Source organism: Kogia breviceps, chromosome X (assembly GCF_026419965.1).
Source record: "Kogia breviceps isolate mKogBre1 chromosome X, mKogBre1 haplotype 1, whole genome shotgun sequence".
NCBI classification, from domain to species: domain Eukaryota; kingdom Metazoa; phylum Chordata; class Mammalia; order Artiodactyla; family Physeteridae; genus Kogia; species Kogia breviceps.
In genome coordinates this window covers 88165853-88237506 of record NC_081330.1, presented here as the reverse complement: position 1 = coordinate 88237506, position 71654 = coordinate 88165853, and the positions used below count along the sequence as shown (strand labels likewise).

Genomic DNA, 71654 nt, shown 5'->3' with positions numbered 1-71654 from the left:
GCAGCCGCAGCCACAGCGGCGCTGGGACCCAGTTGCCCGGGCCCCGCCCCCTCGCCCGGGATTTGCGCCTGGCCACGCCTCCTCACTTCGGCCGGCCTCAATTCTCGCTGCGACCGCCTTCAAGGCACTCCTTCTTAAAAATTCCCCCTCAGCCTGTCCTCCCCATCTCCCCCTGGTCCCGCACAGTCAGGTCTACGGTCTCAAACCCCCAAATCTGCCTTTCTGTCCCATCTCAGTTCTGCCTCCCTCTGCCCATAGTTCAACCTCTTTTCCAGCAACCTTTCAACATGTTCCAGAGTTTCCCTAGGGCTTGGCTCATAGGGGACTTGCCTTTGATACTCTTCACGCAGCTCAGACCAGACCGCATGGTTCTTTACTTCGCCACTCTTTGGCCAATAGCCTCAGTTCCCAGGATTGTCGCATCTGCCTGGCAACATTCCAACCTTGAATCAGTCCAACTGTCCGCCTTTTCCATGCCTGTGCCCAGGCAGCTAAACACTGCTGGAGAAAACTATTCAACCTCACAGATTTGTGCCACTATAAACTCATGGTCCCCAGCTTCTACCAGGCCCTCGGTGCTGACCCACAACCCTACTGTGTGTTCCCGGGTAGCCTTCTCTCTCATGCTCTGCAACAGCCATTTCTAACCTCCCTTCTCCTCAAACCCCCAACTTCTCCATCTGTCCCCTGGCCCTCAGCAGATGACCCCACCTCCTACTTCACAGAGTAAACAGAAGTCACCAAAAAGGAAGTTCTTTCCTTCTTGCCACCAAACCTACAGAATCTGTCCCTTGTTCCTTCCCAACAGCATTTAAACATACTCAGGTCTCTTCCATCTAAAAATTACCCCAAAATCTCCCTCTCCAACCACCTCCCTCTCTTCCCTCTATAAATGTCTCAAGAGTCGCCTACACTTAACTGTCTTAATTTTCCCACTTCCCACTTATCTTTCAACCCACTCCAATCTGCCTCTACTATTTGCCTGACACTGCTTTCTTATCAAGGTCTGCCATGGCCCATGTCACTAAATCCAATAGAATCTATTCAGAGGTTATCTTACCTGACTTCTTGGTAGCATTTGGCACTAGTGACCACTCCCTCCTCCTTAAACCACTTCCATGACACCACACCTTCAGTTTTCTCCTGCTTCCTTGGTGACTCCTTTTTACTTTCCAGATTCCTCCTTGTCCAACTCTTAAATGCTGATGTTCTCTAGGTTTTGGCCTGAGCTCTCTTCTCTCTCTCTCTCTGCTCTTTCCTATGATTATTACATTCGTTCTCATGGTTTCAACTATCATTTCTTTGCTGATGACTCCCAAATTGATACAAGTCCAGGTACTTCTCCTGACCTATGCGTTCAGTGGGTTAATAGACAGATAGCTCTACCTGAATACCCTGGAGACACCTAAAGCCTCAGCTTCTCTCCAACTCAGGGTATCCTCCTCCCAGCCTTTTTGTCCTTCTTTGTGCCTTACCTTAGCGAATGACCCCAGTCAAGGCAGAAACCTGAGCTATACCCCTCTTCTTTCTCCTCCACTCCCATGCAATCACTAAGTCCTGTCATTTTTATCTCCTGAATATCTCCCAAATTTATTTATGTAGTCTCTTTTATTTCTGCTGCTACTACCCTAATCTAGGCCAGCACCATTTCTAACCTGAATACTGTCACAACCTCCCTGTTTCAGTCTTTTTTTTTTTTTTTTCCGGTATGCGGGCCTCACACCGTTGTGGCCTCTCCCGTTGCGGAGCGCAGGCTCTGGACGCGCAGGCTCGGTGGCCATGGCTCACGGGCCCCCTGTTTCAGTCTTATTCCCTAGAATCTAGTCTCTTCACTGTAGGCAGTATAATCTTTTGAAAAGGTAAACCAAAATCATATCACTCTCACGTTTAGAATCCTTCAATGAGTCCCCCACTTGCTCAAAAGGAAAACGTTAAACTACCTTCCTCAACAGGCAAAGTTAAGCTGGGCTCTTCATGATTTGACCACCACCAGCCTTTCCAGACTCCGTGCTTGAGTCAAAGCTGAAATTATTAGACTGTTCCTTAGTCTGTCTAGCTTTGGAGTCTTTGCATATGCTGTTGCATCTGCAAGAAATTCTGTCCACATATCCCCAGTTCCATTTCATTTGTTCTTCAGATCTCTGCTCATTTGATGAATGCCTTTTCAGCACACACTTTGGGCCAGGCACCATATGAGGCACTACTTATGCAGTGGTGAATAAGACAGACACGAACAAGATCATGGAAAACAAACTTGGCCCTCAGAATTTCAGTCTGGTGCTGGAGAGGACTTGAGGTAAACAAATACATAATTAAACATATAAACACACAAAATTACAAATTGTGATAAGGCTATAAAGAGTTGGAACAGGGTGATAGGAAAGAGAATAATAGGTGGGGGCAATTTAGCCTGAGATTCAGGCAAGGCCGATATTTAAGGTGAGTAAAGGAATGGGAGTTAGTTCATGAAGAGTGGAGGCAAAAGTATCCCAGGCAGAGGCCACGGCAAGTGAGAAGGCCCTAGGAAGAAAGGGAAAGGGTATACTTAGGAACTGCAGGAAGGCCAGTATGGCTGGAGCATAGTGAGCTGAGGGCAAGAGGTATGGGATGTGAGGTTGAGGAGGTAGGCAGGCAGAAGCCAGCTTATGTCGGGCTTTATAGGCCATGGTAAGGAGAATAGATCTTATTCTATGAGCAATAAAAAGGTACTGAAGCAGTGCTTTTAAATGTGGGTCAAACTGCAGAAGGTACTGAAATCAATTTGAGAAAAGAATAAAAAATATCAGAACGTATCATAGGATTATGTAGGAAGGGTAATCATGTCTCAGTTTGCATCATATATGATCATGATGAAATAGTATCTTTTGTAGATACTTCCTATCCCCCAAATGCTGAAATACACTACATTGAAAGGTTTTAAGCTTGGAATTGACATGGTATAGTTAATGCTTAAAGAGATTACTTTGGCTGTTGTGGATTGGATTGGAGGTGGACAAGATTAGGAGTCTACTGCAATCAGAGATGATGGTGAGTGGACTAAGGTGGCAGAGGTGGAGATGAAGAGAGGTAGATTGAAAGATATTTAGAATTGAAAGGGCTTGGTGTGGTGGCTTGCAGGTGGGAGGGAGAGGGAGGAATCAAGGATACCTCCCAAGGACCTGGTGATGTGAGGCCAGATCATTCATCCAGATGAGGAAGACAGAAAGAGGAAAAGGTTTTCAGGGGACGATCAAGAGTTCAGTTTTACATGCCCTTGAAATAGCCAAAGGAAGAAGTCAAGTAGATAGTGGTATATATTATACATCCCAGAGAGGTCTGGTTTCAGATATAAATGAGAGTTGGCAGTATAGAGACAGCATTAAAAAACCACGAGAGAAGAATTCAGTCTAAGACAGAACAAAGAGAAAGGAAGAGGATCCATGACTGAGCTCTGAGAAATTTCAAGTTTAGAGGTTGGATGAAGGAGTAGGAGGTGGCAAAGAGACTGAAAAGAGGTAAAGAGATAGGGACATAACTAGTGATGTGTCAGGGATTTTTTTTGCAGGCCTCTCACTGTTGTGGGCTCTCCCATTGCGGGGCACAGGCTCCGGACGCGCAGGCTCCGCGGCATGTGGGATCTTCCCGGACCGGGGCACGAACCCGTGTCCCCTGCATCAGCAGGGGGATTCTCAACCACTGCGCCACCAGGGAAGCCCAGGGATGTTTTAAGAGTGCTGAGAAGTCAACTAAAATGAGGATTGAAAAGGGTCTATTGGATACGGCAATATGGGTGTTGGTAGTGACCTTGATATAAGTAGTTTTGGAGGAGTGGTGGGGTGAAAACTAGACTGGATGAAGAGTGAATGGATACACCATTGGTAGGAGTGTAAACTGATACAACCACTCTAGAAAATGTTGGCCGTTTTATAGTAAAGCTGAACTACGCACATACTCTAGGTCCAGCAATTTTAGGTGTCTATACTAGAGCGGTAGTTCCCACAATGTGGTCTGGGGATCCTGAAGGCAGGGATGGGGGGTGGGGGAGCCAAAACCATAATACTAGAAAGATGTTATTTGCTCCTTTTACTCTAATTCTCTCAAGTACGTAGAGTGGAGTTTTCCAGAGGCTACATGACATGTAATATCACAACAGATTGAATGCAGAAGCAGATATGAGAATCCAGCTGTCTTCTATTAAGCCATACAGTAAAGAGATTTGCAAAAATGTAAAACAATGCCACTCTTCTCACTATATTCTTTTTGTTTTGGAAAATATAGTTATTTTTCATAAAAATGTTACTTTTGTTAAATGTAATTGGCTTATTATTTTAAAATTAATATATTTAAGCTTTCTCAGTTTTAATTTCTAATACAGCAAGTATCAATTGGTATAACCCACATACGCCAAAGCTTTTTAGGGTCTGCAGTGATTTTTAAGAATGTAAAGGAAGTCCTGAGACCAGAAAGTTTGAGAATCACTCCCCTAGAGAAATCCTCACATGTGTGTACTGGGAGACACTACAAGAGTGTTCACCAAAGCCTGTTTGAAACAGCAAGAAACAGAAACAAAAAAATAAGATGAATAAATTGAGACATATTTATACAATGGAATACTATAATTAAATAAATGAATGAACTCCAGCTACATGTATCAACATGGATAAAACTCAGGAAACCTAATACTGATTCAAAAAAGTCATGAAAGAATATGTTTATATAAAGTTGAACAACATTCAAAATTATACAATATATGGTTGCAGTAATATGTTGTAAAACCATACAAAAAAGCAAGGCATGAAAAATGACACTGGTTACCTCAGGGAGGGGAAGGAGATGTGACCGGGGAGGGCTACATGGTGGGTTTTGTCATTCAGAAATGATTTGTTTTTGAAGCTGAGTGATGGGTACAGGTACATAGGTATTTGTTTTATAATTTATTCAAACTGTAAAGATATGTATATTATAAAATTTATAATGTATTATCATGAAAAATAAACAAAATTTTAAAAGCAGGAATAATTGGATAGAGTGCTGGTGGGAGGGTAGATTGTTACATGACCCTCCCTGAGGTCAGAGGGAATAAAACACTGCCCCCCATCCTGCTGAAGTGGAGCTAGGTGTGTAGGCGATTTCCTTGTGAAACATGGCTGTGAATGGGAACAGAGCCCAGAGAGCTAAGGTGATGGTAGGAGGAGGGGCAAAGAATGATTTTTCTAAGATGGGAGATACTAGACTATGCTTGTTTGCTGCTGGGAAAGACTCAGAGACCATAGAGAGGGACCTGATGGGAACACAGAAGAGAAAGGGAATAATGGAAGGGAAAGGGGAGGCTGGGGTCTGGGGCACTTGACCTCAGAGAGAAGGAGAGGTCCTCAGGCCCTTCATTGTAACAGGAAGGAATGAAACAAAGATGAACACAGATACTGGGAGGTTTAGAGATTCAGTGGTTGGAAGATGAAAGTCCTTGAACAATTCTCCCATGTCTGATGGCTTTTATTTTATCACTGAAGCATGAGATAAGATCATTTTTCTGTAGAGAGAATAGAAATATTAGTCAGTCTTTCTTAATAGCATGGTTGACAGAAATTTTTTACTATTGATAGTTTAGAAAAGTTTCAGCTTTACAATAATGTACATTTTTAGGACTATTGTCAAATTTGGGAAAAACCTGTTTAGTTTCTTTCATATATGAGCTGTAAGATGTCAGGGCATTTCAATTTTCTTATAGAGTGAAGAGTACACATCTTCAGTACTCTTTGATTTTTTCACTGATTGTTAAGAGGGCCTTGGAAGAGACAAATGAGGGACCTTCAAGCTTCACTGACCTCTCTGTAAATCTGTCTTTGGCCTCTTTGAACTACTTTCTCCTCCAGGAAGCATTCTCTGATTTTCTCTGGCCGAGGTTCTCCCACAGGGCTTTATTCCTGTCACTCACAGGACTTTTCTCCTCTCTCTGAGGTAGCCAGGTTATCCTCCTTCACTAGATAGAGGGAGCTCCAGAGGGTAAGGAGTCAGGACACACTTACCTTGGTTAAGCAGTCTTCCATCAGTCTGTGAGTGAGTCTTCACTGGAGCAGTGTGGAATGGTGGTCAAACATGTAGGCCTTGGAGGCAGGCAGACTGGAATTTGATTTTTTGCACCTTGGGTGTACAGAAAGAACAGGGTTCATCCTAATCCTTGGTTCATGACATACTCTCACCATTGGTCCAGGCTGGGGCTTCACTCCTAGCTCTTCTGTGTGACCCTGGGTAAGTTACTCATTGCTCTAAGTCTCAGTTTCCCCATCTATAAATTGGGGATGATAATAATACCTATCACATCAGAGTTGTGAGGATTCAAGATTCAATAACATAATCCATGAAACGCATGCACAGTCCCCAGTACCTAATGTTTAATAAATGGTAGCCCTCCACATGATTGGGAGTATACTGTAGGTGGAGGATACAGTATTGCATAACAAAGGTCCAGGCCCTGCCTTCCTGAGCTCACAGCCTATTGGGTACCACACAGCCCAGTGCCAGCCCTGATATATGAGACTTGTGAGTGGTTGTTGAATCAAAATTACTTAATTCTGTGCCTCTATTTATTTTTTACTGTCACCCCAGTTCACCATCACTGTCGCCACCTTTCAGATGTCTCCCATCTCTCTTATTTTGCCCTCTCTTGTATTTCTGTTTACATCTCTCTGGTGGTTTCTCTTTCCTCTCTTATTCTCTGTCAATCTCTCCCCTTCTTGCTCTTGCTCTCACTCTCTCTCCATTGCCTCTCCATTGGGGGTTGCCTTGTCTCCATCCTGTCCCCATCTAACTTATGGTTCTCTTGGTCTGTGTCTCCATCCTCACATATATAATACCATATTACCCTACCTCATCTGTTTCTGAATTTTTGTTCCAAAATTTGTCTTTTCTGTTTCTTTTTCAATTTCCTTTGGCTCCTTGGCCTCTTTTCTGTCCACCCCTCTGTCTCCATCACTCTGTACCTATTTATCTTATCTCTGGCTGTCTCCCAGTTCTCATCCTTCTATTTATGTTGCTGCATTCATCTGTCTCTGTTCCCCACCTATCTTTCTCTATTTATATTCTCACCTTTCTGTTCCAGTCTCTGTCTTCACCCCAGTCTCCCACCCCCTCACAACTAACATTTACATTCTCTTTGTTTCTCTCTCGCACACATACCCCTATGTTGGTCTTCTTGCCCGTGTTTCCCTCTTTGAGTCTCTCCTCATCTATCACCCCTTTTCTACCTCTGTTACCATCTCTCTTGCTGGGTGGCTCTCCTCATGTGCCTGTCTCTTGTTTCCATCTTTCTGTCCCTATGTGTGTTTCATCTATTTGCCATCTTGTCCCCAGATCCCTGTCTGTATCTCTCTGTCACTGACAGAGTAGTCAAGAGTATGGCCTCTGGTGTTAGATTGTTTGGATTCCAATCCTAGTTGTGCTGCTGACTTGCTGTGCCTCAGTGTCCTCATCTGTAAAACAGGGCTGATAACAGTACCTGCTTCAGTGTTACCAAGAGCATTAAATGAACTAACACATGTACAGCTTGTAGAACCATGCCTCAAATATAACAAATGCTCAAAAATATTAGCTCCTAAAAATAAATAACAAGGACCTACTATAGCACAGGGAACTGTATTCAATATCTTGTAATAACCTATAATGGAAAAGAATATGAAAAAGACTATATATACCTATATATTTACATATATATATAATTGAATCACTTTGCTGTACACCTGAAACATTGTAAATCAACTATACTTCAATTAAAAAATATTAGCTTCTATATCATCAACCTCTTCCTCCTCCTCCTCCTCAACACCATCTCCATTTCTATCTTTATCTAACTAATCCCAGTCACTCTCTTTATCTACCTGGCTGTTATCACCTCTGTGTCTCTATCCTCATGTTTTATGTAACTGCCTTTCTGACCCCAATCTCTGTGTCTCTGTCCCCATCTCTCTCTCTCCCTACATTCCAGCCTCATTTCTGTCAGTTCCTCTTTTTCTACCCTGCCCATTCCATCTGTCTGTACATCTCTCTGTCCCCAACCTTCTTTGCTTCTTTATCACCATTTCTGACTATCTGTTCCTACCATTCAGGCCCTATTTCTTGGTCTCTGTCTCTTTATCTCCTTGTTCTCATTTCTCTATACTCCTGTTCCCATATCTATCTTTGTTTATCTATTTCTTTATAAAAATCTTATTCTGTTTCTTTCTCCTCATCTCCATGTGTCTTCTTCTGGCCTCTCTGGACAATTTAGATTGGAATTGGTCTGGTAGATAATGTGGAGCTATAAAAGGGTTTAGGAGGAAGCAGTAGGCCTGGCAAGAGGCAAGTGGCAGGGTGTGGAATTTCATGGCTCTGCCAAATCCTCCTGAACGACGTGGCCTCTGAGGTCAAGGTTAGCATAAACCCCCTTAACTCAGCCTCTTCAAGAAAGACAAAGAATGCTGCAGTTATTGGGAGGACCAGGAAGGGGTATTTTTCTGAGTGAAATTCCATCCGGAAGCTGGAATCCAGAGCATTTCCTGTTGTAATGTTTCTTCCAGACTTGGAGAGTCTGAACTTGCCACGTAGCATGTGCACTGCATACATATATTTCTACAGTAAAACACAGAGATGCATACATAATCCCCAACCCTCAGAGATGCAGACATGTGCAGAGACATAAAGATACACATAGAATCAAGAACTCTCACAGTTGCAGATACTCGAAGACATGGAAAAGCACACAGAATGAATTACCAGCTGGCAGAGATGCTGATGTACACAGGGACATTGAGAGAACCATGGAAATACCCCCATCACAGCTCACAGACCCATGCAAACAGATACAGAAAAATAACTACACAGAAAAATTGTTCTTTTTCAGCCTGACATTTTCATATAAACAGAACCACACCAGAGCATCATGTATAAAAACACACCTTTATAGAAGTGTGCACATTCATACATAATCACAAATATCCAAAGCAATGGAAAATCACATATAGCCATTGCTTTGCTGAAAGTGTAGAGGTAGCCAAACTTCCTCTGGCCCCCAAATGAGAGACATGCTGCTCCTCTTGTGCCCCCGTCTCTGTGAAGGCACCACCAAGTACTCAAGCCAGAAACCTGACTGCTAGGATGTAGACAGAAATAATTGGAAAGATCTAGGTAAAGTTTTTTTCCTAGAAAAATATAAAGTGATAAAAATGGCATAGGAAGTAGAGAACTTGAATAGACCACTAGGCATTAATGAAACTGAAATGGTAGGTAAGGACATCCCTTCTGCCCAAATCCAGGCCCAGATGGATTTACAGGTATAGTGTGCGGGATTCTCAGGAGTTACTTCTCTTCTTATACAACTTATTCCAGAAAATAGAAAAGGAGAGAAAGCTGCCTAGCTCATTTTATTTGGCTAGTAAAATCTTGAAGTCTTGATTTTAAAAACAAATAAGGACAATTAAAGAAAATTATAGGCTCATTTCACTTATGAATATAGATGCATAAAGCTTAAATAAAATATTAGCTAATAGAATTCAACAGTATTTAAAAAATACATGACAATCAAATGGAGTTAATTCCAAGAATGCAAGGAGAATGCATTCAAACTCAGAAAAATCTATCAATGTAATTTACCACATGAATAGACTAAGGGAGAATAATTGTAAAAGTATCTCAATTAATGTAGAAAAAGTATGTTACATGCCTACTTATGATGAAAACTCTTTAAAAAATACGAATAGAAGGCAAATTTCTTAACTTCATGAAGGTTACATACCAAAATTTTACAGCATATTTTGCAGTAAATGGAGAAACTTAAGATGCATTTCCTTGAAGATTAAGAATAAGACTAGATACTTACTCTCACCAACTACTGTTTAACATAGAACTGGAAGTCTTGTTTAATACTATAAAGGGAGAAAAAGAAATGAGATGTGTAAGACTGGAAGAGAAGAGATAAAACCAACAGATTCAACTAACATACTATTAGAATTAAAAAGAGTTCAGCAAGGTTGCCAGGTACAAAATCAACTTATAAAAATCAATAACATTTCTTTACATTAGCAATAAACAACTAGAAAAAACAAGATACCTAAAATTAATCACTAGACCAAAGTATAAACTTTTCTAAATGTCAGGCCAAAAAAAATCAGAAAAAAACACATTCACAGAAAGATAGACAAGATGAAAAGGCAGAGGGCTATGTACGAGATGAAGGAACAAGATAAAACCTCAGAAAAACAATTAAATGAAGTGGAGGTAGGAAAACTTCCAGAAAAAGAATTCAGAATAATGACAGTGAAGATGATCGAGGAACTCAGAAAAAGAACGGAGGCAAAGATAGAGAAGATGCAAGAAATGTTTAACAAAGACCTAGAAGAATTAAAAAACAAACACCTAGAAGAATTAAAGAACAAACAGAGATGAACAATACAATAACTGAAATGAAAAATACACTAGAAGGAATTAATAGCAGAATAACTGAGGCAGAAGAACAGATAAGTGACCTAGAAGACAGAATGGTGGAACTCACTGCCATGGAACAGAATAAAGAAAAAAGAATGAAAAGAAATGGAGACAGCCTAAGAGACCTCTGGGACAACATTAAACACAACAACATTCGCATTATAGAGGTCCCAGAAGGAGAAGAGAGAGAGAAAGGACCCGAGAAAATATTTGAAGAGATTATAGTAGAAAAATTACCTAACATGGAAAAGGAAATAGCTACCCAAGTCCAGGAAGCACAGAAAGTCCCAGGCAGGATAAACCCAAGGAGAAACACGCCAAACACATAGTAATCAGACTGAAGAAAACTAAAGACAAAGAAAAATTATTGAAAGCAACAAGGGAAAAATGACAACATACAAGGGAACTCCCATAAAGTTAACAGCTGATTTCTCAGTAGAAACTACAAGCCAGAAGGGACTGGCATGATATATTTAACATGATGAAAGGGAAGACTCTACAACCAAGATTACTCTACCTGGCAAGAATCTCATTCAGATTCGATGGAGAAATCAAAAGCTTTACAGACAAGCAAAAGCTAAGAGAATTCAGCACCACCAAACCAGCTCTGCAACAAATGCTAAAGGAACTTCTCTAAGTGGGAAACACAAGAGAAGAAAAGGACCTACAAAAACAAACCCATAACAATTAAGAAAATGGTCATAGGAATATATATATAGATAATTACCTTAAACATGAATGGATTAAATGCTCGAACCAAAAGACACAGGGTCCCTGAATGGATTCCAAAACAAAACCCATATATATGCTGTCTATAAGAGACCCACTTCAGACCTAGGGACACATACAGACTGAAAGTGAGGGGATGGAAAAAGATATTCCATGCAAACGGAAATCAAAAGAAAGCTGGAGTAGCAATACTCATATCAGATAAAATAGACTTTAAAATAAAAATGTTAGGGCTTCCCTGGTGGTGCAGTGGTTGAGAGTCTGCCTGCTGATGCTAGGGACACGGGTTTGTACCCCAGTCCGGGAAGATCACACATGCTGTGGAGAGGCTGGGCCCGTGAGCCATGGCCGCTGAGCCTGTGCGTCCAGAGCCTGTGCTCTGCAATCGGAGAGGCCACAACAGTGAGAAGCCCGCATACCGCAAAAAAAAAAAAAAATGTTATAAGAGACAAGGAAGGACACTACATAATGATCAAGGGATCAATCCAAGAAAAAGATATAACAATTATAAATATATATGCACCCAACATAGGAGCACCTCAATATATTAAGCAACTGCTAACAGCTCTAAAAGAGGAAATCAACAGTAACACAATAATAGTGGGGGACTTTAACACCTCACTTACACCAATGGACAGATCATCCAAACAGAAAATTAATAAGGAAATACAAGCTTTAAATGACATAACAGACCAGATAGATTTAATTGATATTTATAGGACATTCCATCCAAAAACAGCAGATTACACTTTTCAAGTACACATGGAACATTCTCCAGGATACATCATATCTTGGGTCACAAATCAAGCCTCAGTAAATATAAGAAAATTGAAATCATATCAAGCATCTTTTTTGACCACAACACTATGAGATTAGAAATGAATTACAGGGAAAAAACGTAAAAAACACAAACACATGGAGGTTAAACAATATGTTACTAAATAACCAAGAGATCACTGAAGAAATCAAAGAGGAAATCAAAAAATACCTAGAGACAAATTACAATGAAAACATGACGATCCAAAATCTATGGGACGCAGCAAAAGCAGTTCTAAGAGGGAAGTTTATAGCAATACTAGCCTACCTCAAGAAACAAGAAAAATCTCAAATAAACAACCTAACCTTACACCTAAAGGAACTAGAGAAAGAGAACAAACAAAACACAAAGTTAGTAGAAGGAAAGACATGATAAAGAACAGAACAGAAATAAATGAAATAGAAACAAAGAAAACAATAGCAAAGATCAATAAAACTAAAAGCTGGTTCTTTGAGATGATAAACAAAATTGATACACCATTAGCCAGTCTCATCAAGAAAAAAAGGGAGAGGACTCAAATCAATAAAATTAGAAATGAAAAAGAAGTAACAACAGACACTGCAGAAATACAAGGCATCCTAAGAGACTACTACAAGCAGCTCTATGCCAATAAATTGGACAACCTGGAAGAAATGGAGAAATTCTTAGAAAGGTATAACCTTACAAGACTGAACCAGGAAGAAATAGAAAATATGAACACACCAATCACAAGTAATGAAATTGAAACTGTGATTAAAAATCTTCCAACAAACAAAAGTCTAGGACCAGATACCTTCACGGGTGAAGTCTATCAAACATTTAGAGAAGAGCTAACACCCACCCTTCTCAAACTCTTCCAAAAAAACGGCAGAGGAAGGAACACTCCCAAACTCATTCTACGAGGCCACCATCACCCTGATACCAAAACCAGACAAAGACACTACAAAAAAAGAAACTTACAGACCAATATCACTGATGAATATAGATGCAAAAATCCTCAACAAAATACTAGCAAAGAGAATCCAACAACACATTAAAAGGATCATACACCATGATGAGGTGGGATTTATCCCAGGGATGCAAGGATTCTTCAATAAATGCAAATCAATCCATGTGATATACCATATTAACAAACTGAAGAATAAAAACCATATGATCATCTCAATAGATGCAGAAAAAGCTTTTGACAAAATTCAACACCCATTTATGGTAGAAATTCTCCAGAAAGTGGGCATAGAGGGAACCTACCTCAACATAATAAAGGCCATATTGACAAACCCACAGCCAACATCATTCTCAATGGTGAAAAACTGAAAGCATTTCCTCTAAGATCAGGAACAAGACAAGGATGTCCACTCTCGCCACTATTATTCAACATAGTTTTGGAAGTCCTAGCCATGGCAATCAGAGAAGAATAAGAAATAAAAGGAATACAAATTGGAAAAGAAGTAAAACTGTCACTGTTTGCAGATGACATGATACAAAATGCCACCAGAAAACTACTAGAGCTGATCAATGAATTTGGTAAAGTTGCAGGATACAAAATTAATGCACAGAAATCTCTTGCATTCCCATACACTAATGATGAAAAATATGAAAGAGAAATTACGGAAACTCTCCCATTTACCATTGCAACAAAAAGAATAAAATACCTAGGAATAAACCTACCTAGGGAGACAAAAGACCTGTATGCAGAAAAGTATAAGACACTGAGGAAAGAAATTAAAGATGATACCAACAGATGGTGAGATATACCATGTTCTTGGATTGGAAGAATTAATACTGTGAAAATGACTACACTACCGAAAGCAATCTACAGATTCAGTGCAATCCCTATCAAATTTCCAATGGCAGTTTTTACAGAACTAGAATAAAAAATCTTAAAACTTGTATGGAGACACAAAAGACCCCGAATAGCCAAAGCAGTCTTTTTTCTTTTTTAATTAATTTATTTTATTTTTGGCTGTGTTGGGTCTTTGTTCCTGTGCACGGGCTTTTCTCTAGTTGCAGCAAGTGGGGGTTACTCTTCCTTGTGGTGCACAGTGTTCTCATTGCAGTGGCGTCTCTTGTGGAGCACAGGCTCTAGGCGCGCAGGCTTCAGTAGTTGCAGCATGTGGGCTCAGTAGTTGTGGCTTGTAGCTCTGGAGCGCAGGCTTGGTAGTTGTGGTGCATGGGCTTAGGTGCTCTGTAGCAAGTGGGATCTTCCTGGACCAGGGCTCGAACCCATGTCCACTGCATTGGCAGGTGGATTCTTAACCACTGCACCACCAAGGAAGCCCTAGCCAAAGCAGTCTCGAGGGAAAAAAATGGAGCTGGAGGAATCAGACTCCCTGACTTCAGACTATAGTACAAAGCTACAGTAATCAAGACAATATGGTACTGGCACAAAAGCAGAAATATAGATCAATGGAACAGGATAGAAAGCCCAAAGATAAACCCACGCACCTGTGGTCAACTAATCTATGACAAAGGGGGCAAGGATATACAATGTTGAAAAGACAGTCTCTTCAATAAGTGGTGCTGGGAAAACTGGACAGCTATATGTAAAAGAATGAAATTAGAACACTCCAAAATATCACACACAAAAATAAACTCAAAATGGATTAGAGACCTAAATGTAAGACTAACACTATAAAACTGTTAGAGGAAAACATAGCTTCCTATGTTTATGTCAAACACTCTGACATAAATCACAGCACGATCTTTTTTGATCTACCTCCTAGAGTAATTGAAATAAAAACAAAAATAAACAAATGGAACCTTATGAAACTTAAAAGCTTTTGCAAAGCAAAGGAAACTACAAACAAGACGAAAAGACAACCCTCAGAATGGAAGAAAATATTTGCAAATGAATGAACTGACAAAGATTAATCTCCAAAATATATAAACAGCTCACGCAGCTCAATATTAAAAAAACAAAGAACCCAATCGAAATCTGGGCAGAAGACCTAAATAGACATTTCTCCAAAGAAGACATATAGATGGACAAGAAGCACATGAAAAGCTGCTCAACATCACTAATTATTAGAGAAATGCAAATCAAAACTACCATGAGGTATCATCTCACACCAGGTAGAATGGGCATCATCAGAAAATCTATAAACAACAAATGCTGGAGAGGGTGTAGAGAAAAGGGAACCCTCTTGCACTGCTGTGGGAATGTAAGTTGATATAGCCAGTATGGAGAACAGTATGGCGGTTCCTCAAAAAACTAAAAATAGAATTATCATATGACCCAGCAATCCCACTACTAGGCATATACTGAGAGAAAACCATAATTCAAAAAGACACATGCACCCCAATGTTCATTGCAGCACTATTTACAATAGCCAGGTCATGGAAGCAAGCTAAATGCCCATCGACAGACTAATGGATAAAGAAGATGTGGTACATATATACAAGGGAATATTACTCAGCCATAAAAAGGAACGAAATTGGGTCATTTGTAGTGAGGTGGATGGATCTAGAGACTGTCATACAGAGTTAAGTAAGTCAGAAAGAGAACGACAAATATCATATATTAACACGTATGTGTGGAATGTAGAAAAATGGTACAGATGAACTGGTTTGCAGGGCAGAAATAGAGACACAGATTTAGAGAACAAACATATGGACACCAAGGGGGCAAAGTGGCGGGGGCATGCTGGTGTTGTGATGAATAGGGAGATTGGGATTGACATATATACACTAGTATGTATAAAATGTATAACTAATAAGAACCTGCTGTGTGAAAGAATAAATAAAATTCATAAATTCAAAAATTAAAGAAAACAAAAAAATTGAGCGTTAACTGATAAAAAAATCAATAAAAATAGACTACATAGTAAATGATTTTAATATATAAAAATATAGCTAAAAATAAAACTTAAAATAATGTGACAATATTAACACGAAACATCTTTTGTATCAATAAATATAAATGGTCTTAGCTCATCTATTTAAAGAAAAACAGTTTTCTATTGGATCCCTGAGCAAAACCCAACTACTGTATTCAAGAGAGTCAACTAAAACAAATAGATTCAGAGAGGTTAAAAATACAAGAAGGGCAAAGGTATACCAGTCAAATGCAAATAAAGAAAGCAGAGGTTGTAATCTTAATCATCAGCCCAGTTAGAAAGTCAGAATGAAAGGCATTAATTGACTGTCAATGTCATGAAAAGGAAAGACTAAGGAACTGTCCACAGTTTGGAGGAGATATGATGACTAAATGCAATGTGGGATTCTGGTTTGGAGCCTGGAACAGAAAAAGTATATTAGTGGAAAAACTGGTGAAATCTGAATAAAGTCAGGAGTTTAATTGATAGCAATGTACTAATGCTAATCTCTTAGTTTTCACAGATGTAGTCATATAAGATATTAACATGAGGGGCAACTAGATGAAGGGTTCTATAAAACTAAAATTATTCTGAAATAAAAAGCTTATTACAAAAAAGCATTAATTGAGATAAAAAAGGCCACAATTCACAATGAAAATATAAAGTTATGAGTATTTTTGTATCAAATAACATAGCAACTTTCACAAAGCTGAAATATTAAGAGATACAAGGAGAAATAGATAATAGATTGAAACACACTAAAAACAGGAGAAATTTAACTCACCTTTCTCATTCCAGGACAGATCAAATGAACAACGACAGCAACAAAAACCCAGTAAGAATACAGAAAACCTAAACAACAAAATCAATATTAGGCCAAGAAGAAAATCTCAATAAATTCCAAAAGGCAGAACTAATATTGACAATGTTCTCTGATCACAACTGGATAAAAGTAGAAATGAATGTAAAAAAGATCTTCCATCTGAATATATAAAAACTCTCTGTCAAATAATTATTGGGTCAAAGGGCAAACTCAAACCAAAATTGCTGAATTTCTAGACAGTAATAATAATGAAAACATTACGTATCAGAATCTGTGGGTACAGATAAAGCAGCAGTCAGAGAAAAGTTCATTGCCTCAAAATACTTATACTAAAAACAAGGGAAAAAATTAAATGAACCCAACTCAGAAAGTTAGTGAAAGAGAAACAGAATAAACTTAAGGGGAACAGAAGGAAAGAATTAACAAAGAGAAAAGTTCAAATAAAGGAGTTAGAAAATAGGTAACAGTAGAACTAATAAATAAATAGATTAACCAATTCTGTGAAAAAGAAATATATAAGCCATTAAATAATAATCAAGAAAAGGAGAGAGCACAAAGACACAAACCAGGAAATGAAAAGTTGGACATAACTATAGTAAGAGGACATTTTAAACATTATAAAGGACTTCCTCATGTAACTCTATGCAAATCGTTTTAAAGACCTTGAAGAAATGGAAAACATCCTAGGAAAATATAATTTACCAAAAGTCTAAAAGAGAAAAGTCCATATAGACCAATTTCCATGGAAGAAATAGAAAAAGTTATAAAGAGCTACTTTTGCCCAAAAGCATTGGGCCATGATGATTTCACAGGGAAATTCTGCTAACACTGAAAAGCAGATCATTTGAATGTTATTTTTATTTTCCTGAGCCTAGATAAAGAAGGAACACTTTCATATTCTTTTTATGAAGTGAGTATAACATTGATATCAAGATCTAACAAAGATTTCACAAGAAAAAGAAAATGATATAAACCAATTTTCACTTATGAATATTGATGCAAAATCCTAAATAAAATATTAGCAAACAGAATCCCTGACTATGTGGAGTTTATTTCCAGGAAGGCAAAAATCATTCAATATCAGGAAATCCATTAATACAATCTAACATTGTTGAATCTAAGGAGAAAAATCATATCATCATTTTCAGAGATGCCAAAGAACCATTTGACAAAATTCAATACCCATCCTTTATAAAAATTCTTTATAAAAATTTCTTCCTTAATATAATTATGTCTGCCTATCTATCTATCTATCTATCTATCTATCTATCTATCTATCTATCTATCTATCTATTTATCTATCTATCCATCCATCCATCCATCCATCCCCAAATCCAGCAATCCAGCACTTCACTTAACCAGGAAACACTAGCAGCATTTATATGCTAAACTCACAAGGGTATCTACTCGCTCCACTACAATTTAACATTATATTGGAGGTAGCAAAAGCATTGTGATTAGAAAAGAAAAAGAAATTAGAAATTACAATTGGAATGGAGGAGGTAAAGCTATCATTACTTATAGATAAGACTGTAGAGCCAGAAAACCCAAGCAAACCAATAGAAAACTATTACAAACAAGAGAACTCAGAAAGGTAGCAGGATATAAAATTAATATACAGAAATCATTCAATTAGAAGATATATGGAAGAGAAGGGTCCATTTATCATAGCAACAAAAAAGACAAAATAATGTCTTAGTCTGTTGGGGCTGCTATAACAGAATACCACAGACCGGTTGGCTTATAAAAAACTGAAATTTATTATTCACAGTTCTAGAGTCTGGGAAGTCCAAGATCAAGACACTCAAAGGTTTTATGTCTGGGGAGGGCCCACTTCCTGGTTCACAGACAGCCATCTTCTGGCTGTGTCCTCACATGGCAGGAGGGGCAATGGAGCTCTCTTAGGTCTCTTTTATAAGGGCACTAATCCCAGTCATGAGGGCTCCAATCTCATGATCTAATCACCTGCCAAAGGTCCTACCTCCAAACACTATCAAACTGGGGGTTAGGTTTCAACGTAAAATTCGGGGGGTGGGGGAAGACACAAACATTCAGTCTACAGCAAATACCTAGAAACAAACTTAACAAGAAATGTCTAAATCCTTCAAGAGAAAACTTTTGTAACACTCTGAAGAAACAAATAGAAAGGCAACCCATTTCTTAAATAGGAAGACTCAAAATCATAAAGATGTAAAATTAATTTATAAATTTAGTATAAGCTAATTAAAAATACCACATTTTCTCTTTTTCTGAAACTAGACAAGCTGAATTAAAGATCAAATGTTAAAATAACAAACAAGCACAGCCAGAATATCTCTGAAAAGGAAGAACAATGATGGGGGACTATTGCTATAATAATTCTCTATAAAAAACCAAAATGAATATTTAGATACCCAAACTCAGACAGAGTCTATGGTCAGCTGAGAGGTTCTACGCACTGGATCAGGCTCTGTTGATCTCAACTCTGCCAGCTCATGTGTCTGCACTAAGTTGGTGGCTTGGCTGGAGGTTGGCTGCTATAGGATGCCTTGGCTGGGAGGACCAGGCTCATTTCTATATGTCTCTCACATCCCTCCAGCAGACTAGCCTGGGTATGTTCTCATAGCAGTGGCAGGGGTCCAAGAGAGGAAGCAGAATATGCAAGAGCTTTCTCAGGTCTCTACTTATATCAAATTTGCTACTATCCTGTTGGTTGAAGTAAGTTATATGGCCAAACTCAGTCAGTATGGGAGGGCACTACCAAAGGGTGTGGAGACACATAAAAAATTGGGATCATTAATGCAATCTATCACAAAAGTACAAATCAAAATCTAGAATCCATAAAAGAAAACATAGATAAATTTGTTTACATAAAAATAAAGTAAAATTTGCTTGGAAAAAAAATCCATTAGCAAAGTCAAAAGAACAAACTGGGAAAAAATACTGACAACTGATATCATTCACAAAGGTCTAATTTCTCTAATTATATAACAAGCTTGTAGAAATCGAGAAAATAAACAGAGCATATAAATAGACAACTCACAGGAAAAGACAAAAATGACCCTTAAACATATGAAAAGATGATCAACCTCACTCATCATAAGAGAAATGTCAATTAAAACTACAGTGAGATACTGTTTCTCACCTATCACATTGTCAAAAATCTGAAGGTCTTTAACGATACACTTTCTGAGTGAGGTGATGGTGAAACACATAAACTCATACATGGGTGGTAAGTGCAAAATGGTACACCTACGGAGGGAAATTTTGACAATATCTACCAAAGTTACAAATGTGATTCTTAGAATTTATCCTATAGAAATATTTGCATACATATGAAATGTCTATTCATTATGGCACCATTTGTAATACCAAAGGACTGAAAATACCCTGAACATCCATCAGTAGGGTATTGCAGTCATTAAATAAACTATTACACATCCACATAATGTAACGGTTTCTCAGTTTTCAACAGTTTCAAGTCATACTACATGACTTTCTATGTAGTGGAAACTTTCTAATGCTCTGATATGTAAGGACCTGCAGGATGTATCATGTGAAAAAAGCAACATGTACAACTGTATGTATAGTACGTCACCTTTTGTGTAAGAAAGAGGGAGATGGAATAGGATATACATTTATACTTGTTTGTATCTGCATAAAGAAACACTGGAAGAATAAAACTGGTAACTGTGGGCGGTGTGTATGGTGGCAACTGGGTAGAATGGACAAAGATGAGTGACAATTCTCAAAGTGTAATTTTTATATAGTTTTGCTATTCAAAATGCATGTATATTACCTATTCAAAAAATTAAAATATTCAGAATAGTAACAAAAACTGTAAAGCCACTAGGAATTAAATTAGTAAAAACACACAAAAATTCTAAAGAGAAAACTTTAAACTCTTAATAAAGAGCACAGATAGAAGGTGAACTGAACAAATGAGGAGACATTCCATGATCTTGGATGGGACAAGTTAATATTTTGATGGTGTCAACTCCCCCAAATTAATCTATAAATTCAGTGCAATCCTAATCAAAATTATAGTTGGTTTTTTGAAGAGCTTCATAAAATCTTTTTAAAATTTATTCAGAGATATAGTTAAGACAACCCAAAAGAAGACTAAAGATGAGGGGACTTGCCCTATCAGATTTAAGATACGTTACAAAATATTAAAAACAAGGTGGTATTAGTACAAGAACAGAAACAGACCTATGTGTGTATGTTTCATAATATATGACAAAGGTGGCATGGTAAATCAATGAAAAAGGGATTGTTTAGTATTTGGTGGTGGGAAATGTGGCTCACTATGTGGAAAAAATAAAATTGCATACCTACCTGTCACCACATATGAGCGTGGATTCTAAATGGATTAAAACCTAAAGGTGAAAGGTAAAACTATAAAGTTAATAGAAAAAAAAAAGAAGAATACCTTTGTGACCTAGGAGGAGGGAATTACTTTTTAAGTAAAACCCCGCAAACCAAAAACCATAAAGCAAAAATGTGATGCATTTGACTACATTAAAATTAACAGTTTCTGTTCAAAGATGGCTATCATGGGCAAAGTTAAAACAGGGAGAGAATCCTGTTGGTTTCAGGGGACTGAAACCAACAGGGGCCTAATAGCTAGACTATATAAGGAACTCTAGCAGATCAACAGGAAAGATAGGAACCCTAATAGAAAAAATGGCCCAACTATACAAGCAGGCAATTTACAGAAGAGGCGTTTGACACACATCTAAAGAGATGCTCAAAAATTAATTAGTGGGAATTCCCTGGTGGTCCGGTGGTTAGGACTCTGTGCTTTCACTGCTGAGGGAGCAGGTTCAATCCCTGGTCAGGGGACTAAGATCCCACAAGCCGCGAGACACGGCCAAAAAAAATTAATTAATAATCAGAGAAATGTAAACTAAAACAACGTAAGATATAGTAATACCTACTAAACCTATTAGACCAGTAAAAACTAGAAAGCTGGAAAATGTCAAGTGTCAGTGAGGATGTAGGGATCCAGGAATCTTTGTACACTGGTGGTAAAACTGGACTGGTGTAGCCATCCCAGAGAATCATTTAGAAGTATTAGTATTCTTAGTCAAACTAAGTATATGCACACTTTATGATGCAATCATTCTGTTCCTGGGTATATGTTTCAAAAGAAATTCTCATACAGACCAATAAGAAGACATGCACAAGGATGTTCATCACAGTATTACTTGTGGTGTCATGGAGCTGGAGGCAATCTTGCTGTCCATTATTGGGGGAATATTCAGGGAAAATGTGGTGAAGGCACACTGGTTAGCATGAGCAGTTAGAAGCAGTGGATTAGATGTATACACAGCAATATGGATAGGCTTTAAAAACAAAAGGCTGAATGAAAAAAGTAAGAAACAGATTGAGATACCATTTATATAAAACAAAAATGCACAGACACAAAACATTCTCCACAGTGGGACAACCTGGTGTTATGTGCCTCCTGAGGAGATACAATATGAAGTAAGCGGTATCCTCTAGGTACTGTTATGCTCAAATTATTTAACCTGAATCTAATCATGTGGAAAGAGCAGATGAATCCAGTTATTCTGTGTGACAGTCTACAAGAAACTGGCCTGGACTCTTGAAAAGTATCAGTGTAATCTCAAACACAAAAAAAATCTAGGGATACTATTTTAGATTAAAAGAGGTTAAAGTGCTACAACAACCAAACGTAATACACAAACCTTAATTAGATACTGGGATCAAAAAATCAGAGCAGGTCTAAGAACATTTTGGGCTCAATTGGAAAATTTGAATATAGGGTATCTTTGATGGTATTATTGAATTAGTAAGTTTTCTTAGGTGTGATAATGGTATTGTGGTTATGCAGGAGAATGTCCTTATTCTAGTAGATGTGTGCTGAAGCTTTTAGGGGTGAGCTGTTGTTATACTGCCTGCAAGAAGATGTATACATATACATATAAAGAGAAGTAGAACAAATTTGGCAAAATATTAAGAGTATATGGGCTTTCATTGTACTATTTTTTCAACTGTTCTGAATTTTGAAAAATGGAAAAATGAAAATTTTGGGGAACATGCATGTAAAACAACAATACATATTTTGCAAGAACACATATAAACAAAAAGATATGCATAAAACACTTTAAAATGCTTGCCTACATGAAGGAAATGAGAGTGGGAAGTAGAGATGAAAGAGAATTTAAAAAACAACAAAAACCTCTCCCTAAAGTAACACTCACTCATTGAATACATGGAAAACAAAGAAAAGCACAATGAAGAAAACTAAATTCATTGATAATTTCATTTTCTCTGTCAGCAGTTCTCAAAATGTGGTACCTGGACTAGCAGCAGCAGCAGCTTCATCATCATCATCATCATCACCACCATCATCACCACCACCACCACCACCACCTGGGAACTTGTTAGAAATGCAAATTCCTGGGCTCTACTACAGACTTAACTAAAACACAATTCTGGGTGTGGGGCCCAGCATATGGTATTTTAACAAGCTCTCCCAAGTGATTCTGCTGTAGCCCAAGTTTGAGAACCACTGATCTAGATTTAGACACCATTAATTTTGTTATAGATCCTCATAGTCTTTCTAAAAAATATGAAATACTTCAGGCATACAAATATGTATGAAGAATAATATAGCACACACCCATGTACCTATTACCCAGATAAAATATTAGACAAAGTCCCCTGTGTATTTCTCTCTCATTTTGTTCCCCAGACGTAATCACCATTTTGCATTTGGTGTTTAATTTGTTTAAAAAATATTGTTTACATATCTATGTAATTGATAAACAACATAGTGTATTGTTTTCTAGTTTAAAAAAAATCTATATAAATGGTCTCACACATCATATATCCTTCCACAACTTGCATTTTATCACAGCATTATCTTTCTGAAATTTATCTGGATTGATATACCTAATTCTGGTTCATTTTTTTCACTGTTGTATATAGTATTCTGTTGTGTGGCTATACCACTATTTATTTATTCTCCTTTTGGTGAACTTTTAGATTGTTGAGATTTTTTTCTCTATTACTAACAGTTCTGCAATGAATATTCTTTTGATTGTTTTATCTTTATTTTGCAATGAATATTCTTGCACATGCCTCCTTGTGCATATGTTTAAGAATTTCTCTAGGACTTAATACATATATATATGTGTGTGTGTGTGTGTGTGTGTGTGTATATATAAATATATATATATGCACATCTCTAAGAATTGCTGGGTCCCAGGGCCATCTTTAACTATTCTGATTACTTCTTAATTGTTTTCCAAAGTAGTAATACCAATTTTCATTCCTATCACAGACTTCATCACAAATCTTTTCCTCATGGTTTGTGCATTTGGGACTTTGTTTAAAAAGTCCTTCCACAGTCCTAGGTCACAAAGATATTCTCCACCCTCTCATGTGGAAATAAATAGGGATCCAGTTTTATTTTTCTCGTTATGGTGAGCCAAATTTCCCAGCACTATCTACTAAAATGTCCATTTCCCATTGATTTGTGGTGTAGGACTGTAAACTTACCCATTTAACAAACATTTGCTGAAGCGTGCCTTGTACCAGTCTTGTGCTGGGTCCTGCTGAGGGCGCGAAGATATATGGCCCCTAGTCTCAGGGAGTTCACTCTCCTGTGGAGATACAGCCACATAAATGATTACAGTACTAAATGATAAAGGCAACAAGGTGCTCTGAGTTTCTCACTCAGCTGGGAAAGTTCATAGAAGCGACAAGAGTTAGGTCTTAAAGAAAAAGGAAGAATTTGCTAATGCAGGGGGGGAAGGGGAAGGGGAAGGTGGCCAGGGCCGGTTTGGGGTCCAGAGGAGTTATGTTTCTCTAGGGTAAGAGTTTAGAAGCCTTCCATGGATGTAGGGGCAGTGAGTCCTTCGAATGTAAGAGGTAGTGAGTAGGCAGAGGGAGTCATTTTCTGCCTGGATATGCTAGAGGTTGATATCCTTGGGGTAGAGGGGCTCAGCCTCACTCCAAAGTTTAGGCTAGAGAAAGAGGAGTGGCTGGAACTAAATTATCAGGAAGAAGACATTTTCAGACTAATAATTACTTTTTTAAGGGGGAGACCTCATTCTCCAGCCAGGTCAGGAGCTCCCTGAGATGGCTTCTGAAGAAACCCTTACTTGCCCCGACTCCATAGGTAAATCCATTCCCTCCAGCCGACACTGCTCTGGGGCCTGAGGGAGGGAGGGAGGAGGATGGGAAGAAGGCAAATGAGTGGGAGAGGATTCCAGTTGTTCGGTTTGTAGGCCTGGCCATGGATCTGCGCTGCGGCAGGAGCTCTGAGTGGCTCCCTCAGGGTTTCTCTGGAACCCCGCAAGCCGGGACGGTTGCTGGGAGCAGCTAACCTAGTCATTTCAGGTGGGTATACTCAGCAAAACATGTGACCCTGGCGGCCATTTTCTCACACCCTGCCCGTCGCCATCTTCCGTTGTAGACAAAGGCACCGACCACCCCCACCCTTGTCTGATGCGGCCTTGGCGATCACTTGGTCACTAAGATTCGAGGACACACATATTTAGGGCCAAGCAGACGTCCGCAGACAAGAACTTGGCTTACAAATAGGTTATAAGGCCACACCAGCCAACGAACCGCTCCCGCCACCCCGCCGCCTCCCCGCCTCCCCGCCTCCCCGCCTCCCCGCCTCCCCGCCTCCCCGCCTCCCCGCCTCCCCGCCTCCCCGCCTCCCCGCCTCCCCGCCTCCCCGCCTCCCCGCCTCCCCGCCTCCCCGCCTCCCCACTCGACTATTTCCTTACCTTACGGAGCGGCTGGGAGGCGGGGCCAGCGCGGCCCTGGGGAAGGGACGGGAGGGAGCGAGCCGTCAATCCTAAGCTCCGCCCCCGGGTATGCTCCCAGCAAGGCTGGGATCCGGAAGTCGAAGCCTAACGTCGCGAGCGCAGCCTGTGGGCCGATAGTGTTGTGCTGTCTTCTCTTCTCCGATCTCCGCCGGAAGTGGAGGTAAGACACGACTCTCTTTTTTCGTGGTGAGCTCTCACCCAGCTGGCCGCGCGGAAAGGATCAGCTATTTCAGGTGAAACCAGAGGCGCCCTCTGCCCTGGAATAGAGAGGTGAAGAGTCGGGTTCCTTCCAGGGTAGAAGGGCCCGGATGAGAGGCAGGGATTGCTCGGCCTGTGGACATGCGCCCAAACACATTCTTGCGGGATAGAGGGGCACGGACGCACCTTATCTGGACAGGTGTAGACCCCTGGACACACTGTATGGAGAGTTACAGACCCCACTTGTGTGGAGAAGCGTCGAGTGCCCTCCTCCTTTTAGGGTAGTGAGGTTCCATTCCGCATTTTCCTGGTGTAGACAGGCGTGGACACCCTGAAGGTGTGGCGACATCGACCCCATCCGTAAAGAGACACATCTCCCTCCTCACGAGGCTGAACGGCACAGATTTCTACTGGCGCTAAGGCACACAGATCCGCCTCGGCACGCACCTTTTCCCTTAGAACAGAGGCTTTGATGTATTTACCCCTACCCCCGCCCGACCACCAGAATAGTGGAGCTCCGAAATTTTAATACACAGAGGAGTGAGCCTCCTTCCCTTAGCGTCAAGACCTAGAGACCTCCCTACCTCAGCCCCGTGTAACTAATTGACCGATGTCCCGCCCCCGCTCCTGCAGAGGTGGTAGACCACCCCTCCCTAAGTGTTTGGAGGCACAAGTCTCATCCCACAGAGAAGCACGCAGATTTACCCCCTCTAGGCTAGAGTGAGTCCCCATTATGGAAAATCAGATCTCACCACCTCCTCCCCAGGCGCTGGCTTACTGAATTTGTAAAGGCTTGACCCACCAAAAATGCCCCGCAGCAAACAACAGCAGACCTTAACCCACGAAGAGACAGTTAGAACTGCCTCTCCTGGGGCCCCCAGGGAAGAAGGGCTTAGATTTATTCTCTCTCTCTTTTTTTTTTTTTTTTTTTAGTACGCGGGCCTCTCACTGTTGTGGCCTCTCCCGTTGCGGAGCACAGGCTCCTGACGCGCAGGCTCAGCAGCCATGGCTCATGGGCCTAGACGCTCCGTGGCATGTGGGATCTTCCCGGACCGGGGCATGAACCCGTGTCCCCTGCATCGGCAGGCGGACTCTTAACCACTGCGCCACCAGGGAAGACCTATTCTCTTTTTTAGGTAGACACAGATCATCCTTCCTCTCCCCCCTTCCCCAAGGATTTAGAATCACCAACTGTAGGAAAGCTGAGAGGTGCCCTCCAATGTTGAGAAGCAGTGACATCACTGATCACCCCATAGTGCGTGCATATGGGCTCCCCCCTTATCCGAGGTAGAGGAGCTCAGATCTTTTTCTCCCTATCCAGGAAAAAAATACACAGGAACCCCCCCACCTACTGTAAGGGCCGTTCCATTGAATGTATAGCTGCATTCCCCCCTCCCCCGTGCAGAGAACCAGAGGTCCTTTTCCTTAAATATTAACACACTGCTGACTTCAACCCATACACAAGATAAACAGATAGTGCCCATCCCATCTCCCATGGAAAGGGCTAGAGTAACCCACTGCAGGCAAGGTGCAGACCCCGTTCATGCAAAGCTGCATAATTCCCCCCTTTGTTAGCATGGCACTAATGTCACCTTGTAGTGGAGATCAGTATATCAGTCCCATCTCATGGCCCTCCCTAGGCTAAAGCGACTCAGAGTACCCCCTACCCCCGGTCCCTGCACAACTTACAGATGTACAGACTTGTGCTCCTCTCCCGTGCAGTGGAGATGCACACAGCCACTGTGCCGGTTTATCTAGTTCCTCTGTATCCTGGAGTAGAGTGACAAAAGGCATCCTGCCCTCCTCCCCCCTGTCACCAAGGAACAGACCCCAGCCATACATACAGGTGCACATTTTTCCCCCTTCCCCCAAGATTTTGCACTGACCTCAGTCGACATAGACATACAGATAAAAAGCCCTATTCTGAGGTCCCTTTTCCCCAGGGTAGACTCCTGGGATATGTCTTTCCCTCCCACTTCCAGGGTAGATGAGACATAGAACCCCCTATTTGGGGAAAAGAGGTGCAGTTAATACCCTATGTAGAAACAGATTGTCCTTGCATACCCCTCTCCCCTTAAAGAGGTTTAGTGCTAGTCCCTTACCTAGAGCATCCTATCTGATGCATTGAGGCACTGACTCCACCCAGGAAGAGAGGTTTAGACCTAATTTCCCTTTGGGTAGTGTGACACTACCTTCCCTGTAATATTATTATTATAATTAATTATACTCAGCCATACCAGGTGCCAGCTCCAGTATAACCCCTTCTCTCAGATTCCTCTAATTGTTAGGGCTTCCTTATCATGTTCTTTAACATTTTATTTTGCCTTCAGGAGGCTCAGAAGGGGCTTATAGCATTGTGATTCCTCTCTCTGTCTTCAAATTGGTTCTTCTCCCATTCCAACAGGAATAAAAAAAAGCCTGCAGATTTGAATCTACCTGCTTTCAAGCTAGTCATCATGATGAAACTTAGACACAGTGAGTTTCTTTTACCACTCCTTCCCAATCCTAAGCTTTAATGAATATTCATAGTATTTTTAAAAATTGCCCAGTATGAACCAGATCATTCAGACTGTCTTTTACGTATGGTATTATTGTTGTCTTCCCAATTTCCTTCTGAGGTATAGCTCCTCTTATCCCCCGTACCCATTTTACAGATAAGGAAACTGAGGCTCAGCAAGGTTAAGTGACTTGACAAAGAGACTGCAGGTGAATAGCAGTAAATACCATATTACACTGCCTATAACCCCAACACAGCCTAGCATTTTTCTTTATAAGTTGTACCTTTAAGTTGGTATCATAGATTGTACTAGTGGTTAAGAGCATGGACTCTGGAGCCAGACTGAGTTTGAATCTCAGCTTTTCCACTTATTACTTGTGTGGCCTTGAGCAAGTTACTTACCTTCAGTCTAGTGGGGGAAGAGGAGGGTAAAAATAGTTCCTACTTAATAACGTGATAGTATTTGCCTAACAGTGTTGTTGTGAGGATTTAATGAATTAAAATAGGCACTTAGAACAGTGCCTGGCACATAATAAGCACTCTGTAAGTATTAGGTTTAAAGATTCAGCCTTCATTTCTCTTTGGAGTTTAGCGCCTCAGAGTATGCATACTCTGTCTGCCACTGAATTATTGTCTGACCTCTCTTGAGCTTTGGATTTTTCTTACCTATAAAACAGACCGTGTGGATAAATTGCTGTTCTTTCTGCCTTTAGGACTCTTTCCCTTTCCTTCTCATCCTTTAAGGGGATAACTCTTGCTTGTTTTTCAGATTTCAACTTATACATCATTTCCTCTGGGTATCCCTCCTGTTAACCTCCTGCCTTGGTTTCCACTTGTCTGTGTACCCACAGGAACCAGGGCTGTTGACTCTATGATTGGGTCTGTCTCTTTCACAACACTGTTAACTTCTCACTGACATCTGGGTCATCTTTGTGTCCCAAGGGCCCAGCATGACCAGGCATAGCTATTTGGCACTTACTGTATGCCAGGCACTAGAATGTCTCAATTAGTAGTGCTAACTCAACCCCCGCCTCCTCCACCATGATGCTTACAGCCTAGAGGGAGAAGACAAATGTGATACATGGACTCTTTCTTATAAGAAGGAAGGCAAAGGCAGTAGGACAGGTCTGGTTCTGTGCTTCCCTGCCTTTATCCTGCTATAGCCCAAGCAGAAGATGATAACATTTGGATAGCACACTGGATAGACTGGATGAGAGTTGTGCAACCCAGTGGCCCTGTTTTCTGTGTGAATTGTGGCCCTGCCTATGTAGGGCTTGGTGAAAAAAATTCACTTACTTTATATAATCATAAAAATTTCATCAAGAATCAGACTTTGGTTATGTTAATACCAAAAACAAATAATCATTTTTTCATGCAACACAAGAAAAGTGAACAAAATTAGTTATACTCTATTTAAGAATATCAAATACAAGATAATAATAGAATTATTATTTTTTAAATTAATTTTTATTGGTAATAGTATTATTAATAGTGATGAAAAACAATAATTACTGGTGAAATAGAGTATATACATACAAAGGAACCCTGGCAGTTTAAAAAATGAGGAAGTAGTATATGGAAAGACTATTATATGGAAAAACTGTTAGATGGAAAGATCTCTAGGATTTGTTAAGTGAAAAAAGCAAGTTGCTGACAGGAGTACATAGTATGTTACCTTCCCTGAGAGAAAATGGAGGGAAATAAGAATATATGTTTGTATTTGCATAAAGAAACTGAATGATGCATGACAAACTAATAAAGTGGTTTCTTGTGGTAAGGGGACTGCAGTGGCTAGGGACAAGTGTGGGAGGGAGACCTCTCAGAATACATGGTTTTATTTTTATTTATTTATTTATCAATCATAATTTTTATTTGAGTATAGTTGATTTACAATGTTGTGTTAGTTTCAGGTGTACAGCAAAGTAAATCAGTTATACTTATACGTATATCCACTGTTTTTTTGATTCTTTTCCGACATAGGCCATTACAGAGTACTGAGTAGAGTTCTTTATGCTATACAGTAGGTCATTATTAGTTATCTATTTTATATATAGTAGTGTGTATATGTCAGTCCCAATCTCCCAGTTTATCTCCCCCCCTTCCCCCACTAGTGACCATAAGTTTGTTTTCTACATCTGACATGGTTTTACTTTGGAACCATATGACTGTATTACCTGTTAAAGAACAATCATACATATCTGCATTAGTGGGAAAATGGTGAACATTAAATTAAATGGAAAAACTTTACATGTGCACACAAAACAAAGACTTTCACTGTTAAATTGCAACTGAAGTCTTGATCAGACCAACTGGGATGATTGCAGTGGAAGATGGGGGAGGTGCTTCATGGTGCAGCTCCCTACACCCTGGGCTAGAGATACCCTGGACCCAAATGGTAATGATAATGATTAAATCTGGGAAGGTTATTGAGAAGCCCTAGAAAGTGTTCAGATACAGTTTCAACCTTTGTACATTTTTGAATGGCTATTAAAAAGGAGGGTATGTTTTATCATTTAAAAGATTTACAACCATCAATGATTGGTGGCACAAGTATGTAATCCATTGTAATGACAGACTGGAATGTAAGCTGCACAGGGAGGGAAATGGGGTGGCCGTTGAATAAAGAACCGAGTGGTGCCAGTGTTTTGGAAGTCTCTAGGAGATTGAACAAATGTGCTTGAATATAGTTGAGAGGGGTGTCTGAGATTGCTTTCTGAAGTACAAGCAGTTATAGATGATGATCACAGATGTCACCATAGCAATGGGTGGGCAGGTGTCTACATGGAATGGGGATGTCAAGGAAGTGGGAAACCTGAGCATTGGAAGGGGCCCAGTTATCACCAGAGTTGCTCAGGTTGATGATGGCAGGAGTTCAGTTGAAAGTAAAGCTATGGACTTCCCTCATGGCGCAGTGGTTAACAATCCGCCTGCCAGTGCAAGGGACACGGGTTCAAGCCCTGGTCTGGGAAGATCCCACATGCTGCGGAGCAACTAAGCCCATGCACCACAACTACTGAGCCTGCGCTCTAGAGCCCACGTGCCACAACTACCGAAGCCTGTGTGCTCTAGGGCCCGCGTGCCCCAACTGCTGAGCCCACATGCTGCAACTACTGAAGCCTGTGCACCTAGAGCCGTGCTTTGCAACAGGAGGAGCCACCACAATGAGAAGCCTGTGCACCACAGCAAAAGAGTAGCCTCCGCTCCCACAACTAGAGAAAGCCCACGTGCAGCAACAAAGACCCAATGCAGCCAAAAATTTAAAAAAAATAATTAAGAAAAAAAAAAGCTATGAGCTAGGTGCTTCAATAAAAGAGGAAAAGTGACTCATAGGTGACAGGCATGGCAGCAGTCTCAAAAAAAGCAGGAATTCCACCCCTCCCCCCTCTTTTTTTAACAAGAGGGAGAAATTGGTTTGGCAGTGGTGAGTCTGCAAGATACCTCCTGTACCTACTGGCTCCAAGGTATTCATGTTCATATAAACTAATAGCCACCTTTCAGGCCTGTAGATGAAGCAGTGTCCTCAGGGGAGAGCTGAGTCTCTATTAAGGCAGGAGGTTGAGGAATTGTTCCCAAGAAAAGATGGAAGAATTAAGGGAGTGCTGATCTCCCAAGTGGGAGTTTCAGAGGGCATAGTGGGAAGTCAGATGCAGGGGTAAATGGAGGATGGGGGCAGAGTCACTGCCAGGCTGGGGATACAGGGATGTAGTGGGGTGAGAGTATGGGAGATGATGGATGAATGGAGAGATCCACCTTTGAGTATTGATATGAGAGTTGGTGGATGGAGATATTGGTGGTCAGAAAGATTTAAGGAAATTATTCAAGGTCATATAGCTAGGTAGTTATTGAGCCAGAACAGGAACCTAGGTATGGCTGGCTAAAAAATGATAGCTGTTTTTTTTTCTGAAGCTATTAAAAAACAGTAACAGCGGCTCCTGGGTGTTGCAGTGTTGTGACTGCACCCCTACCCTCTTCCTCTCGTCTCCTCCCCCCTCCTTCTCCTCTCTGAAGCAGATGTTTTTCCCCACTTTAAGTGATGTATTTTCTTTCATCGTGTGCCTGTATCCAGTGCAGGCCCTCATTTTCCAGGGAAGTTAGGCCGATGGAAATTGTTGAGTAAAATGGCCAGACCTGGTTCCTTCCAAACCTCACATTCTTTTCATTGCAACATGAGTACTTTGGAAGAAAAGGAGACTTGGGATCTGATTTTTTTTTTTGTTATGGGGAAATTCAGCCCATTCACATTCATTATGATAACTAATATGTTTGGTCTGATTTTTACCATCTTATTTTATATTTTTTGTTTGTTTCGTCTTATTCCCTTATTTTTTTAACATCTTTATTGGAGTATAACTGTTTTACAATAGTGTGTTAGTTTCTCCTTTACAACAAAGTGAATCAGTTATACATATACATATGTTCCCATATCTCTTCCCTCTTGCATCACCCTGTCTCCCACCCTCCCTTATTACTTTAAAAAAGTTTAACAAGTTAAAAAAATCCTCCACCAGGACTTAAAATTATGTTGGTAATTGCATTCATATTTATATCAAGCATAACTAAATTTTTCTGTCACTTTACCAAAGTTAAATAACTATTTTTGCCCTACTCTTCCAAAGTGAGACCGTTAGCATGATTTTATGCTTATTTTTGCTGGTACACTTCCTCAAGTAGTTTTACCAGAAAGGGAACACAGGTGGTAATCTTTGCACATGTCTGTCTTTTACCTTCATGTAAGAGTGATATATTGATCAGTTATAGGAATTTAGCTTGGAATATGGTCCCTTGTCTCAGTACTTTGTAATGGTTATTCTTCTGTCTTAAGTGTTCAGAATTGTGGATTTGAGAAGGCTGTCTGCTTCTCTCACCTTTGTTGGGAATGCCTTCTATTTGGAAGTTTATAAGATTTTCTCTTTATCCTTGGAGTTCAGAAATTTCATCAGTGTATGCCCAGGGCATGTGTCTTTTTTGTTAATGTTGATGCTCCATGCGCCTTTCTAGTCTGAAGCCTCAAACCTGTTTTCAACTTGGGAAACTTTCATCTATTATTTAAAAAAATAATTGCTTCTCCATTTGTATCTTTTCTCTTTCCAGAACTCCTGTTAATTTAGGTACTAGCTCTCCTGAGTCCATTCTCTATTTTCTGTTATTACTTTTTTTTTTTTTTATGTTGTGGCGCGCGGGCCCAGCAGTTGTGGCTCACAGGCTCAGCCACTCCGGGGCATGAGGGATCCTCCTGGACCAGGGCCCGAACCCAAGTCCCCTGCACCGGCAGGAGGACTCCCAACCACTGTGCCACCAGGGAAGCCCCTGTTTTTACTTTTCTTTGGATTTTTGTCCTGTTTTAAGCAAGCTCTTCCCTTGACCTTCTAGCTTATTAATTTGGTTATTAGTGATGTCTGTTCTGTTTTCCACTACATCAATTGAATTTTTATTCAATATCAAATTTGGGGAATCTTTTTCTCACACAGTTGATTTGAAGTATCTTCTTGAGTCTCTTTAAGAACTTGCAGTAGTATTTATTTATTTAATTTATTTATTAAAAATTTTTTTTTGGCTGTGTTGGGTCTTTGTTGCCTCGCACGGGCCTTTCTCTGGTTGCGGCAAGTGGGGGCTACTCTTCGTTGTGGTGTGCAGGCTTCTCATTGCGGTGGCTTCTCTTGTTGCAGAGCATGGGCTCTAGGGCACAGGCTTAGTAGTTGTGGCACATGGCCTCAGTTGCTCCGCAGCACGTGGGATCTTCCCAGACCAGGGCTCGAACCCATGTCCCCTTCATTGACAGGTGGATTCTTAACCACTGTGCCACCAGGGAAGTCCTGCAGTATTATTTAAATCCTGTTTCCTACATTAACTCTGCTTTGGTGTGAACCACCTAGTGTGATTGGGGAGCCTGTTCTCTGATAATCTCAAGCTGCTCCTATATTTGTTTGTAGCATATATCCTGACCTTCCAGAACCTCCCCCTGTAAGAATTCCTTTAGCCCCCTTGCAAATGGTGAGAATTAAGGGAAGCCCTTCTTTCTGAGAGGCCAGCTGTGAAGGAGATGACAGATGGGACTCCTCATTGAAGTGGGAAGAGGCCCCTTAAGTTCCTGGGCTTTGTTAAGGAGTGATTGTAGAAGGTGAACTCTCTCCTCCTTAAATCAAAGGGAGGTTGCAGTTTAGCTGTATAGCACAATTCCCTTTGGAGGCAATGACATGAGCAGGGTCAGCAGGAAGGGACAGTTCTCTCCCCATGTGCTGAGGGCATCTACTCTGGCTTAGCTGTCTGGGACTCCTCAGAGTCCCTAACCAGGGACTAACCAGGGTCCCTAACTCTAACCCTAACCCTCAGATCACTTTCCCATGCTATCAGCCCCCCCACATCAGCCTGGTGCCAAAATTGTTGAGCTGCCCCAGCTAGAAGTTGGAAGAGAGAAAGAGGAGTCAGAAGTGCACATTCAAGTTGGTCTCTTCACAGGATTCCCTTAAGAATTGTTTCAGTTTGCACTGAATACCCCAAACATTTATATCCAGTACCTCCTCTGACACTGTTGCTGCCAGCTCCGTGTCTGTCTTGTGCGCCTAGACAGACATGGTGTCTGAGGATTCCTTAGGTTCCCAGTGTGGCCTGACCTCCATTAAGGTTCAACAAATGTTGGGTAGGTGGATGATGGCTTTTTTTTTTTTTCTTTAGAAAATAAAAAGCCAGGTAAAAGTTCCAAAGGCTGCAAGAAGGTAAGTTGGTTCCACGCTCAGGTAAGGTATACCCATTGTTGGTGACAAGGTCAGAAACAGGTTACCCACCCTAGAAGAGGCCCACAAAACCAGGTAGATATTGGGTGACTCCAAACAGAGCACTGCATTGGAATCAGTAGATCTGGCTTTCCCTCCCTCTCTGGGTGGCTTCAGCAGAGAAGCAGCAGCATTTATTAAGCTCCCACCACAAGCTATACACTGCTTTGTGCTTGGTTTACCTTGGTTAGGGATTGTCATCATCCTATTTTTTAGATGAAGAAACTGAGCCTCAGTGAGAAAGTTCTTAGGTTCAAGGTAGCACAGCTAGGACTTGAGTCTGTCTAATTCCCAAGTCCCTATTGCTCATGGAAAGGAGGGAGGTTCAAACAGTCTTTGGCCCTAGCTCGTGGATCTCCTGGTCCTGCTGGGAAAGTTGTGGACAAGTTGGACTTGGGTCAGAGCAGCGGTTCTCAAACTTTAACTAGCCCTCCAGAATCACCTGGAGGGCTGGTTAAAACACAGATTGCTGGGCTCTACCCTTGCGTTTCTGATTTGGTAGGTCTGTCTTGGCATCTGATAATTGGTATTTCTAACAGGTGCCTAGGTGATGCTGTTACTGTTCCAAGGGCTGCACGTCCCTGCCTGGCTAGGGGAAGAAGGGTCTCTCTCTAGTCAGATGGGCAGACCTCTTGGGACAGAGCCCTTTTTGTTTGCTTCCCTCCTCTTTCCCCCAGCAACTGCACTTCTGAGCAGCTTTAACACCCTCTGGGAAGGGTGATTTCCATGGGTTCATTAGGTCTGTTCATTTTTTCCCTGTTGTGTGGTGACCAGCCTGCAAAGCAGAATGGGAAGAAAGCAGCCACCAAAGTGGCCTCCGCTCCCCAGTTTGTTCACTCCAATGATCATGCCAGTCGGGAGGCTGAATTAAAGAAGAAGAGGGTAAGCCCTTTCCCTTGGAGAGAGAGGGCCTGGCTTGACTGCCAGTTCCACAGAAATGTTGAAAGGCAAAGGCCAGAACTGTTAGGGTTGTCGAGGCTGTTTGTGGAAAGGGGAAGAGAGGGCGGTTGCCTTGATACTTGATTTAGTGTCTCCATTTGCTCACCTCCCAGTCCATGGCTGTCTGGTTTATGTTCTCATTGCTCCACTGGAATGACCCCTGCCAGCCTCACCAGCATGTTCTTTGATATTAGACTCATGGATAGCTTTCTTCCCTCATCTTATTCAAATTCTCAGCATTTGAGACCATGATTTTTTTTGAAACACTGTCACTTTGGCTTTCCTGTCATATCACTCTCCTGGATGTCCTTCTTTCTTTTCTGCAGTCTCTTTTGCTGCTCTGTAAATGATGGAACATCCCAGGACCTTGTTTTCTTTTCCTCTCTGGTCTTAAGTGCTTCCCGCTGCCTAGAACACATTCTCTCTCAGCTTCACATACCTTCCTTGTATTAGTGTCTGCCATGTTTTCCCTTCCTTCATCTCTTTGTCTTTTTCTTTCTCTCAAACCCCTTATCTCTTGCTGTCATATCTTCTCTCTTCCTGTATCCCTGCTCCTCCCACCTGTGCCATGTCACACAGTTTTCTCCCTCTGTCACCTGCTCCCTGTTACTCTTCGTCTTCCATCCCTCCCTTAGACTGCAGACCTAGTCAGCTACAGCCCTGGTGTGCGTTCACTTGTTAGGTTGAGATGAGGGAGAAGCAGCAGGCTGCCCGAGAGCAAGAGAGACACCGACGCAGGACCATTGAAAGCTATTGTCAGGATGTCCTGCGACGCCAGGAGGAGTTTGAGCGCAAGGTAAGAGAGCAGTCTTTGCCTCTGGGTAGGACTGGTGTGGGTTTGCTCAAAAGCATCTTTTGCCATTGATCTGTGAAAAGGAAAGAGGAAGGGTGTGAGATTGTTGGAGGGGGCGTAGGGAGTCAGTTCAGAGAGGACGGGAAACAGTAGGGACATGGAGGGAGGGTGACAGGGAGGTGAAGAGCCTTATCTGTGACTGGACAACCTTGATTAGGTCCTTTCTCCCAAGCTGGAACCCAAAGACTGGGGTTTGGGAGTGGGGAGGCGTTTGACTAGGGGACAGGGGGAGAGAAGGTGTGAAAACAAGAGGGGAAAGTTAAGAGAAGAGTCATCTTCTTTCTAGAACTTCTTACTGCCTTTCTGGCATATATTCTCATCTCACAGAATATATACTTTCCAACTAAAAGTTCCTTTTCTAATATAAAGTACACATTTTGCTTCTCCATCCCACATTCCCCATAGATTGTTTTTCTCACTTATACCTCCCTCTTACATTCCTCCCTTATACACTCAGGTGCAATCCCAGGCCTCTAGCTCGTGCTCGAACACACACTTACACACACATGGACCGTGTGGGTCTATCCTTTCTTCTTCTAGTTCCTGGCTTTGTTGGCTGATACAAGCTGCTCTTTGGTGGGCTGGAACTCACATGGCTCTCCCAGCCTCCCACGGTTGCCAAAGACGGCTCTCACTCTCTTTCCTCCCCTGGACCATTGTCTTTTTTTCCCTTTAGGAGGAAGTTTTGGAGGAATTAAATATGTTTCCTCAGTTGGATGATGAGGCCACAAGGAAGGCTTATTACAAGGAGTTCCGTAAGGTATGGATGCCCATTTCTTTTTTTAAAAATTTTAATTCATTTATTTATTTTTTGGCTGCATTGGGTCTTTGTTGCTGTGCGTGGGCTTTCTCTAGTTGTAGCGAGCGGGGGCTGCTCTTCGTTGCAGTGCGTGGGCTTCTCATTGTGGTGGCTTCTCTTATTGCAGAGCACAGGCTCTAGGCATACGGGCTTCAGTACTTTTGGCACACGGGCTCAGTAGTTGTGGCTTGTGGGCTCTAGAGGGCAGGCTCAGTAGTTGTGGCACTCGGGCTTAGTTGCTCTGTGGCATGTGGGATCTTCCTGGACCAGGGCTTGAACCCATGTCCCCTGCATTGGCAGGCAGATTCTTAACCACTGCACCACCAGGGAAGCCCCGGGGGTGCATTTCTTAAGGCCCTTTAGGGAGGGCATCAATCCAGTCTTGTCTCCTTTCTGCTTCCGTTTTTCCTAAGATGGAGACCTCTTCTTTCGTAGGCCTGTTGATTGCTACCCAGTTCTTTCCCTGCCTTCATCCCTCATTCCCTGCCCTGCAGGTGGTGGAATACTCTGATGTGATTCTAGAAGTCCTGGATGCCAGGGACCCACTGGGCTGCCGTTGCTTCCAAATGGAGGAGACTGTCCTGCGGGCAGAAGGCAACAAGAAGCTGGTCCTGGTCTTGAACAAGATTGGTGGGTGTTGGGCAGTATTGGGTAAGGCAAGGCAGGGGCCAGGCCTTGTTGAAAAACCCATAACAGTTGTGCAAGGTAGGAATTCTTGTTCGAGTTTTTAAAGCCAGGGATTTGAGAGGTGAAGTCACTTGTCTAAACACATACACACCACACACACAGTACAGCAGAAGTTGGGAATGGAGTTAAAGCCTGTCTGCCTTTCAGTCCCCTGTTTTTGCCATTCTGAGCTTTATCTGTGAGTGGCCAACCCTGGAGAGTTCCTCTTCTCTCCCAAGCTGGAACCCAGACACTGGGGCAGAAGAGCACATCGGCTCACGAGTCACTCAGGTCTGGGTCTCATCCCAGTTTTGCTGTCTGTTTTCTCTGGGATCTTGGACAAGTCATGTCACCTGAGAGCTTCTATTTCTCTAGGTGTGAAATGGGCTGTGATTGTCCCAATCTCACAGGATTGTTGGAGAATTAATGATAAAGTGCTTGGTACATACATACATGTTCAGTTCTTCATAAATGGTAGCCATTTTTGTCAAGGTTATTCTTGACATTTGGCCCAACCTAGAATGATCCAGGGAGGGGATGGGAAGCACAGTCTTTGGGAGGCCTCTGGTACCCTGGGCCCCCTGATCTGGAAGGAAGGCATCTAGGACCATACAGCTGGTTACCCATTCTCCTTGAGGAAACAGAGGTCTCCTCAAGGAGGGCCAATTGGTCCCCTAGACTAGACTGTACTTTCTAACTCTAACCTGGGGACTTGACAGGGGCTGTCAGTGCTAGGGAGATATCTGTTGGCAGGAGGTGAGCCAAGTCTTGGATGTGGGTGGCTGCATCTTTGGAGTGAGCCATCGAGGTGATGTTCTCCTTTCCAGTCCTCTCTGTTCCTATTTTCCCCAGACCTGGTCCCCAAGGAGGTTGTGGAGAAGTGGCTGGAATACCTTCGGAATGAGCTGCCAATCGTGCCTTTCAAGGCCAGCACCCAGCATCAGGTCAAAAACCTGGTAAGCTGGGGCCAGGGACATCTAGCCTCTTTCAGGGTAGCCTGGGGCTACACTGTTTTCTAATTTTATCATTAACATAGAAATGTGTTTTCAATGTAAGATATTAAAGTATACAGAAACATTTGTTGCTTTGATGGAGAGAAACTGGGTCCTGGGGGACATTTTTTTTTTTTCAGTTTTGCACCAGGTATAAAACTTACTTATTTTAAAAAATAAAATAGAAAAAATAAAAACAATTACAGTTGACCCTTGAACTAAACAGGGGTTAGGGACATCCACCTTCTGCACAATGGAAAATCCATGTATAACTTATAGTTGGCCCTTCATATCTGCAGTTCTGTATCTGCAGATTCAACCAACTGCGAATCATGTAGTACTATGGTATTTACTAGTGAAAAAAATTTGCGTATAAATGGACCTGTGCTGTTCAAACCCGTGTTGTTCAAGGGTCAACTGTATAGATGAAGCTTGAATATCCTTACGCTGGTACCTCTAATTCCAATCTCTTTTATCCATACCCAGAAGTAACCACCATTGTTAGTTTGGTGTGTATCCTTCCAGATGTTTTTCTGTGCTTTATATTATATGTGGATGTGTTTATAGAGAGAAAATAGTGTTTGTGGGTATCATATATGTCATCCTGCGTTTTGTTTTTTTTCCTTGAAGATTTTTCTATAGAGTTCTACCTTTCTGATGCTAAATAAAATTAGTTTCCATTTTTTAAAATCATTATAACCAGTACTACAACATGTACCCTTACACGTCTTGACTAGTGGGCAAGTGTTTGTGTAGGTTGGGCACTGAGAGGTAGAGTGGCTGGGTCATAGGCTTTTTGCATTTTACATTTTCCTAGTCATTGACAAATTGCTCCCCAGCACCCCACCTCCTCCACCCCCACCCCTCAGTGGCTGTACCAATTTATCTTCCCACTAATGGGATAGATGAATGTGTGAGAGGGCTTATTTCCCTATACCCTTGCCAACATTTGATATCATTAAACATTTAAATCTTTGTTCATCTGGGAGAAACATGATATCTCCTTTATAAATTTTTGGACTTTTTCATGGCAAAAATGTGATAAGCATCCTTTTTTAACAGCTTTCTTTCATTTGTGTTCCATTTCAAGGATATAGCTCCTTAATCTGTTTCTTATTAATAGATATTTAAGTCAATTCCTATTTTGAAGTACTGTGGTGGGTAAGCAAGGACAGAAGAAGAGCTGAAAGGGCATTCTAGGCAGAGGAGGTAGCATCAGGAGTAAGGAGATGGAGGCTGAAATGGCTTTGTCCTGTGTGAGGAATCAAGAGAAGGTAGACTTTATGTGGGCCAGGCACTATCTCTTCTCTCCACAGACAGGGAGGCAAACGTCCCCATTGTGTAGGTGAGGTTTACTGAGGCCCAGAGAATGGAATCAGAATTTGCCAGGCACACGCCTGTGAGAGGCAGAGCTGAACTCAAACCTGGCCTGCCTAGAGGCAAGGATGCTATCCTGCCCCTGCTAAGGGAGGCAAGAGACAGGCAGGGACAGAGAAGACTGGAGATGCAAAGACAGTGGAAAAATAGGCCTTGTGGAAGCAGGGAAATGGCAGGTATTCAGGGCCTATATGAGAAGCCCTCTGCTTCAGGCTGGGGGTCTCAGTGATCACAGGGAGGCGGCCCTGAAAGTTGGAAATCTGAACTGAGACCACGTCTCCCACCTGATGCCTCTTCTATAATACCCCTCATTTTCCAGAATCGCTGCAGTGTGCCAGTGGATCAAGCCTCTGAGTCACTGCTGAAAAGCAAAGCCTGCTTTGGAGCTGAAAATCTCATGAGGGTTCTGGGGAACTATTGCCGCCTGGGTGAAGTGCGCACCCATATCCGTGTGGGTGTTGTGGGTAAGGCCTTGGGGGAGGTCATGGGACCCAGGCTTCTTCCTTGTGCAGGGGCTTCACTGGGGCAAAGGATTCTGGGAACTTCATGTTCCTTTTGTGGGGGGGAAGAGAGGAGCTGTTCAGGAAGGGTCTTGTGATTTGTAATTTGGATAGGTGGACTTGGGAAGGCATACTCAGGATCACTACCGTGGTTTGAGTGTTAGAACCATGGACCAAATGTGCGGGGCCAGGCTTGGAGTTGGCCTCATCTCATTCTACCAGAGCTGTGGGAGGGAGGGGTGAACATCTCCCTTTCATAGATAAGAACACTGGGGCTCAGAGGAGGGAAAGGGACTTGTAGGGCTCAGCCCTGGGTGAGACAAGACAGAGCTGAGGCTCAAACCTGGAACCCAGGGTACTGAGGGAAGGCTGGTGGGAAGGGAACAGGGAAATTGAGAGAGGCAGAGATAGACCTGCAGGGAGAGGAAGTGAAGCTGGACACTGAGAAAAAGGTGTAGATTTGCATACCTGAATAGACACAGAAGATTTGGGAAGCCAAATGGTGGGATTGGTGGGGAGTGGAAAGGGAAGACAGATGTGAATGACAGAGGCACGCAGAAAGAGGGAGATATGATCACAAAGACGTGTGCACAGAGACTTGCAGAGAAACATAAGAGGGCTAGAGACCCTCCCATGTAAGTAGAGAGGCAGACATGCATACCCAAGGAAAGAATGAGTGAGTCAAACACAGGGATAGAGAGAGATTCAGGGGGAGATACACATAGAAAGAGGCAGGAACAAAGATGCAGACACAGAGGAATGCACCCCCAGACCTATGCACACATACAGATCCACAAACACATGTACACATCCACATGTATGGAGACATGTACAGACCCAGAGGCAAAATACATGCAGACCAAGCTCTTCCCATACACTCACCCAACTCTGCTTCCCCTCCCCAATCAAATAGAGCCACGGAGAGACACGTGCCCGAATATACTCGACCCTCAGACATAGTCATGCCCCAGAGTCACAGAGACAGATACACGTCTATGATGAGACGGATATATATGTATATATACAGAAATAGAGACAGAGAGAACATTAAGGAGGCACAGAGGAAAAGAGACACAGTGGAACACGTACGGAAGGACATACATGTAGAGAGATAAGCCCAGGGAGAGAAAGAACATGTACAGAGAGAGCTGAGAGGAGTTGGCATAGAGGGAATTACAAAGAGGCAGAATTGGTGGGGTGGGGAGAATTAGAGAGAAAAGACGATGGCCAGAATGAGATACAGTGAGACAAACCAGCAGAGAAAGAGGTGCCGAGATACACAGAGATACATAGACAAAGAAAGATACGATAGAGAAAAAGATGGAGTGGGAAAGACAGAAAAGGGAAAAGCAGTGGTATTTAGAATGAGAACAAGAGACAGAAGATATAGAGACTTCTATACACGAGGGATATATACACAGGCACATCTGTGAGGGAGCAGTACATGTGTAAGTTCTAGCACACACAGAAAGAGAATGGTGGGAATGAGAGACCCAGTGAGGAAGAAATAGACAAGGACATCCATAGGCTGAGAGGTGCTCATAGATGCCCAAACAGAACAACCTGTACCACAGGCAGAAAGCTGCTCAGAGACTGACATCTGGAGATGAGCCCCCCACCCCCTGCCAGGTGAATTATACACCAGGATGGATGGTTCTGTCTTATAACATTTCCCAGTGTCCACCCTCCACTGGATTTTGTCACAGAGGCCTTGCATTGAGCGTCTTTCCCAGGCTGTTTGTAGGTAGGAGGTGAGTGTCACATCTAGAGAGAGGGACACGTCTAGCCAGGGTGCTCACATATGGAGGAGAGGGATAGAAAGGCTATGGAGGGGGTTGGTCAGGGCCTTGGATGGGAAGGCAGGAGGCCAGGCTCTGTTTTTGGCTTCCCCATGGCCTGGTCACACTGCCCCTGCCTGGGCCTCACACACAGGCTGTCCCAGATATTCCTGAGGACCCTTACTGCCCTGAGCCATCTGCTGCTCCTTTGTAGGTCTTCCCAATGTTGGGAAGAGCAGCCTGATCAATAGCCTGAAGCGGAGCCGTGCGTGCAGTGTGGGAGCCGTTCCTGGGGTCACCAAGTAAGCACCTGCCTGCTCCCCCACTTCACAGATCCTTCACCCTACCATTCCCCCAACTCCCACTCCTTCAGCCCCTGTCCCTTATCTTGGACCAGCCTTTGATTCTTCCCTGGGCATGGGAGTCTCACTAATAGCCCTCATTTACCTGGCACACCCTAGCCGTGGGCCAGGCACCCAGCTGGGTGTTTCCCCCACTTAGCTCCTTGAAGCCTCCCCGACACCATGCAAGATTGGGCTCTGAATAAGCAGCTCCATTTCCTCGGTGAAGCAACAGGCTCAGAGTCAGAAGCTTGTCTGTGGTCCTGCAGCTCAGTCCCCAGTGGTGGAGGCTAGACTAGCATCAGACCCCACATCTCTCCACCTTCATCTGTGTGGCATCTGTCCCACCCCTTCTCTCAACTGGGTGCTTGGAGCCTAGAGGATGCCAGGCACTTCTGGGCTTATCACCATCCTGTGTCCTCATATCTCCCCTCTCCCACCCCAGGTTCATGCAGGAGGTCTACCTGGACAAATTCATCAGGCTGCTGGATGCCCCGGGCATTGTCCCAGGACCCAACTCGGAGGTGGGCACCATCCTGTGCAACTGCATTCATGTACAGAAGCTGGCAGATCCTGTGACCCCAGTGGAGACCATTCTGCAGCGCTGCAACCTGGAGGAGGTACGCGGGCCTCTTGCTTATGCCCTACCCTGCTCCAAGGGCCCTTCGTTCTTCCTAATGATTTTTCTTCTTCCTCTCTTCACCAGATTTCCAGCTATTACGGTGTCTCTGGGTTCCAGACCACTGAGCACTTTCTGACTGCAGTGGCCCACCGCTTGGGGAAGAAGAAGAAGGGGGGCATATACAGTCAGGAGCAGGCAGCCAAAGCTGTCCTGGCTGACTGGGTGAGGTGAGGAGGGGGCTAGGCATAAGGGTGAAGCCTGCTGGGAGTCAGGCTCCACAAAGGGGATCATCTGTGTTCACTGCAGCGGCGGGGAAGCCTGACTTCTTGGGTAGGGAAGTCCAAGGCACTAGGTCACATCCTGCTTGGCAACTTATGCCCAGTGATTATCCAGCAGCTCAACCTCTTGTTCAGAAGCAACTGTCTGGGTTTTCTAGTTGACCCTCACTGTTTCTGACCTGAGAACTCATTCTCTCTTTAATTGGTCATTTGTTGTCTTAATGAGATCACCAATTTCTTCCCACCTCCCAATTCAGTGGGAAGATCAGCTTCTATACACTCCCACCCTCCACCCACACTCTGCCTGCACATCTCAGCGCTGAGATCGTTAAGGAGATGACTGAGGTCTTTGACATTGAGGATCCTGAGCAGGCCAATGAGGACACCATGGAATGTAAGTAAGGGTGAGTAGGTTGGCCTGCCTGACACTGGTCCTGCCCTAGTGGAGCCACACAGACCTGACAGCAGGTCCCACATTTGACCTCCCCCTGCTCTGGCTCTACTCTGGCTTGGGAAAAACTGTTTAACTAGCTTTAACCTTAATGTCTTTTCCCACAAGGTGGAGAATTGTAATCTGGATCACAGGAATATGGGGGTGGGGTGGGGTAGGGAGGCAGCTGGTTGTGGGCTCTTGGTAGATAGGAAAAAAATCAGCAAAGTACCTGGAACATGGTGTGGTATTTATGAAGCATGAGGTTCCTTTCCCCATCTCTTGAGGCCTGGAGTGGACTGAGATACTCCTCTCAAAAACCCCTTCTCTCATTTTGCTCCAGGTTTTGTCACAGCCATTGCATGTCCATTTCTAGATTTTTACTTTTATCTGCATTGGCATGTGAGGCATCTGAAACACAGAAAGGTGATATTTGCTAAATGGTGCATGGCCATTGACAGGCAGACATGGCATTCAAACTAGCTCTCTTGCCTTGTTTTGAAGATTCTCCCAACTCAGTATCTAAGTGGTTAAAAGAATGGACTGTCTGGATTAAAATCTGAGTTTTGTTAGTTGTGTGGTGCTGTACAAGTTCTTAAGCTCTCCATGTCCAATGATGTCATCTGTAAAATGGGGACAATAGCACCCACCTGATAAGATAGTTGTGAAGACTTATTTGATATGTAAAAACACAGTGCCTGGCATATAGTACATGCTTGGTAAATATTAGCTGTTATTAAGATGGTTATTTGTTGAGGTACAAAGGTATGACTTTCAGAAACTCCTGTAGGAAGTTTGTTCTCCTCAGATACTCTACCATCCGCAGGTCTGGTTGATGGCTCCTTCTTCTCTACCCTACCCAAGAAAGGTGCCCAGTGCTTTCTGGGCCTATCTGTGGACACTCTGGAGTAGTGGAGAAAGCCTTGGCTGGCCTGGCTTCTAGTTACTCTGTTTCTCTTGAGGGCCAGTAGCTTTCCTTCTCTGGGCCTTTTAGTGTGCTTGGATTACAAATGAGGACAAGAGGCTTGCCTACCCCCATGTGGCTTTGGGCAAGTCAGCCCTCCTTCTGAACTTTGCTTTTCTATCAAGTGGGTAGTTGGGAGGAATTAGTGCTCACATTTTTATGATGATGCTGTGTGTGAGGGCAAGTGGGGCTCTGGCAGTGAGAATGTACTTTGGCAAAAGATTGAGGTCCCGGAAATTGAGAAGAGGGAGTGGTTAATAGTGAGAATTTCCTAGTTGCCCTAGTGTTGAATCTTGAAGAGTGATTAGGGATTAGAGGCCCAGGGAAGGGGATGGGGCAAAGTTTAGAAGAGGTGGGAAGGTAGTGTGGGCCCAGGGCAATGGACACATTTGTGATTTGCAGTAGAGGCCAGCTCTAGGCAAGGCACCAGAGAGAGAGGGAGAGAGGCCCAGTCCTGGGGAGGGAATCCCAGTAGCTGCCATTTACAGAGCAGTGTCTCAGGCCAGTGCATTTCAGGCACCCTCTGCTGTGATTCACAGCAGCTCTCTGTTATAGGGCTTGTGGCATTCTCATTTTCCAGATGAGGAAGCTTGAGCCTCCAAGACCAGCTCCCAGCAGGCGAGTACCCTACTGCAAAACCCACATCTTGAATCCTTTGTCATGTGGCCTCCCAGCAGGAATAAAAGAGCCTTCCTTACTGACTCCCCTGTATGTCTCCTGTATGTCTCTTCATGTCCACATATCCTTTCCACTGAGGCCTGACCAGGGGGCTGGTAGCAGGGAGGAGCCAGAGCCCTGACAGTGGTATTTATTATGTTAAAGGCTTGGCCACTGGAGAATCTGATGAGCTGTTGGGTGACATGGACCCGCTCGAAATGGAGATCAAGTGGCTCCATTCTCCGATGGTGAAAATAGCAGATGCCATGGAAAGTAAAACCACGGTGTATAAGGTACCTGTTCTCTTTCTTCATGGCAACACTCTCCTCTACCCCAGGCTCTGGGAAATGGTCAGTCCCTTCCACCTGGCTCCCACAAGGTCCGCCTATAATACTGGGGAGATGTGGGTTGTTCATTCACACCCTGTGGGCTCCCTGGGTGCCAGGCAGGGTGCATCCTTTGCCAACCAATGGCAGGTCCAAGGAGGAGGCATGCTCTCTCAAGCAGCTTTCCCAGCCTAGCTCTAGCCTAGAGAACAGGATCCCCGTCTATCCACCCGCTTGTTCAAGTTACAAACCTGGGCAACCCTGATCCTTCCTTCTAACTAGTATCCTGGATCCTTTATACAGTCACCAAGTCTGTGGCTTCTCCTTCCTAAATCTTAAGAGATGCTCCTGGCCTCTTTCTATTCCTACCATTCCTGTAACCCTAACCTAAGTTTCAGGTTGTCTCCCACCTGGACATTTGTTCCGTATGGCAGGTCCCAAAGGTCACCTGCCCTTTCATGGCTCCCCAGCACCTACAGGATTAAGTTGATATACTGTGCTATGATCTCTGGAGGCGTTTTCAGCCTCTACATCTTCCAGTCCCCCATCGCTGCCCTTCAAGAGGTCACAGTTTAGTGGTTTCAACCACAGATATCTACACTGTGATGGGAGACACATAGGCTGGGCTTGGGGGCAGAGGTTGGGAAAGCATGGATCTAAGGTCCCTAACCTATACTACTTGTGGGTCAGGGAAGTATTCCAGCGGGCCTTGATGCTTGTGCCACGTCTTGAAGGTTGAGGAATTCTCTGGGCAAGGGAGACAGCAGCCTGTGGTCAAGAGCTCAGCCTGTGCACGTGCCAAGACCCAAAAGGGTGAGAGCGTGTTATTTTGCAGAAATCACTAGTGGTCTGAGGTGGCTGGAGTGAGGGTAGAGGCGGGGAAAGATGAATCTGGTGTCAGATCATTGAAGGCCTTGAGTTTGACTTTAAACCATGGGTAATAGGTAAACACTGAAGGTTGGTTTTGTTTTGTGGGAGAGAGGAGGCAAAGGGTTTAAAATTTTCTTCCCATTTTGTTTATTTAAGATATTTTTTTGATTAGGTACATGGTATAAAATTGCAAAGGTAGGATATTCCCTGGTGGTCCAGTGGTTAGGACTCCATGCTTTCACTGCTGAGGGCCTGGGTTCAACCTCTGGTCGGGGAACTAAGATCCCATAAGCCATGTGGTGTGGCCAAAAAAAAAAAGAAATGAAAAGGTAAAGGGTATACAGTTAAAGTAAATCTCTCTCCTGCTTCTCTCTCCCAGCTACCCTGCCCACTCCTGAGTGTCCTTTCAGAGCTATTCCATCTTTATACACACATATACATAAAAGCAGGTAACAGATCTATTTCAATGCTTTTAAAAAATTTTATTTATTTATTAATTTATTTATGTCTGTGTAGGGTCTTCATTGCTGTGTGCGGGCTTTCTCTAGTTGTGGTGAGTGGGGGCTACTCTTCGTTGTGGTACATGAGCTTCTCATTGTAGTGGCTTCTCTTGTTGTGGAGCATGGGCTCTAAGTGTGCAGGCTTCAGTAGTTGTGGCTTGCGGACTGTAGAGCGCAGGCTCAGTAGTTGTGGCACACAGGCTTAGTTGCTCCGTGGCGTGTGGGATCTTCCCGGACCAGGGCTCAAACGCGTGCCCCCTGCATTGGCAGGCAGATTCTTAACCACTGAGCCACCAGGGAAGTCCCAACAGATCTATTTCAATTCAAATAGTTGTATGCTGTTTTTATTGTTCTGCACATTGCTTATTTCACTTACAAATTCATCTTGTAGATTGTTCCACGTGATTACTTAAAAAACAGTCCTTCATTTTTAAAAGAGAAAATTATTTATTTGGCTGCATCGGGACTTAGTTGTGGCACACGGGATCCTCACTGCAGTATGTGGGCTCTTCGTTGCAGTGCGAGGGCTTCTCTCTAGTTGTGGCATGTGGGGGCTCAGTAGTTGTGGCACGTGGGCTTAGTTGCCCTGCGGCATGTGAGATCTCAGTTCCCTGACCAGGGATTGAACCCACGTCCCCTGCATTGGAAGGCGAATTCTCAACCACTGGACCACCAAGGAAATCCTTTGTCCTTCATTTTTGATGGCTATATAATATCTGGAAGGGTTTCTTAAGCAGGGAAGCAACATGGTCAAGTTTATGTATTAGAACTATCACTCCAGTGGCTGGGGTAAAAATCAAGTTGGAAAGAAAGGAGTCAGAGTGCTGGTAAGAAGTCCAGGAAGGAAACTGTTGCCTGAGCTCTGTAAGAGATGATGAGGCCTGCATTAGGGCAGTGGTAGGAATCACGCCATTCCCATCTTCACATAGTTTCGAAAGTCCCCCCGGTGCTTATAGGAAAATCAGTTTAAAGTTGTGAGTTTAAGGCCATCCCCTGGTATTTCTCACTGAGCCCATAAGCCCCAGAACATACCATTTTTCCTCAAGGACCAGCAGTAGTTCCCTATTCCATACTGCAAATTCTAGGCTCAGGTTCAGGGCCCTGAGTAGGGCCACTCCATTGCACAACTCCATCTAGGTGTGCTATATTGTAAATGGTGCCCCCTCCCATCCCCGCAACCCCATAGTTGTACAGTGTGGTAGCCTTGCCTTTTACCCACGGTAGTGTAGCAGGTAGTCATACATAAATAATCTTGACTGCTTGGGTTCTAATTTATTCTACTGCTTACTAGCTGTGTGACCTTACATGCCTTGTTTGTCAAAGACATTGTTGCAAGGATTAAATGAGTTAATACACAGGTGTGTGTGAGTACATGTATATACATATATATATGTATGTATATGTATAACACACACATATATGTATATGCTTAGAAAGGTACCTGGCACATAGTGAGCTTCCTGTCAATATTACCTTTTACTGACCACATGTACCTTCTATTACAGCCAAATGGACACCCTTTTGGGTGCCCAGGTATGCTCTCTGCTTTTTCCAGTGTTCAGTCAGGAATGACCCTCCCATCAGCAGAAGTATGTTGACCACCACCATCCCCTCAGCCTCTGTCACTTATGCTGCATTTCTTTGGTGGGCACTTAACACATTCCAACTTGTGGTGTGGTTGGGTTTTTTCCTCTTTAGCCTGGTTGCTTCCCGAAGGTGGGACTGCATCCGAGTCATTTCTCCAACATTTTCCCATACAGAGCTAGGCACAAAATAGGTGTCAGAACATATTTGTTAAATTGAGTAAGACCTTGAAGGGTCACGTGAACAAAGAATCATTGTGATACCAATTGTCATTGACAAGTAATTCTACTTTTTCATTTTATTCTTATAAAAGCCATGCAAGCTACCTACTGTCCACTCTTATTTGACAGATGAGCAAGTTGTGGCTGAAAGGATAACTAAGTACCTTCTAGTCTGTGGTGGAGCCAGACTTGAAGCTTATTAGTTCTTTGTGGCTCCAAGGCTCCTCCTGTTCTTATGCAAGCCTGTCCCTGCCTCCTCTGCAGAAGTCTTTGGAGGTACTCTGGGGGCCCAGACCTCACTGTTGAACTCTCTTTCCCCAGATTGGAGATCTCACTGGGTATTGCACCAATCCAAACCGTCATCAGATGGGGTGGGCTAAGCGCAATGTGGACCTTCACCCCAGGAACAACAGCTCAGTGGATGTCTGCCCAGTGGACCGCCGTCCGATGCTACAGAGGATCATGGAGACAGACCCCCTGCAGCAGGGCCAGGCTCTGGCATCTGCCCTGAAGAATAAGAAGAAGCTCCAGAAGCGTACAGGTCGGGGCACCTGACCACCCCCCTGTGCTCCAAAAAGAACCCACCTGAGGCCTTAATTAGGGGCTCCTGAATGAGCATCTCCATGTGTCCAGCCCCAGGCCAGGGTTAGGGGGCAGGGATGGGTTATGAGGCTTACCGGCTAGCACAGTGGTTCTCAAACTTTAGCTTGTATTAGAATTGCCTGGAGGGCTTATTAAAACACAGGTTTCTGGGACCCACCCCCAGAGTTTCTAATTGAGTAGTTGAACCTTGGGTGGATGGGTGGTGGGGCTCTGAGAATTTGTGTTTCTAACTGGTTGCCAGTTAGTGGTGATGTTGCTCCTCTGGGGACCACACTTGGAGAACCACTGGCCTAGTTTTATGTATCAAATACCCACCATTTATTTATCACCTGCTTTCTATGTGTTAAGAAGCTTTCAGGCTATATATGTTTACTTTATCAATAGGCGATATACTCAAAATCCAAAGGGTACAAAAGAATATACAATAAAATGTCTCCTTCCAATCCCCTAGTCTTCTAGGCATCCCTCCAGAGGCAACCAGTTAATTTCTTGTATCTCATTCCTGAGATAGGTACACAGGCAAATATCTGTATATTCTTTGTTCTCTTTTTGTAGACAGAGACTAATCTCCTGAACATATAGTTTTGCCACATAATTTTTCCACTCAATATATATTATAGATATTTCCCCATCAATTCACAAAAGAACTTCTCCCTTCATTTTAATGGTGGTCTGTTGTATGGCTGGTCCATTTATGTCTTCATGCTATACTAATTTTCACTAACTCATTGCAAAAGTCTTATTCTCATTTGGTAAGTGAGGAAACTGGGGCCCAGAGACATTAAGTGACACACTCAAGGTATTTGATGGGGCCAAAATGCAAACCTAGATTTGACTGATCCCATGAGCCCTGTTCTTTGGACTAGACTATGTTCATAACCATTCGCTCTTGGCCTGGTTCCACGCTGAGTCCTGGGAATACAGAGATGAATTGCCCTTGAACTGCTGGTCTTATTGGGGAGCGGGGAGGAGACAATAAAACAGACATTGGCAACACAAAGTGATCACTGTGAAGACATTGAAAGCACAGTGAGGGAACCTAACCCAGCCTGGAGGTCATGGTGGGGCAGGGGTGATCAGAGAAGGCTTCCAGAAGGAGGTGATGTCAGGGGAATCCTGAGGAACAATAGGGTGTGGCTGGAGGATGGAGGTGAGTATTCAGGCTCAAAGCCCCTACTGCCATCCTGCCCCTTTGCTGTGAGAGCTTTGAGGGTCATGGCAGAGTGCTAATAAGTTCAACACAGTAAAAGAAAACAGCTGTTTTGATACTAGGAAGAGATAAAAATACTTGAAGCTCAGTAGTCTGACACTCTGAGATACAAGCTATTTTGGGGTGATTATTTTATAGGTAGACAAATGGGTCTTCCTGTGAGGCTGAGCAGTGGCTGCCAGTAGCTAACCAGTTGTTTTGTTTAGTGTTGGGTAGGGAGGGGGCGGTTAGTGAGCCAGTTTGGGAGTTTGGTGCAGACCAAGGTAAATGTAGGCTAGCTTCTGCAGGCCTCCTGTTGGCGAGCCAGCCACCAAGTGACTGCCCGTTTTTCTCCATCTGCAGATAAACTCGCCATCAAGCTGTCTGATTCCATGATGTCTGCCCTTGACCTCTCCGGCAACGCTGATGACAGTGCTGGTGACTGATCCACTGATCTCACCTCATTCCCCCACTCCAAGCATCAGTTCCAGTGGAAATAGCAGATGAAATGGTTTGCTTCTCCCTGAAGCACCTATATATTAAAAGAGCCCCTTCCCCCAACCCCCCTTCCCTCCATTCTCCAGGAAAAAAAAAGTCCCAGGTGTCTGAAACTGACAAACCCAATACCCTTATTTAATCCGTACTCTGTTTTCAAGAGAAATTAAAAAAAGATTGTCAGCAGATCCCTTATGCTAATAATTTATCCCCCACCTTATAGGTTGGGCGGGTTGGAGGGCCGACCCCTCACAAAACCCTCTTGGACAGCCAAACATGCAACTGGAGGCTAGGCTGCTCGTAGATCTGGGGCTTCCTCGGTGGTGGTGGGGGTGATGATTTCTTTACCAGTCCACAACAGAGTTCAGCAGCAAGACATCCCTGCAGTGGGCTGCAGGTCACACATCTTCCTCCCACCGAAGCCCACAGATCCTCACTTGGGTGGCAGCAGGAGTAGGGGGAACAGTGATGAGACTTCTGAGTCTCTGGAAGCGTCTAGGGATAGAATAGAGGAGAGAAGACAACACACAAGCCTGGCTGGTGCCGAGGTATGGTAAGCACTGCCTGTTCACACAAAGGGAAAGTAAGGTACCTCTTGGTAGGTTGCTGCTGTGGGGCATTTCTGGGCAGACTGTGAGTTGGAATCCCTTGACCTGAAGCACTCTGGCTGGGACCCGTCATTGTGTGACCATGTCTCACCCAGCACCAGAATTTGAATTCCATGATTCAAAAGAGTTCTGGTATCATTTATTCATAGGCTGCATCCTCATGAGCTGCTATATCAGGGGTATACCAGCAAACTCCTTTTCTGGTGTCTAGAAGACATTATACCCCATAAAAATATTAGCCACCTCTTCTGGGGGAGCATACTCCATCAGACAAAGTCCCAGGCAGTGTCAGGGCCCCTCAGGAAGGGACTAGGGTAAATGATGGCAACAGAAACACAGTATCTTACTTTACCAGGGGTTGTTTGGGTTATGCATAGGACCTCAGTTTCCAGCAGTCTACCTGAGACTGGACATGTTTGAAAGGAATGGGTGTTAGATTGCAGGCTTTGCCTCCTGCCCCAAACTTCCACATCATCTGTGGATCCACAGCCACATCTTAGCCTTGCCTCTCTTGCTGTCACCCTATTCAAATCCTGAGACTGGAACCGTGTGATGGCCTGATAGGCCCTTGGTTGCAGGATGGTTGGCAGGGAAGTGCAGACCACTTCTGCATTCTGGGGAAGCCAGAGGAGAGAATTACCTACTGCTTGAGCACAAACTGTACCAGACCCTGGAAACCTGTTACCTCCTTTAGCCTTCAATACAGCTCTGCCAGTAAGAGGTTAGTCTCCCCATATGAAAGATAAGTAGGCTCAAAGTTGTCAGGAAGTACCCAAGACAACATATTAAGTGGTGGTGCCAGGATTGGAACCTAGATGTGATAAAAACATTATGCAGGCCCTTTCCTCTGCATTGTACTGCCTGCTTAACATTAAGCACCTACGGTGTGCCAGCCTCTGTTATCAAGTCTTTTAAATACATTCTCTCTTTTTTGGCTTTAAAAAATAGGGCCTTGATAAAATTCCACTCCAAATACTCTTTAATGGTGTCCAACTTACTTCACACTATCCTATCAAGGTCTCCTGATAGATAATAGTGCTACAATGAAAAAATTGCATACCAGGACAGCTAATGCCATTTTATAACTATATGGCAATTCATAATTTAGCTTTAAAAATATTTTCTAGTACTCCTAAGAGGTACTAGTAACTAAATACTAGGAATAAGAGGTATCTTGTTGAGCAAGAAACATCATGGGAACAAAATTTGGCCCAAGTCAAACAGAAGAACTAAAGTAGTCATGTCAGGATAAGAATTTGGGACTCCAGATTTTCTACAGCATATCACAAGTTTTTTTTCTGCTTTTAAAAAAAAATCATTTATTTATGGCTGAGTTGGGTCTGTTGCTGCGTGTGGGCTTTCTCTAGTTGCAGTGAGCGGGGGCTACTCTTCATTGTGGTGTGTGGGCTTCTCATTGCAGTGGCTTCTCTTGTTGCAGAGCACGGGCTGCAGGTGCATGGGCTTCAGTAGTTGTGGCATGCAGGCTCAGTAGTTGTGGCCCGCGGGCTCTAGAGCGCAGGCTCAGTAGTTGAGGCGCACAGGCTTAGTTGCTCCGCGGCATGTGGGATCTTCCTGGACCAGGGCTCAAACCCGTGTCCCCTGCATTGGCTAGCGTATTCTTAACCACTGCACCACCAGGGAAGCCCTATCACAAGTTTTTTACAATGCTATTTTTCGAGTCTTTTCCCTCTTGCCTTTTTTTAAAAAGTATAATTTATATACAATAAAGTTCACCCTTTATAGTGTAAGTTCTGTGAGTTTGGACAAATGTATACAATAGTGAAATACCATCACTATCAAGGTATAGTTTACATCACCCCCCAAACTCTCAGAACTCTTTGTAGTCAACCCCTACCCCCACCCTCAGATTCCGGGAGCCCCTGATCTTTTTTCTGTCCCTATAGTTTTGCCTTCGTGTGAATGTCATGTAAAAAGAATCATACAGCATGTAGGCTTATTTTATGCCTATAGGCATAGAATAAAATAACCTCTGGTGTACAGTTCTATAAGCTTTGACACATGCATAGAGTTGTGTAACCAACACAATCAAGGTATAGAACAGTTCCATTACCCTCTGCCCTCCCCCGTCAAATTCATCCCTGCTACTTTACAGTAAAAACCTCCCTACCTCTCAACTCCTGGCAACCCTGATTTTTTTTTTTTTTCGGTACGTGGGCCTCCCACTGCCGTGGCCTCCCTCACCGCGGAGCACAGGCTCCGGACGCGCAGGCCCAGTGGCCACGGCCCACGGGCCCAGCCGCTCGGCGGCATGTGGGTTCCTCCCGGACCGGGGCACGAACCTGCGTGCCCCGCATCAGCAGGCCGACTCCCAACCACTGCGCCACCAGGGAAGCCCCTGGCAACCCTGATTTGTTCTTTGTCCCTATAGTTTTATCTTTTGGAGAATGTCATATAGATGGAATTATACAATATGTAGCCTTTTGAGCCTGTCTTCTTTCTCTAAGCACATTTGAGATTCATCTACATTATTGGGTTTATCAATAGTTCCTTATCTGAGTTACACTCCATTGTATGGACGTACCACCATTAGTTTATCCATTCCCCAGTTGAAGGGACGTTGGGTTGTTTCCAGGTTTGGGTGATTACAAATAAACCTGCTGTAAACATTTGCATGGATTTTTTTGTGTTTTCATTTCTTTAAATACGTAGAGTTGGTTTGCTGGGATATATGGTAAGTATATGTTTAACAGTCGCAGAAACTGCTAAACTTTCTCAAAGTAGCTGTACCATTTGGCATTCCCATCAGTGTGTGAAAATTCTCCACACCTTTTCCAGCAGCTGGCATTGTCAGTTTTTTGACATTAGCTAATCTAGTAGGATGTAGTGGTTATCTCACTGTAGTTTTGATTTGCATTTTTCTACTGACTAATGATTTGAGAGTATTTTCATGTGCCATCCAAATATCTTTGGTAAAATGTTCAACTCTTGCTCATTTTGTATTGGGTTGCTCATTTTATTGTTGAGTTTTGAGAATTCTACATATAATTGGATAAAAATTCTTTATCAGATATATGTATGTTTTGTAACATTTTCCCCCAGTCTGTGGCTTGTCTTTTCATTTTTTAAAAAGTATCTTTTTTCATTCTGAAAAAGCTTTTCATTTATGGCCATACAGCATGTGGGATCTTAGCTCCCCAACCAGGGATTGAACCCGTGCCCCCTGCAGTGGAAGCCTGGAGTCTTAACCACTGGACTACCAGGGAAGTCACCTGAAAAAGCTTTTAAAGCCGATTTAAAAAATATTGTGGTAAAATACATATAAAATTTACCATCTTAACCATTTTTAAATATAGAGTGGCATTAAATACATTCACATTTGTGCAACCATCACCAAAATCCATCTTCAGAACTCTTTTCATCTTGCATAACTGAAAGCCTACCATCTAAACACTAATTCATCCTCCCCCCAGCCCCTGACAACCACCATTCTACTTTCTGCCTCTGAATTTGATTACTCTTGGTACCTCATATAAGTGGAATCATACAGTATTTGTCCTTTTGTGACTAGCTTATTTCACTTAGCATAATGTCTTCAAGGTTCATACATGTAGCATGTGGCAGAATTTCCTTAAGGCTAAATAATATTCCATTGTAGTGTACACCATATTTTTTAAATCTATTGACCCATTGATGGACATTTGGGTTGCTTTTACCTTTTGGCTATTGTGAATAATGCTGCTTTAAGTATGGGTGAACAAATATCTATTCGAGTCCCTGCTTTTAATTCTTTAGGGTATATACCCGAGAATGGGATTGCTGGATCATGTGGTAACTCATTTTAAATTTTTTGAGGAACTGCCATACTATTTTCTGTAGAGACTGCACCATCTTATGTTCCCAACAACAGTGCTCTAGGATTCCAGTTTCCCCACATCCTCACCAACACTTTTTCTTTCCTTCCTTTCTCTTTCTTTCCCTTCCTTTCCTCCCTCCTTCCCTCCCTCCCTTCTTTTTCTTTCATCATCCTAAATGGTGTGAAGTGATATGTGATTTTGATTTGCATTTCCCTAATGATTAGTGATGTTGAGCATCTTTTCTCGTGCTTATTGGTCATCTGTATATCTTCTTCACCCATTAAATTTTTAAAAAAATTGTTGAATTGTAGAAGTTCTTTATATATTCTGCATATTAACTCCTTATCAGATATGATTTGCAAATATTTACTCCCATCTCCTGGATTGCCTTTTCATTCTGTTGATTGTGTCCTTCAATGCATAGTTTTAAATTTGGATATAGTTCAGTTTTTTCTTTTGTTGCCTGTACTTTTGGTGTCATACACAAAAAATCATTGCCAAATCCAATGTCATGAAGCTTTCTGCCTATGTTTATTTCTAAGAGTTTTGTAGTTTTAGCTCTTACATTTAGATCTTTGATCTATTTTGAGTTTTTATATATGGTATAAGGAAAGGGTCCAACTTCATTCTTTTGCATGTGGATATCCAGTTTTCCCAACTCTATTCTTTATCTAAACAGTGTCTTTTGAAGAGAAGACATTTTAAATTTTGATGAAGCTTAAAAAAATTTTTATTGGTGTATAGTTGCTTTACAATGTTGTGTTATTTTCTGGGGTACAACAAAGTGAATCAGTTATATGTATACATATATCCACTCTTTTTTAGATATCCTTCCCATTTAGGTCACCACAGAGCATTGAATAGAGTTCCCTGTGCTATACAGTAGGTTCTCATTAGTTATCTATTTTATACATAGTAGTGTATATATGTGAATCCCAAGCCCCCAATTCATCCCATCACCCCTTCCCTTTGTTGAAGTTTAATTTATTATTTTATTCTTCTATGGAATATGCTTTTGGTGTCATATCTAAGGAATCTTCGTCTAACATAAGATTACAAAGATTTTCTCCTATGTTTCCTTTTATGAGTTTTATAGTTTTAGGTTTTACATTTAGGTCCATGAGCCATTTGGGGTTAATTTTTGTATATGGCACAAGGTATGGCACCACGTTCATTTTTTTTAGCATATAGTTACCTAATTGTTCTAGCAGTGTGTGTTGAGAAGGCTATCCTTTCTCCATTGCATTGCTTTTGTACTTTTGTCAAAAATAAATTGTCTATATATGTGTGGGTTTATTTCTGGACACTCTGTTATGTTCCATTGATGTATTTGTCTACCTTTATGCCAGTATTACACTGTTTTGATTACTGTAGCTGTATAATAATTTGGGAGATCAGATAGTCTTAGGCCTTCAATTTTGTTCTTTTTCAGGATTATTTTGGCTCTTTGGGGTCTTTTGCATTTCCACATGAATTTTAGAATCAGCTTGTCTATTTCTACAAAAGAGCCTGCTGGGATTTGGTTGGGATTGCACTGAATCTATAGATTAATGTGGGGGAAGAACTGACCTCTTAACAATATTGAGTCTTTGGCTCATGAACAAGATGTATTCCTCCATTCATTTAGGCCTTTAATTTTTCTCAGCAATATTTTTTATAGTTTTCAGTGTACAGGTCTATCACATTTTTTCAAATTTATCCCCACTTATTTCATATTTTTGGATGCTATTATAAATGGTATTTTTAAATTTTTAATTCCCAGTCATTCACAGCTAGTATATAAAAATACAATTGTAGCAGTGAATTTCCAGTCATTCACTGTTAGTATATAAAGATACAATTGTGGGACTTCCCTGGCGGTCCAGTGGTTAAGACTGTGCACTCCCAATGCAGAGAGGACATGGGTTCAAACCCTGGTTGGGGAACTAAGATACCACATGCCTCACGGCACGGCCAAAAATGTATATACATATACAATTGGTTTCTGTATATAGATATTATATCCTGAAACCTTGCTAAACCTACTTAGTTCTAGTAGCTTTTTTCTAGTTTTCATTATACTTTCTACATAGATAATCATGTTCTCTGTGAATAAATATTGTTTTACTTTTTCTTTTCTGTTGTTGTTTTCTTTTTAAATTTGTTCCTATCTTCAAGATTTTTTAAAGCTTTTCTTTTCTTTTTTTAAAAATTTAAATACAGTTAATTTACAATGTTGTGTTAGTTTCAGGTGTACAGCAAAGTGATTCAGTTATACATATATATATATATATAAATATATATATTCGTTTTCAGATTTTATTCCATCGTAGGTTATTACAAGGTATTGAATATAGTTCCCTGTGCTATACAGTAAGTCCTTGTTGTTTACCTATTTTATATACTACTGTGTGTATGTTAATCCCAAACTCCTAATTTATCTCCCCTGCACCGCTATCCTCTCTGGTAACCATAAGTTTGTTTTCTATGTCTATTTCTGTTTTGTAAATAAGTTTGTTTGTATGATTTGTTTAGATTCCACAGATAAGTGATATCACATGATATTTGTTGTACTCTGACTGACTTACTTCACTTAATATAATAATCTCTAGGTCCATCCATATTGCTGCAAATGGCATTATTTTTAAAAAAATTTTAAAATAATAAAATAAAATAAAATAAAAATAATATTTTTTAAAAAATTATTTATTTGGCTGCGTTGGGTCTTTGTTGCTGTGCACGGGCTTTCTCTAGTTGCTGTGAGCGGGGGCTACTCTTCGTTGCAGTGTGCGGGCTTCTCATTGCAGTGGCTTCTCTTTTTGTGGATCATGGGCTCTAGGTGTGTGGGCTTCAGTAGTTGTGGCACACGGGCTCAGTAGTTGTAGCTCGTGGGCTCTAGAGTGCAGGCTCAGTAGTTGTGGCACACAGGCTTACTTGCTCTGCGGTATGTGGGATCCTCCCGGACCAGGCATTGAACCCATGTCCCCTGCATTGGCAGGTGGATTCTTAACCACTGCACCACCAGGGAAGTCCCTATTTTATTCTTTAAATTGTGGAGTAATATTCCATTGTATATATATACCACATCTTCTTTATCCATTCATCTGTTGATGCACATTTACATTACTTCCACGTCTTGGTTATTGTAAATAGTGCTACAATGAGCATAGGGGTGCAAGTATCTTTTTGAGTTAGAATTTTCACCAGATATATGCCCAGAAGTGGGATTGCAGGATCATATGGTAACTCTATTTTTAATCTTTTAAGGAATTTCCATACTATTCTTCATAGTGGCTGTACCAATTTACATTCCCACCAAGAGTGTGGGAGGGTTCATTTTTCTCCACCCTCTCCAGCATTTATTGTTTGTAGACTTTTTGATGATGGCCATTCTGACTGGTGTGAGGTGATACCTCATTGTGGTTTTGATTTTCATTTCTCTAATAGTTAATGATGTTGAGCATCTTTTCAAGGGCTTTTTGACCATCTGTATGTCTTCTTTGGAGAAATGTCTACTTAGATCTTCTACCCATTTTAAAAAATTTGTATTTAAATTTTTTTATTTTGTATTGGAGCATAGTTGATTAACAATGTTGTGTTAGTTTCAAGTGTACAGCAAAGTGATTCAGTTAGACATATACATGTATCTATTCTTTTTCAAATTCTTTTCCCATTTAGGTTATTACAGAATATTGAGCAACGTTTACTGTGCTATACAGTAGGTCCTTGTTGGTAATCTATTTTAAATATATCAGTGGGTACATGTCAATCTCAAACTCCCAATCTATCCCCTACCCACCCTTCCCCTCTGGTAACCATAAGTTCGTTCTCTAAGTGTGTGAGTTTATTTCTGGTTTGTAAATAATTTCATTTGTATCATTTATTTTTTAGACTCCACATATAAGCAATATCATATGATATTTGTCTTTGCCTGTCTGACTTGCTACACTTAGTATGATAATCTCTAGTCCATCCATGTTGCTGCAAATGGCATTATTTCTTTTTTTATGGCTGAGTAATATTCCATTGTAGATATATACCACATCTTCTTTATTCATTCCTCTGTCAATGGACATTAGGTTGCTTCCACATCTTGGCAATTGTAAACAGCACTGCAATGAACACTGGGGTGCATGAATCCTTTTGAACCATGTTTTTCTCTGGATATATGCCCAGGAGTGGGATTGCAGGATCATATGGTAACTCTATTTTTAGATTTTTAAGGAACCTCCATAATGTTCTCCATAGTGGCTGTACCAATTTACATTCCCACCAAGAGTATAAGAGGGTTCCCTTTTCTCCACACCCTCTTCAGCATTTATTGTTTGTAGACTTTTTGAAGATGGCCATTCTGACTGGTGAAGGGATACCTCATTGTAGTTTTGACTTGCATTTCTCTAATAATTAGTGATGTTGAACATCTTTTCATGTGCTTTTTGCTCATCCATATATCTTCTTTGGAGAACTGTCTACTTAGATCTTCTGCCCATTTTTTGACTCTATCATTTGTTTTCTTGATATTAAGCTGTATGAGCTGTTTGTATATTTTGGAAATTAATCAATTGTCAGTAGCATAGTTTGCAACTATTTTCTCCTGTTCTGTGGGTTGTCTTTCCATATTGTTTATGGTTTCCTTTGCTGTGCTACTTCTTCATTTCTAATATGCATACCTCTATTTTCTTTTCTTGCTTTATTTTGTTGGCTGGAATTTCCAGTACTACATTGAATAAAAATGGTGTGTTTGGGGATCCCTGGCTTTTTCCTGATCATAGGGGTAAGCATTCTGTCTTTAACCATTAAGTATGTTATGTGTAGATTTTTTTGTATTTTCCTTTACCGGTATGATATACAAAGTTTTTGTTTTTTTGTTTTTTTTCAGGAATGGATTTTGGAGTTTCTCAATTGTTTTTGTACATTGATTGAGATAATCACATTGTTTTTCTTTTTCAGTTTGTTTTTATGGTAAATTACATTGATTGGCTTTCTAATGTCAAATCAAACCTTCAATCATGTGACTAAATCCCAGTTGGTCATGACTTTCACTGGGCCAAAATAAAAGTGTTGGCAGGGTCACACTCCCTCCAGAGATTCTAGGGGAAAATCCATTTCCTTGCTATTTCCAGCTTCTAAAGGCTGCTTAGATTACTAAGGTCATGTCCCCTTCCCCCATCTTCAAAGCAGCAATGTAGTATCTTCTCTATCTCACTCTAATCCTCCTGCCTTCCACTTATAAGGACTCTTGTGATTACACTGAATGTACTAGCATAATCCAGGATAATCTCCATATCTCAAAATCCTTAAGGACAACTGGGAAGTCCCTTTAACCATGTAAAGTAAAATGTTCAAAGGTTCTGGAAATGAGGATTGTACATCTTTTTTTTTTAACTTTTGCACAAGAAATTTTAAAAAGGTGTAGTTGATGTATATTATTATATAATTTTCAGGTGTACAACATAGTGATTCACAATTTTTAAAGTTTATATTCTATTTATAGTTATTATAAAATATTGGCTATATTACCTGTGTTGTACTATATATCCTTGTAGCTTATTTATTTTATACATAGTATTTTGTACCTCTTACTCCCCCACCTTTCTTTTGCCCCTCTCCTCTTCCCTCTCCCAGTGGTAACCACTAATTTGTTCTCTATATCTGTGAGTCTGTTTCTTTTTTATTATATTCACTAGTTTCTTTTTATTATTTTTTAGATTCCACATATAAATGTTATCATACAGTATTTGTCTTTCTCTGTCTGAATTTATTTCACTTAGCATAATACCCTCCAAGTCCATCCATGCAAATGGCAAAATTTCACTCTTTTTTATGGCTGAGCAGTATTCCATTGCATATATATGCTGATGGGCATTTAGATTGCTTCCATATCTTGGGAACTGTAAATAATACTGGCTATGAACATTGGGGTGCATGTATGATTTCAAATTAATGCTTTCATATTTTTTGGATAAATACCCAGGAGTAGAATTGCTGGGTCATTTGGTAGTTCTATTTTTAGTTTTTGAGAAACCTCTATACTGTTTTCCACAGTGGCTGCACCAATTTACATCCCCACCAACAATGTACGAGGTTTCCCTTTTCTCCACATCCTTGCCAACATTTGTCATTCATGTTCTTTTTGATGATAGCCGTCTGACAGATGTGAGGTGATATCTCATTGTATTTTCTTTCAATTTTCATTTTATATCGGAGTATAGTCAACTTACAATGTGGTGTTAGTTTCAGGTGCACAGCAAAGTGATTCAGTTATGCATATACATATATCTATTATTTTTCAGATTCTTTTCCCATTTATGTTATTACAGAACACTGAGCAGAGATCCCTGTGCAATACAGTAGGTTCTTGTTGGTTATCTCTTCTATATACAGTAGTGTGTATCTGTTAATCCCAAATTCCTAATTGATCCCTTCTCCCCACCTTTCCCCTTTGGTAACCATAACTTTTGTTTCCTAAGTCTGTGAGTCTGTTTCTGTTTTGTAAATAAGTTAATTTGTATAATTTTTTAAGATTCCACATACAAATGATATCAGAATATTTGTCTTTCTCTGTCTGCCTTACTTCACTTAGTATGATAATTTCTAGGTCTATCCATGTTGCTGCAAATGGCATTATTTCATTCTTTTTTATGGCTAAGTAATATTCCATTGTTTATATGTACCACATCTTCCTTATCCATTCATCTGTTGAGGGACATTTAGGTTGCTTCCATGTTTTGACTATTGTGAACAGTGCTGCAATGAATATTGGGGTGCATGTATCTTTTCAAATTATGGTTTTCTCTGGGGATATGCCCTGGAGTGGGATTGCTGGATCATATGGTAGCTCTATTTTTAGTTTTTAAAGGAACCTCCATAGTGTCCTCCATAGTGGCTGCACCAATTTACATTCCCACCAACAGTGTAGGAGGGTTCCCTTTTCTACACAACCTCTCCAGCATTTATTGTTTGTAGACTTTTTGATGATGGCCATTCTGACTGGTGTGAGGTGATATCTCATTGTGGTTTTGATTTGCTTTTCTCTAATAATTAGTGATGTTGAGCATCTTTTCATGTGCTTCTTTTGTGTGTCTTTTTTTGAGAAATGTCTATTTAGGTTTTCTGCCCATTTTTTGATTGGATTGTTTGTTTGTTTGATATTAAGCTGTATGAACTGTTTGTATATTTTAAAGATTAATCCCTTGCTGGTTTCATTGTTTTCAAATATTTTCTCCCATTCCATATGTTGTCTTTTTGCTTTGTTTATGGTTTCCTTTGCTGTGCAAAAGCTTTTAAGTTTAATTAGGTCTCATTTATTTATTTTTGTTTTTGTTTCCATTACTCTAGGAGATGATTCCAAAAAACATTGCTGCAATTTATGTCAAAGAGTGTCCAGCCTATGTTTTTCCTCTAGGAGTTTTATATTATCTGGTCTTAGACTTAAGTCCTTAATTCATTTTGAGTTTATTTTTGTGTATGGTGTTAGGAAGTGTTCTAACTTCATTCTTTTACATGTAGTGGTCCAGTTTTCCCAGCACCACTTATTGAAGAGGCTGTCTTTTATCCATTGTATATTTTTGCCTCCTTTGTCCTAGATTAGGTGACCATAGGTATGTGGGTTTATCTTTGGGCTTTCTATCCTGTTCCATTGATCTATATTTATGTTTTTGTGCCAGTACCATACTCTTTTGATGACTGTAGCTTTGTAGTATAGTCTGAGGTCAGGGAGCAGGGTTCCTCCAGATCAAGATTGCTTTGGCTATATGGGGTCTTTTGTATCTCCATACAAATTTTAAGATTTTTGGATCTAGTTCTGTGAAAAATGCCATTGGTAATTTGATACCGATTGCATTGAACCTGTAGATTGCTTTGGGTAATACAGTCATTTTGACAATATTGATTCTTCCAGTCCAAGAACACAATCTTTCCATCTGTTTGTGTCATCTTCGATTTCTTTTATCAGCTTCTTATAGTTTTCAGAGTACTGGTCTTTTGTCTCCTTAGGTAGGTTTATTCCTAGGTATTTTATTCTTTTTGATGCGATGGTAAATGGAATTGTTTCTTTAAGTTCTGTTTCTGATCTTTTGCTGTTATTGTATAGAAATGCAAGAGATTTCTGTGTATTAATTTTGTATCCTGAAACTTTACCAAATTCATTGATGAGCTCTTGTAGTTTTCTGGTAGCATCTTTAGGATTTTCTATGTATAGTATCATGTCATCTGCAAGCAGTGACAGTTTTACTTCTTCTTTTCCAATTTGAATTCCTTTTATTTCTTTTTCTTCTCTGATTGCCATCACTAGAACTTCCAAAACTATGTTGAATAAAAGTGGTGAGAGTGGACATCCTTGTCTTTTTCCTCATCTTAGTGGAAATGGTTTCAGCTTTTCACTATTAAGAATGATGTTAGCTGTAGTTTTGTCATATATGGCCTTTATTATGTTGAGGTGTGTTCTCTCTATGCCCACTTTCTGGAGAGTTTTTTTTTAATAGACCTTTATTGGAGTATAATTGCTTCACAATACTGTGTTAGTTTCTGTTGTACAACAAAGTGAATCAGCCATATGAATACATATATCCCCATATCCCCTCTCTCTTGAGGCTCCCCCTCACCCTCCCTATCACAACTCTCTAGGTCATCGCAAAGCACCAAGCTGATCTCCCTGTGCTATGCTGCTGCTTCCCACTAACTAAGTGGTTTACTTTCGATAATGTATATATGTTGATGCTACTTTCACTTCATCCCAGCTTCCCCCTCCCCACCCCGTGTTCTCAAGTGCATTCTCTATGTCTACGTCTTTATTCCTGCCCTGCCACTAGGTTCACCAGTACCTTTTTTTTTTTAGATTCCATATATATGTGTTAGCATACGGTATTTGTTTTTATCCTTCTGACTTACTTCACTCTGTATGACAGACTGTAGGTCCATCCACCTCACTACAGATAACTCAATTTCGTTTCTTTTTATGGCTGAGTAATATTCCATTGTATATATGTGCCACATCTTCTTTATCCATTCATCCAATGATGGACACTTAGGTTGCTTCCATGTCCTGGCTATTGTAAATAGAGCTGCAATGAACATTTTAGTACATGACTCTTTTTGAATTATGGTTTTCTCAGGGTATATGCCCAGTAGTGGGATTGCTGGGTCGTATGGTAGTTCTATTTGTAGTTTTTTAAGGAACCTCCATACTGTTCTCCATAGTGTCTGTATCAATTTACATTCCCACCAACAGTGTAAGAGTGTTCCCTTTTCTCCACACCCTCTCCAGCATTTATTGTCTCTAGATTTTTTGATGATGGCCATTCTGACCAGTGTGAGATGATATCTCATTGTAGTTTTGATTTACATTTCTCTAATGATTAATGATGTTGAACATTCTTTCATGTGTTTGTTGGAAATCTGTATATCTTCTTTGGAGAAATGTCTATTTAGGTCTTCTGCCTATATTTGGATTGGGTTGTTTGTTTTTTTGTTATTGAGCTGCATGAGCTGCTTGTAAATCTTGGAGATTAATCCTTTGTCATTTGCTTCATCTGCAAATATTTTCTCCCATTCTGAGGGTTGTCTTTTGATCTTGTTTATGGTATCCTTTGCTGTGCAAAAGCTTTGAAGTTTCATTAGGTCCCATTTGTTTATTTTTGTTTTTATTTCCATTTCTCTAGGAGATGGGTTAAAAAGGATCTTGCTGTGATTTATGTCATAGGGTGTTCTGCCTGTGTTTTCCTGTAAGAGTTTGATAGTGTCTGGCCTTACATTTAGGTCTTTAATTCATTTTGAGTTTATTTTTGTGTATGGTGTTAGGGAGTGTTCTAATTTCATACTTTTACATGTAGCTGTCCAGTTTTCCCAGCACCACTTATTGAAGAGGCTGTCTTTTCTCCACTGTATATTCTTGCCTCCTTTATCAAAGATAAGGTGACCATATATGCATGGGTTTATCTCTGGGCTTTCTATCCTGCTCCATTGATCTATATGTCTGTTTTTGTGCTAGTACCATACTGTCTTGATTACTGTTGCTTTGTAGTATAGTCTGAAGTCAGGGAGCCTGGTTTCTCCAGCTCCATTTTTCGTTCTCAAGATTGCTTTGGCTATTTGGGGTCTTTTGTATTTCCATACAAATTGTGAAATTTTTGTTCTAGTTCTGTGAAAAATGCCAGTGATAGTTTGATAGGGATTGCATTGAATCTTTTGATTGCTTTGGGTAGTAGAGTCATTTTCACAATGTTGGTTCTTCCAATCTGAGAACATGGTATATCTCTCCATCTATTTGTATCATCATTAATTTCTTTCATCAGTGTCTTATAATTTTCTGCATACAGGTCTTTTGTTTCCTTAGGTAGGTTTATTCCTAGATATTTTATTCTTTTTGTTGCAGTGGTAAATGGAAGTGTTTTCTTAATTTCACTCTCAGATTTTTCATCATTAGTGTATAGGAATGCCAGAGATTTCTGTGCATTAATTTTGTATCCTGCTACTTTACCAAATTCATTGATTAGCTCTAGTAGTTTTCTGGTAGCATCTTTAGGATTCTCTATGTATAGTATCATGTCATCTGCAAACAGTGACAGCTTTACTTCTTTCCTGATTTGGATTCCTTTTATTTCTTTTTCGTCTCTGATTACTGTGGCTAAAACTTCAAAAACTACGTTGAATAAGAGTGGTGAGAGTTGGCAACCTTGTCTTGTTCCTGATCTTAGTGGAAATTGTTTCAGGTTTTCACCATTGAAGACGATGTTGGCTGTGGGTTTGTCATATATGGCCTTTATTATGTTGAGGAAAGTTCCCTCTATGCCTACTTTTTGCAAGGTTTTTATCATAAATGGGTGTTGAATATTGTCAAAATCTTTTTCTTTATCTATTGAGATGATCATATATGGTTTTTGGTATTCGTTTTTTAAATATGGTGTATCACACTGATTGATTTGCATATATTGAAAAATCCTTGCACCCCTGCTATAAATCCACATGAACATGTTGTCTGATCCTTTTAATGTATTGTTGAATTCAGTTTGCTAGTATTTTGATAAGGATTTTTATGTCTATGTTCGTCAATGATATTGGCCTGTAATTTTCTTTTTCTCTGGTATCTTTGTCTGGTTTTGGTATCAGGGTGATGGTGACCTCATAGAATGAGCTTGGGAGTATTCCTTCCTCGGGAGTTTTTTTGGAATAGTTCCAGAAGATAGGTATTAATTCTTCTCAAAATGTTTGGCAGAATTTGCCTGTGAAGCCATCTGGTACTGGACTTTTGTTTGTTGGGAGTTTTAAAATCAGTTTCTATTTAAGTACTTGTTATTGGTCTGTTCATATTTTCTACTTCTTCCTGGTTCAGTTTTGGGAGATTGTACCTTTCTAAGAATTTGTCCATTTCTTCTAGGCTTTCCATTTTACTGGCATATAGTTGCTTATAGTAGTCTCTTATGATCCTTTGTATTTCTGTGGTATCTGTTTTAACTTCTCCTTTTTCATTTCTAATTTTGATTTGAGCCCACTCTCTTTTTTTTCTTCATGAGTCTGGCTAAAGGTTTATCAATTTTGTTTATCTTTTCAAAGAACCAGCTTTTAATTTCATTGATGTTTCCTATTGTTACAGACATAAACCCTGCTGAATCTGTAACAAGGCCTGCATTGCTCTAGGGTATGATATTGCCAATAAATTATCAGCAATCTGCATCTGTGCTGCAGGGTCAGGGTTCTGGCTTAGTGACTGCATTATGCTTCTCATGTAGGGGGCAGACAACATATTTTGCATAAATTGTGAGTTTTCAGTTATTTGTTGCAACAAGCTCTGCATTTCTGGTGTGTTGAACATACTAGCTCTTACTCCAGGCCTCAAATTTGGCACAGAACTCTGCCCAGCAGTGCCACTGACAGCATTATCACTAGTGCCTCCAAGGCACTTCTGAGTGCCTCCCTCAGAAGCTGATGAATTCTGAGAAGCCTGTGGAGCTCACGTTTTGGGTAATCGATCTTTATTTTCTGTACGGGAAGGTTAACTACTTTCACCTGAGGATATATTGCTCACTAAGGAAGCAAATGGTTTACCGCCAAACTGTTCTTGTGCAGCACTCAGCATTGGTTCCTGAATATCTGGGTACATGCACCATAAAGCATTGTAGTATCCTCTGGGATGCTTTCTAGGTTGGTCAAGGCTCGGTCCTGGTTTCTCATTATTTCCTGCATCATTGCTGGATTCTTGGCAAGTTCCAATATTTGTCTCACAATATCTGGATTATTCAGCATATAACTAATTTCTGGATTTCTCTATCAACTGCTGCATTTGTGGATTGGCCATAATTAACTGCCTCATCAGGTCAGGATTTGAAAGCATGCTCTGGACAAAGGGATTCTCCATGATCTGGACCATTATTTCAGGATTGGACACAAGTGGCTGCTGCACCTGGCTTTGTAGTTCAAAGAAGTTGGTAGTATTCAAACCCAAGCTACTCAGACCTGCAAGTCCTCTAAGCCCACCTAAACCAAAAAGGTTGCTAGCAACAGAACCAAATGTGGAGTTACTATTAGGAGCTGATGATGTGGTAGCACTGCTTCCACTGGTGGTTTTTTTGCTGAGCTGAATGATCCTGAGGTCTGTTTTGTGTTTTGATGATGAAGTGAACAATAAGTCCGTTGTGAATTCCATGCTGACTCAAAGTATTTTGATCTTTTAAAACTTTTCCAGCAAATATCAACACAAGTTGGTTGGTATGTGATTTGAAACATTTAGAGATTTCTTCCTTGAACTGCAGGGTAGAGCTATTCTTGGACCCCATGAAGTACTCTTTCTTCTTCAGTGTCTTCAGGGTGACTTTTGTGATCTTGGGTTCTGTGGAGGCAGTGGTGGCAGGGTGGCCGGCACCTTCGGCAGTGGCGGCACTGTCCTGGGAGCTTGGAGCGCTGAGACTTTCATCATTCTTGGCCATGGGACAGCGGTGCCTCAGGTGTACAGGAGGGCGTGGGCGAGCAAAGGGGAGCAAGGCAATACCTGAGCCAGCCGGCCGGGGCAGCAGAGAATGTGGGGCACACTGCCTCAGTGACAACTGGGTGCAGGGCCACCCTGGAAGGCTAGGGGGCACAGAGTTTGGTGTGGGCTCCAGCACAGGTCCTCAGCACTTTAAATATGTAATCACCATTGTATCTGATAAGAAATCAGCTGTTAATTTTTTTGAGGATCCTTATATATGATGAGTCATTTATCTCCTATTGCTTTCAAGATTTTCTTCTTGTCTTTATCTTTTAGTGATGTGATTATAATGTGACAGTGTAGATCTCTCTGAGTTTAACTCATTGGAGTTCCTTGAGGTTCTTGGATGTATGGATTCATGTATTTGATTAAATTTGTGAAGTTTTAGCTATTTTTAAAATAAATTATTTATTTTATTTATTTTTGGCTGTGTTGGATCTTCGTTGCTGTGTGTGGGCTTTCTCTAGTTGTGGCGAGTGGAGGCTACTCTTCATTGCGGTGCATGGGCTTCTCATTGTGGTGGCTTCTCTTGTTGTGGAGCACAGGGTCTAAGTGCATGGGCTTCCGTAGTTGTAGCATGCGGGCTCAGTAAATGTGGCTCACGGGATCTAGAGTGTAGGCTCAGTAGTGGCACATGGGCTTAGTTGCTCCACGGCATGTGGAATCTTCCTGGACCAGGGTTCGAACCTGTGTCACCTGTATTGGCAGGTGGATTCTTAACCACTGTGCCACCAGGGAAGCCCCTATTATTTTTTCAAATATTCTTTTTCTCCATTTCCCTCCTCTTTTGCTTAAACTTCCATTATGCACATGTCGATATGTTTATTACTGTCCCACAGGTCTCCTAGGTCTGGATCATTTTCCTTCATTCTTTTTTCTTTCTACCCTTCAGATTGGATACTTTAATTGATCTTTTTTTGATGATTCTTTTTTGTTCCTGCAAAAATCTACTATCGAATCCCTCTAGTGAATTTTGTATTTCAGTATTTAACATTACAGCTCCAGAATTTTAATTTTGTTCCTTTGTTTAATTTTTATCTCTTTATTGATATTCTTTATGTATTTAGACATTATTCACATAACTTCCTTAAGCTCTTTGAACATATTTAAGACAGTTGATTTAATATATTTATCTTTAAGTCTACACTCTGGGCTTCCCCAGGGACAGTTTCAACTGATTGCTTTTTTCCTGTATATGAACCGTAGTTTCTTGGTTTTTGGCATGCCTCATTTTTTTGTTATTGTTGTTGAAAACTGGACATTTGCAATAATATAATGTGCAAATAAGTGAACAAACCAAACCACACAAAAACAAACACATAGATACAGAAAACAGAGTAGTGGTTATCAGAGGGGGTGGTATGGAGGGGTAGTGCAAAATGGGTAAGGGGGCTCAACTGTATGGTGCCGGATGGAAAATAAATTTTTGGTGGTGAGCATGTAGGCTATACAGAATTAGAAATATAATGTTGTACACATGAAACTTATATAATGTTATAAAACTTATATAATGTTATAAGTCAATCCTCAGTAACATATGTGTGTGTGTGTGTGTGTGTGTGTGTGTGTGTGTGTGTGTGTGTATGTATATATAAAATGTGGCAACTCTGGAAGTCAGAGTCTTTCATTTTCCCCTGTTTTGTTATTGTTGCTCTTTGTTGTTTTTATTAATTTAGTGTCTTTTCTGAATTAATTTTGTAAAGCCTGTATTCTTTGTCATGTGTGACCACTGAAGTCTGCTTGGTGTGCAAAGTGGTTAGCTAATGACCAAAAGAGATTCTTTTTTTAAAAATAAATAAATAAATTTATTTATTTATTTATTTTTGGCTGAGTTAGGACTTTGTTGCTCCTCATGGGCTTTCTCTAGTTACAGCAAGCGGGGGCTACTCTTCATTGCAGTGCCTCAGCTTCTCATTGTGGTGGCTTCTCTTGTTGCAGAGCATGGGCTCTAGGCATTAGAGCTTCAGTAGTTGTGGCTTATGGGCTCTAGACGGCAGGCTCAGTAGTTGTGGCCCATGGACTTAGTTGCTCTGCGGCCTGTGTGAGTTTCCTGGATCAGGGCTTGAACCTGTGTCCCCTGCATTGGCAGGCAGATTCTTAACCACTGTGCCAGCAGGGAAGCCCCTAACAGAGATTCTTTAAATGTCTGGAAATAGTAACACTCCTTGTCTTTTCTGAGGGACTCTGTGTTTTTATTGGGGACATGCTTTTATCAGTTCATCAGGCAGTTTACAACTCTGTCTTAACCTTAACTTCCTACTTGCATACACCCTCATTGATAGGCAGAGGTGAGAGCCTAAGGCTTTCTCAGGTATTTCCCCAGTGTACACACAACCTTAGTCATAAACACAGACCTGCATATGCATGTGGCACTCTGATCCCCAAGAATACATTGGAGCTTTTCAAGGACCCTATGGACATCTAATTTCCCAGCTTTTCATATAAAAATTTAA

The 71654-nt window shown here is 41.5% G+C and overlaps 1 protein-coding gene and 1 pseudogene across 4 annotated transcripts; one reads left to right on the top strand and one right to left on the bottom strand.

Moving 5' to 3' along the window:
• Positions 1 to 25433: 25433 nt before the first annotated feature.
• Positions 25434 to 52026, top strand: GNL3L (G protein nucleolar 3 like). Of its 4 annotated transcripts, XR_010838685.1 has the most exons (17): positions 25452 to 25549; positions 27992 to 28062; positions 34757 to 34797; positions 35629 to 35736; positions 36476 to 36589; positions 37323 to 37406; positions 37940 to 38075; positions 38964 to 39067; positions 40800 to 40944; positions 42973 to 43060; positions 43545 to 43719; positions 43806 to 43948; positions 44257 to 44393; positions 46216 to 46343; positions 47067 to 47189; positions 49873 to 50092; positions 51707 to 52026. XR_010838685.1 is itself a non-coding variant. In XM_059049767.2 (16 exons), the coding sequence occupies exons 2-16, from the start codon at positions 28044 to 28046 to the stop codon at positions 51787 to 51789; spliced, it is 1725 nt and encodes a 574-aa protein (XP_058905750.1). In that variant the 5' UTR covers positions 25434 to 25549; positions 27992 to 28043; the 3' UTR covers positions 51790 to 52026. The 4 variants fall into 4 exon arrangements, 2 of the variants coding, with proteins under 2 accessions (XP_058905750.1, XP_066879701.1); XM_059049767.2 differs by lacking the exon at positions 47067 to 47189 and having other exon boundaries at positions 25434 to 25549; XR_010838686.1 differs by lacking the exons at positions 49873 to 50092; positions 51707 to 52026 and adding an exon at positions 47626 to 47695.
• A 15798-nt stretch (positions 52027 to 67824) lies between these two features.
• On the bottom strand, positions 67825 to 69160 carry LOC131748141 (ubiquilin-1 pseudogene; annotated as a pseudogene).
• Positions 69161 to 71654: the final 2494 nt, after the last annotated feature.

What these genes read in the sequence shown, in the direction of transcription:
- GNL3L (XM_059049767.2), top strand. An exon ending in AGCATCAGGTCAAAAACCTG is followed by an intron (nt 39,068 to 40,799) that starts GTAAGCTGGGGC and finishes CTCATTTTCCAG; the next exon opens with AATCGCTGCAGTGTGCCAGT. An exon ending in CAATGAGGACACCATGGAAT is followed by an intron (nt 44,394 to 46,215) that starts GTAAGTAAGGGT and finishes ATTATGTTAAAG; the next exon opens with GCTTGGCCACTGGAGAATCT.